This window comes from Corvus hawaiiensis, chromosome 3, assembly GCF_020740725.1.
Source record: "Corvus hawaiiensis isolate bCorHaw1 chromosome 3, bCorHaw1.pri.cur, whole genome shotgun sequence".
In the NCBI taxonomy this organism is placed as follows: domain Eukaryota; kingdom Metazoa; phylum Chordata; class Aves; order Passeriformes; family Corvidae; genus Corvus; species Corvus hawaiiensis.
The window spans coordinates 66,103,093-66,175,008 of record NC_063215.1 but is presented as its reverse complement, the minus strand read 5'-3'; the positions used below and the strand labels follow the sequence as shown (position 1 = coordinate 66,175,008).

At 42.9% G+C, this 71,916-nt stretch overlaps 1 protein-coding gene and 1 long non-coding RNA gene across 3 annotated transcripts; one reads left to right on the top strand and one right to left on the bottom strand.

Moving 5' to 3' along the window:
- Nucleotides 1–13,028: 13,028 nt before the first annotated feature.
- TNFAIP3 (TNF alpha induced protein 3) lies at nucleotides 13,029–29,611 on the top strand. Of its 2 annotated transcripts, none has more exons than XM_048298749.1 (9): nucleotides 13,029–13,348; nucleotides 16,512–16,824; nucleotides 20,967–21,157; nucleotides 21,383–21,530; nucleotides 21,723–21,893; nucleotides 22,637–22,817; nucleotides 24,256–25,166; nucleotides 27,008–27,240; nucleotides 27,900–29,611. In XM_048298749.1, exons 2-9 carry the CDS (start codon nucleotides 16,512–16,514, stop codon nucleotides 28,179–28,181), a joined length of 2,430 nt encoding a protein of 809 aa, XP_048154706.1. In that variant the 5' UTR covers nucleotides 13,029–13,348; the 3' UTR covers nucleotides 28,182–29,611. The 2 variants fall into 2 exon arrangements, with proteins under 2 accessions (XP_048154706.1, XP_048154707.1); XM_048298750.1 differs by lacking the exon at nucleotides 13,029–13,348 and adding an exon at nucleotides 13,610–13,721.
- A 7,835-nt stretch (nucleotides 29,612–37,446) lies between these two features.
- Nucleotides 37,447–46,596, bottom strand: LOC125324191. Its single transcript, XR_007202854.1, has 3 exons — nucleotides 46,464–46,596; nucleotides 45,866–45,946; nucleotides 37,447–43,656 (listed from the first exon to the last, which is right to left on the bottom strand). It is a non-coding gene; the product is annotated as an uncharacterized LOC125324191 (long non-coding RNA).
- Between the last annotated feature and the right edge of the window lie 25,320 nt (nucleotides 46,597–71,916).

The following is a 71,916-nucleotide window of genomic DNA, read 5'->3' as shown; positions in this document are numbered from 1 at the left end:
CTGTAGGTACAGCTGCAGCAGAAGACAAGGTAAGAAACAGCACAATCCCTTCATTTACCTTTTATTCATTACTTCCACAGTGAAATTAAAGAAAGCTGTGGCCTTAGTTTTAAGCCATATTGTTAAACATTACAAAAAGTTTAAAAAAGGGGGGAGAAAAGATATTGCTCCTGCTATGAGTGCAGAGTATGTAACGGAGAAAAGTCTGAGACTAAGAGAAGTCATTAGTGAAGACAAACACCAAGAGAACGGTGTATATTTAGCTTTAAGATGTTACTAAATGTTAATAAATGTTCTACGTGGTGTAAGACTCATTTCTCTGAATCTACAGACTAATGACATTTGGAATAAATTATGGTGACGAAAACAAAGGTGTGGGTTCTTTTTCACTCAGAAATTAAATGTTTCTGTAGCCAAAATAGTGACTTGTGTAAGGACTCATACTTGATTTCGGGCTTTTATTTTTTCTCCGCTGACTTTTTGAGAATTAGTGACCTACATTGTAGAGGGTTTCTTTTTTCTCCCCCTGCTCCCAACTGGCCTCACAGATTCCTGTGACTCACAGAAATTTTTAAAAAACAAACCACCAAATGTGTGACTTTAAAACTATCAGTGACAGTTTCATTATCAGTTATCAGAGGGGATTCCACACACTCGCAGTGCAATCAAAAGGAGTACCCCTTTCCTCCTTAACATACAGGTAAATGTCAATTCTAGGAAACTGCCTTTAGTTCCAAAGCCAGACCTCATCCATGTCCCTGGATTTCAGCTGTTCCATCGAATCAGATCCATCCATCTTTTTGTAAAATCAAGATGCATTTAGATTTTCTTCAATATCAGACCAGGATTTTTCTTCTACCATGCTCAGTGTTCCTAAAGAATTATTTATCCCAGACCTGACCCTAGTTATGCTAAATGGTGAGACAACCGCCGGACTCCAAGGTAGACCTGTTTAATTATGCAGTGTTCCTAACCCAGTCTGACTGGAACAGAAATGCATGCCTGGTTTCATCTTTAGGGAAAAGAGCAAGATCCAGGGATCCAGGGTTTGTTTCCAACTCTCCAAAGCACATTTCAAATATTGATAGAACAGATTTGTAAAATGGTCATGATGCTTGCTTTTCTAAGAACCCACTGCTATGGATGCCAACATGTTAATTAAGATCATCGAATTAGTATCAAAATTATTCACCAACACAGTGTACTACTCTATGACGAGGAAAGCCTCACTTATCACACATTATAGGCAGAGAGAAATGTCTACCTCACCGAACATCTTGCCAACTCATGTCCATACTGCACACAAAAATGTTTATTGGGCATTTACAAACCAAACCCTCAGGGTAGGAAATTGTAAAATTTAAGTTACATTAGGAAATGTAATCTCACTGACTTTTCCCATCCCACAGCCATCTCTTTGCATGCAGGCTGCAAAGCTAGTTATTTGGTGAGCAGCTCTTTGGGCTTTTGTGTCCTGCTCTTTGCTCAGTGCATAGCCTCACACTTTACCTACTCCTCAAACACGGCTCTGAAAATAAAATTACTCAGGGACTCTTGCTCTTACCTCATCACCAAAGCATCTGAGTATCTTTGAATGTGAGCTAATCTTTGTTAGTAAGCCCTGCAGCATGAGGGGGTGGTACAATCCACATTTTACACATAGGGAACTGAAGCACAAAGTGATTAAGGTCAAAAGTTTCCATTACTTTTTTGTACTTCCTAGGACTTGATTTCTCAATTTATTTAATACTCTACTTTCTGTCTCCAAAACCCAGAATGCGCTACCTCAGCTTCTGCTGTGAGAACTCAGCACTCCTTCACGTCAGACATGAAATCTCCACCCACACATGCGTAATACAAGGAGCACCCAGTCAGTCATCACCTCTGACAAGGTAGGTTTCAAAAATTTGCCCAGCACCACACAGAAATTTTGTGGCAAAGAGGAGGATAAGCACAGTTTCCCAGGGCAGCATGTGACTGCCTTCACCACATGCTGTGCTTGCTCTTGGTGCAATCCGTCTTCAGCCTGCAGCTTCAGAACAAGACAGCAAGCAAGGTGGAGGTCCTGGACATATGGGGGATGCCCTTTTCTCTCTGCCTCATATCACTGATTCCCCCAGGACAAATGTATTACGTGAAGGAAACAGGCATTCTTCTGTATCACACTTAGTGACTTTAGTGTTATTTAGTCTCAGGGAGAGCAATAGAAAGTGTGGGACAAAGGTACTGGGCACATTCTATCCCTGGTGTAGAAATGGCAAAACTCAGTGAGCTGGAACACCAAACCATGCTCAAGCACAGACTGCACAGTGGGGCACACAATGTCTTTCCCCACTGCCTCACATTTTCCCCTTTTTATTCGTCACTCCTCCTTGTTCGGGTTGCACTTGCTTCTTCCTATCCCTCTAATTTTTTTGTCTTCAGCTCTCTGTCTCCTTTCCTCAAGCTTTGCCACCAAGCTCTTGTTTCCTTCCTTTACCAAGTTCCAGTCTTCTTCTAGGCCTTTTGACTAAGTCTTCATCATTTCAAAATTCATATCACATTTTGTTAATAGCCTTTCCGCTAGGCTCCTTCTATCCCCGTCCCACTTGGTACTTCCTTTACTTGATCTTTTCTTCTCCAATCATTTCCTTTTCTCACCCCATATTTTAGGTCCTAGGAGGAGCTGATGTTCTCTCCATCACTTATATTCCCAGTCCCAGTTTGTTTCTACTCTAGGAGTGTTGATGAATGAATTGATTAAGTGAATTGCTTCCCTTAGGCAGCTTCTCAGCTCCCAGTTTCTCATCTCCCACAGAATCTTCTCTGCATCCACAGTCTCCCCAGCTTGAAGCTGAGTGTTTTCCAACTTTAGGTGCCAGCAATCATCACCAAGTCTTAACTGCTACTCAAGTAACACCAGGCTCTTCCCATTCCCCTCTTCTACAATGCTTGCCAGCAAGACAAAGGGCACTAAAATTATGAGATAGGGACAAGCTCCATTTTTTCATTTACTAAGTCATTATATAATTATTGCTTCCCACTTGGATTTGGACTGGTGGGGAGCTGGAATTGTAGGATGTCCAGCCTTGCCCTACAGGTCTGGGCTGCAGCAAACCTTCTCTGGATCACCCTGCACAGTTGCACCCTGTGGGCAATACTGGATCTGTAAGGGGATGGAACATACTCCGTCACACTGTGGGGAGCACACAGTTACAGGATGGCAATTTACTCCATCTCTGGATGAAGTTGGTTTGGTTTAGTGTAAGAGCAAAAAAATCAATAAAAGAAGTAGTTTGATCTGTGAGAAAATGCAGATTTTTCTGTTCCTTTTATTAACCTGAAAAAGTATAATCACCTGCACTTTTACTCATTAGAAAACTTTTTATTTCCACATGCAGCATTTGAAATATTAAAAAAAAATAAGGAACAAAGTAAAGAACAGGAGACAGTGCTATAGCCTCCTACCTTTTAACTAAGCCATTGGTTAATATTTTGAGATGTGAGAAGACACAGGCTCTTTTTCTACATCTAATATCACCAGATGGTACAGTCCAGGGTATGGTGCTCCCAGCCTTGCAGGTTGAGTCTTGCCTACCCTATTCAGAAATGTTTAACTCTTAATTGGAATAGCCTCAGTAAGATTTCTCATCGTTAGTCTATGATGAAACCTAATTCCTCGGTGCTTTCCCTCCTACCCAAAGGAGAAAAAATTATTTAAGTGCCACACTTTGAACAAGAGGTTTCTGCATACTCTGTGCTCCAGCATAGCTTGTAGGTTTCCTTACATCACCAAGAAGGGCAAAGGGAAGGTAGGTTCGCCCCTGTCTTCACCTTGCTTTCCATGGCAGAAGCAGGAACGACATTCTATACAAGATCCCCCTGAGCCACTGGGCAACAGGGGGAATTGGTACTTCTGTTTGTCTTCACCCTGAAGACAGGTGCAAGTATTTGATCTGACTCTTGGCAGTTTCAGGTCAACCAGAGCATATTTCTTGGATGTCAGGCAAAAAGTCTCTATCCACAAGTGCAAATAGCAGTAGGTTTGGGCTGACACTTCTTTGAGTGGCAAATGGCACATCCCCTGATGAACAAGTCTTTTTATTGCAAGAAATCAGGTTTCTGCTCCTAAGACTGGGTCATCAGATCAATTTAAATAAAAAGTTAGTGACATTTTTTAAAAAAACAAAATTATGTATTTTTTTTCTTTAGCCTTGTCCCTAGAAAAGAATTACCTATTTTAAGTCAGGCTTTCCCTCTTTCCCACCTGTCACCAAATTCACTGTGGAAAACAACCGCAGATACTTTAATTTAAAAAAAAAAAGGGGGTTGACAAGCATGGAAAAAACCAGGAAACTGGGTTTTAACACCAGCAATGCTGAACACTTTTGCCTGATTGTGGTTATAATTGATACATAAGATGAAAACACATGCTCTAATTTCATTCTTGAGAAACCTATCAACTTTGTCTTACTGATAACAGTGCTGGCTTAACATCAAGCAGATACACTGAGTATTGAAATAAGGCAAGAAGTGGGTAAGCATGCGTAGGTGCCTCTAATGTGCAAAAATGCTCATGCAATGGTGAATGTTCAGCTAGGGGATTTACCTTTGATAAGCAATTCAGATGTTAAATTATCTATGCACTACAACAGCATTGTGGTGGTTTTATGCACAGTTCAGTGGAAGTGGATGAACTACTTCAGAGCTTCATCAGAATCTTCATGCAGGACTTTCTTGGAAGGAGTCACCCTCTCTGCCCAGGATGGCTCTGGTACCAGGATGTTTCTCCAGAGTTTGAAGACTCCCACTTTGAAGTAACAGCAAAGCTCTCCTTTGGCCTTTTGTAAACTACTCCCACCATGGTGCCATCTGCCCCATCTGTAAAGGAACTAATTTCTCTGCAGAACATGAGGTTGGCGATAACCCTGTTTTCATTAATGCCCAGTTATAGTACACATGCCAAGCAGCCAAGGGGGGCAGAACAGATCTTCCTTCTGCAATCTCCACAAGAATCTATCAAAAAGGCAGAGTGTGCAGAGATTACTTCCTCCCTGGACCTCTAGGGATTCAACGTACCATAGAAAGAGAACACAGATCATATAGATACCTGCTCCCACAGCCAATGTAATATACCTGCAGCCAGAAGAGTGAACAGTCATAGAAGCACAGGAATATCGTAGCTGGTCCTCAATGTATACCTAAGTTACTTTATTTAGTCCAGGAAATGACAGGATGCCATAAATCTGCTGAAATTACAGTGAAAACCTATGCAGGCAGATGCAACTGACCTCACTGAAACACCTCAGGCTGGAGCAGGCCTTCACTGTGGTAACAAATCCCATGGAATAGTTACTGACTATGGGATCCTTGTTTTTCTGCCACATGTTCTCATGAAATTTCACGACAAGTTATTTGAGAATTAGCCATAAGGTTAGTGTTTCTCTTTCATCTGTTTTTAAAACGAACTAGTTTGGGCAAAGTGCGTAACTATAAAAGGGAAAAAATGGTAAAACAGCAGAAAGAGCAGGCTGAGGCGATCAGGACGAGATGTGTGCCAGACTTCTTAAATTGTTTGACTCCTGCTCCACAAGCTGGGCATGACTCAGCTAGGATAAAGCAATACATACTGCACTTAAATTTTTAGCAATAAACTTTCAGTCTTTACCTTGTCCACAGTGGCGTATTTCCTTCACTCTATTTTTAGATATCATGCAAAAGCATCTGGGTTTTTTTTCCTTTTCAACATTTATTCTTCTGCATGGAGAGGACTTGAATGGTAAATTATTTTGATGACAATGGTGAGGAGCTGACTAGGACTTTGGCAGCTCTCGCATTAAAAAAAAAAAAAAAAAAGGTTTTGCAATAAACAAAGAAAATTTCTGTAAAACTGGTCTACCAAATAAAGAAATGCCTTCTCTTAAGAGTAAGGCAAATTCATCAGTTCAATTGGAAAGCATGAGAAATGCTTTTGGACAATGAACTATTACAGGAACATACCAAAAAAACTTAAACCTATGGCCTCTCAGAAGTTGCGTGTCCTGTTCAGTCTGGACTCCATCACTGCACCATCAAAAGAAAGTCCCACTCCATTATGAAGATGGTCAACTCAGAGAGATGCATTTACATGGTCCAGGTGATCCACATCAGACAGTTCTTAGTTTTAATGCTCTAGAACCGTATGGATGGAAACAACTACTTGGGGTGCTCCACATACACCAGAGATGCATGTATTTCTATAGCATCTCCTAGACATTATACACTACCTTTTCCTGTATGATTCCCGAATCTGTCTAGGACTACTTTTACTTCTCTCCACCTGAATGAGTAAATTGGAATTTGTAGCAAGCAGCTACAACTTTTGCTTCTGCAGCATCAAAAATTACAAAAGTGGGAGTATATGACATGAAAACACACCCCCTCCCCCATGTATATAGCAGAAATCTTTAAAAATCCTCTCTGTGAAGTTAAGAATCAATGATTATGTTAGTCTTACTGACAAGTGCTGTCATTGCAAAAATGGGGAGTCCCTTCACTCTGAAATCAGAAGAAAACAATGTACTTTTTTGAGCTAAAACACATGATGCAGACTCACCTCGTGGACATTGACTAAACCCATGTTTACAAAGCAAACTCACCATTTCCCTGATGGGAGATGACTGTTAGCTTTTAGGAAAAAAATCTATGGACTCTGTTATTTAGTTCAGCATATGCTGGTAAATCCCCAGGCATAAATAAATATCCTTCTTTGGAGGTATTTTCCTTGGGGAAATTCTGGCACTGCTGATACAGGGCAAATAGATTTTCTCTACATTTGGAAAGCTAGCTTGAATTTCTGGCCACTCATAAAGCCTCTCATGTTATTCCCCATGCACAGAATTTGCTCTACGCAAAAGAAATGCCTTTCCTCTGCTTTTGAAAGTCCAGGAATGAATTCACTTCCTCATTGTCACTGAAAACACTGTGAGCTTTAAACAGACCCACAATGTAGTTAACCTCTTAACATACGAGATACTGAAACCTATTGAATGCTTAGCGCTTTTGAGGTAAAACCTCAGCTGAACAATTTGGTTGAGGGTGTGCCAACTGACATTAATTCTCACACCTAAATTAGTCACTCTAAAACAGGATTTAGAGTAAACACTGTGGGTACCAGACCCCTCATACAATTCTGTTCCCTTTAACAAAATCAAAACAGTCTCTTCCTGAAAAAGATGTTGACCATGTGGCAGCAGTTACAGGGCTGACACAGAAACACCCCAAGAAGCTCAACAGACTGTGTTATTGTCTGTCAGACTAGACAATTGCAAACAAAAAAAGCTGGCCAGAAGCATTCACCAAGTACTGTAGAAACTGATCGTTCTTGGCTATTTCTCCACATTTAGACGATTTGGGGGAAATTACAAAAATTACAGAGGGAAAAGATTGACAAGCTTCATGCTCTATGATTCATGACTAAAGATTACCTTCACATGGTCACTTTTTGTTCACTTAGCACTCCCCACCTAATTCCATCGCTAAGAGCTGCTGAGAGGAACTATTTCCATCTGGAGAGAAAACAGTATCAGCAGTTCTCCCATTTTGGCAAGGAATGATAGAGTCATTCATTCACGTATGCACCAAGTACACGGAAATCAAACACAATTCAAAATCGGTTTACTGATTTTAAAGAGTGTAAGGCTATCTCAATAAATGGAAACATAGGTAACAAAATACATTATTGGACATTTATGAAAGAAACTAGAACAGTTTGCAGTTAATTTTTTTCCATTCAGATTATACAAACTGCTTATATTTTGGGAGAAAGTAAAAACTTCCAGTGAAACTAGAATTCACTGGGAAAGGAATACAGAATGCTAACGACCTGGAAGACTGGCAAGTCTGCTGAACAGCAGGTTGTTCTATCTAAGAAAGTTTTACTGGCTTCCTTACATGTTGAAATTGTTGGAGGAACAGAGGAGAGAGCAGAAAGAGCTTTAATTATGTGAGCAAGTGTTCACTAGCTGCATTCCTTGATGCTTCCCATCCACTCACAGAGCATACAGCTTTGTGCTAAATGCTTACTTCATACCTAAAGTTAGAATAGCTGATCATCTCATCAGATAGGAATATAGAAAGGAAAACAAGAGTAGTCCCTGCTTGATTTCAGATGAGGCATTTTCTTTACCTATTTATTTGTTAACCAGTTGCTGACTCACGGATGCTGAACTGTTGCTTGAAGCAAACAGCTCCAAAACCAGACTCTGCTTTAGAGTCCTCTGCTGTGGTGTGTGCTGGACATGTTGGCAGCACAGCAGTTACGCCAGCCTAAAGATCAAGTTTAAAGTTACAATGATTGGGCTTGCACTACCTAAACCCAGCCACTGCTCTGTACATTAAGGCAGTTTTGCAAAGCAAAGACCGGGCCTGTAGCAGAATCCATCCCTGTGCAGTGTTATCCATGCAGTGCTTTATGCTTACAACCCTCCACCTAAATCAAAGACCATTCCGACAGTAGTAGTTCACAGTTAAGTGAAGTCTGCTACACATGGATGGTAACGCCCTGAAAGCAGGGACCACACTGAATGGTAAATAACCATGTGTCTAGGTGCTAAAGTACAGCAAACACAACACAAGAAAAGATTCTATTCTAAAGAGTCTGCAGTCAAAGTTAAACAAGCATGTACAGAAAAGTGTGAGGAAAGAAACATTCACACTCTTGCCATACAACTGAGAAACTGAGGTACCAGAATGTAAGCCACAGCCCCAAATCCCACAAGAAACTGTGACAAAGTGCAGGATGGAAAAGTATTGGGAACACTCCAGCCGATTTCTATGCTCTTTCCTGGACACCTTCTCAACCTCTGTGAGAAACAGGGCAGTTAGGTCAATGGGCTTTGATTTGGCTTACTACTGCTGTTCTTATTTGCCTCAGCTTAGCTCCAAGTCTAGCCTGAGCCTGCATCAAAATCCACTGAAATCACTTTGCTCTCCTACGCAGAAATAACGTTGGTCTTCCTCTTACTTCTTGCTGGGGCCTGGTTGGAATTCTCTGTACTGTGCATTGAAGAGGGTAAGTCATGCTGGGCTGTGCTGCCATCTCAAATGTAGCTATACCATAGCTATGTGTGCTTAGGGGCCCTGAGGCTTGCTGCAGTATCTACAGATATCAGAGGAATAAAAATCAAGTTACAAAGATTTTATCATCGCCACTTAGACTTTTTCACGCATTTCACAGAAAACAGTGATGAAACTTACCTCTAGACCAGGAGGTCAGTACAGTTAAGGCCAATCTTTTGTGTGGTTAATGCCATACTTAATTCCCTCATAGCTAATAAAACCTGTTTTTAAAAATGTTCAGTGTTTGCCTCCATAGGTCATTTTTCACACTGTTTCACCAGCCTTACTGGCAGAATACCACCCTTACCCTTCCGCTTAACAAAAGGGGCTAAGGCAAGGTTTGAACTTTCAGCCTCTTTGAGCCCACTGCAGTTCCAGCCTTTACTTCTGACACTTCTACCACAGATATTAAAAAGATCAAGAAAATGAGCACACACACACACAAAAAAAAAAGGCAGCAAGCAGAGGAAGCCTTGGCCCAGGGGCATAAATAGGAATCCCTACTTCCAGTACAGTCACTTGCCAGAATACCCTGGTAAAAGTCTTCTTGGGAATCTCTAGTTTCTATTACTGTATTCAGATGAGTACAATGGAAAAAAAAATCACAAAACCAGTTCAGCTCTTGCTATCTAACTGGCAGACATAATTTGGGGTTTTTGTTGGTTTTTTTTACCATCATTACGTGATTCAGTAATAAGCACCATCTTTCTGTCTGATAGATATTTAGGGGGTTTTTCCCCCTCTTTTTCCTTTGCACTGACAAGCTCTTATCACTTCTCCACCGGGAAAAGAAGCAACGGAAGAGCTCCTGGAAGACACAAATGCTGAACTCAAGCATGACCTCAAGCACTGCTGTTGCATTAAAAGGGATTTCCCTTTTATGATCCTTTTCCTCCCTTCTAGATGAATCACACCTCTTACAGAATTATCTGATATTAAAAGACCCAGCAAATGATTGAACTATTAAAAGTCTGAAGGTTACTATCTGTTCATACTATTATAGTCATCATCCTAGCATTGAATAGTATATGAGTACTGTCTTAACAATGAGTCTTTCCTGATGCAACCTCTGAAACATTTGGCAATGGTGTTCTGAACACTCTGAGGTCTTGGTTTAACTTAGTGAGCATGAGCTACTCCTTCCCAAACTCTAAAAAGAAGCAAAGTAATTAAAATAATTTAGAGATACAGAGCTGAATGGGGCCTTGAGAGATTTCTTCTTTTTCCCAAGTACAATAAAGAATTGTTATTGATTGATGTGCACAAAACTGATTACTTAAATTTTCACCCAAAAAATGGATATTCTGCAGTTCCCCTAGACATTTATAGGGGTGGACTGTTTCATCCTTATACTTAACCAGAATGTAGGTAGCTGAAATTTAAAGTATTTCTTATTCTGCCCTTAATGCCAAGAACTTCCCCCTTCCCTCAAGAGATATAGACATGCATATATACCTAAAAATACGAGTGTGTGTGTGTGTATATAGTTATGTGTATGTGTGCATACTTACACACTTCAAAGAAGCAAATTTTCCTTGACTTTATACTTATGTATATATGTTTATATTTTATGAAATATAAGCATTATACCATAAATTATGAGATAAACTATAGGGTATAACTACAAAAAAAACCCCAGGAATCATTCAGAAAAGAGGACTGTACATTCATGCATTCTATAATTATTGATGTTCCTGATGTTTTTAATGCATATCCATATTGCCTAGGAGTTATGGTTGACAAGACAGAACTTCATTTTGTGCTGTGCAAATTCAGATCAAATGAATTCCTGCCATCCTGCTCAGACCTGTTTGATAAACATCAGCTGTAGCAATGTGCAATCAACTTTCAGTTTATCAAGGTGTAAACAGTAATTATTAACATTCAGACGTGCTTACCATTTAGAAAACAAAAAATAAGCTGTTGCCTTTTCAGGTTTTCCTGGGTCTCAGCATCTCCACCATGGCTAGGACCACTTGTGAATCTACTTGCTGCAGTTTCATAAGCAAAGCAGGGTACAAGTCAGCTCTTTTTTCCCTACTTCCTACCTTAGCTCATCATTCCTACTCCACTGTGAAACCCTCCATCACTTCAAATACTCTCTGTAAAACTCTGTGAGGTGCTGGGCTTCATATCACATGAGAGAAATGTTTTGGATAAAAACAAATATATTTTTAAGGTTTTTTTTCCTCTAACCAGATCACTTCAGTAATCTGCTACCTCAGTCCCCATGGGCGAACAGGGGAAAATGTCCAGGAGAAGGGAACTGCAAGATGCTGACAGAAACATACACTGTGTAAATCACAGCACAGATGCTGCCCTAGTTATGCAAGGAATCACTCAGGCCCAGTTCCTTCAGATATCCAGTCCCCTGGATCTTAGACACCCCTCAGGCTATCAATCATTAAATGCAGAGCCTTCCTACCCAACTATACTTTCCAAGGCATCAGAGAGGCTGGGGGGGGGGGGGGGGGGGGGGGAAGGGGGAGAGGGGAGAAGAAAGAAAAACAACACACAAAAATCTTTAAAAGAAAACTCTCCAAGGAGAAGAGAAAAAAAAAATTGGAAGGGATCATTATTTTTCCAGCCATATCCCCGACTTCTTTTTGAACAAAGGCAGAGGAGAAGGATGGCATGTTGTGCAGAGCCAGCACAGGCCTGTAAACCCTGGGAAAGATCATGTTGCCACATAACCCTGTTGTGTGACACAAGTGCATGATCTGAGCCAGCTGCTGCTGCTGCTGGAGGTGAGGTGAAGGAGTTCAAGGCTGAACTCTTCCAAAATCCACCTGTTCTCTGAAGGAGTCAATATTTAAGACCTGATTTCGAGGTGTGCAGCAACCCCGGCTTCTCATCCTGCCCGTGGGAGGGGTGGATACTCAGGAACAGGCAGGAGGAGCTCATCATCTGGGAAGATGAAGTCTTTCAATACTGCAAGAAACTTTGTTGCACTGCTTTTCATCTCTGGGTGCCTTCAGATTGCAAGGATGTTGAGCAAAAAACTGCCCCTTTTCCAGCATAAATCCCATCCATAAATCATATTAGCAGCCCTTACATATTGGGGTTTTATTCAGTGAATTTTTTCACTGCACAGATATTAGGACATTGTTTAAAGGTATGAATGAATTGTTTACAATAATTAAATTTAATGATTCCTACAAGCTGCTAGCTGCAGTCAATAATTTACAAACATATTCAGACACTAAGATCTCCCTGACTTGATAGCTTTAGCCCACTGTTCTGCCCCTTAACTACAACAATCTTACCTCGAGCAGGGCTGGATTAAAGCACATTGACATCTCCTGCCAAAAATGCCAGCATATGGGATTATGGGATTACATATCGGCCTATCCTCTAATTAAAGAAATGAAGTCACTTGTGGTTACTTAAAATACAGAGCCAAAACTGTGGAGCACGTACAAGCTAAACGAAAAAAATAAATACTTGCTTGGGTCTGAAAACCGTCGGGAAGAGCAATACTTTCCATGGGACGGGCTCCCTTCCTGTCCTGCTGGGATGCTGGGGCAGGGGTGTGGGCATCTACACCCGGGCACCTGCAGCCCGAGACCTGTGTGCCAGGGCAGGCGCTTGCCACGCGTGCCCGTGTGACTGAGGACACGGGAAGGGCTCCCGGGGCAGCCGCCTCTCAGTGCCGGCCTTCAGGGGGTGCGGGGCACGGCCGGGGCGCCGCTCTGCGCAGGGACACAGAGCTGTTCCCGACCCGGCCACTCGGCACCGGGCCGGCCCGTGAGCGGAGCGAAGCCTGCGGGACGGGATGGGCAACCTCCTGCCCGGGGGGAAAGGAATAAGGAAGGAAGAAATGCCATCCCGGCTCCCGAAATTCCCGTGGGTGAGTCACGGCGGGCGGGGAGGCCGCGGGGCTGCCCGGCGGCGGCGCCCCCTGGCGGCGGCAGGGCCGCGGCGGTTGTCACAGGCCGGAAAGTCCCTGCGCTCTGCCGGTGGAAATCCCCGCTGGGGTTTTTTGTGTTGTGTTTTCAGTCTCTCGCTCTCTTTTTTTTTTTTTTTTTTTTTTTTCACCCGGGCGCTTAAACAGAAAGGGAAAAAAAACAAGAGGCTGGGCTCAGCCCTTCATTCCGCAGCGGCGGCAGCAGCAGCAGCAGCAGCTCCGGCGGGGAGAGAAGGGAAGGAAGGAGCCCCGGCACGGTGGGGGTTGATGGATCCCGAGCGCGGCTGCGCCCCATCGCCCCAGCCTCGCTGCTGAGCAGGAGTCACGGCAGGATCGGCCGGAGGAGGAGCCCGCCGCGGAGAGGTGAGCGCCGCTCTGGGCAGGGCACGGCGGAGCCCCGGGCGCGTTTGCAGGAGGCCGCCTCGGGGGACCAGGCGGGTCTGGCGGCGGGGCTCGGCCGTGCCCCGTGTGCCGGCTCCGGCTGGCGCTGGCCGCCGCCGGCCGGGCGGTGACGCTGTGCCCGCTGCTGCCGGCCCGGCCCGGCCCCGGGGCTCCACGGGCGCCGCGACGCGGAAGCAGAGGCAGAGCGGGCGCGGTGCGGTGCGGCCGGGCTTGCTCCGAGCGCCGGCGGCCGCGGGGAAGTCCGCCCTGGGGCTTCGGGTCCTTCTCCTGGGAAGCTGGCGGGCCGTATTGTGTCCTTTCCACCTTGCATACCCAGCCTCCAGCAGAGCAGTAGGTCAGGGAACGAAGAACGCGGAACACTTACTGTGGGTAAACCAGTCCTGTGGGATTTAAAAGACCCTCGGTCCTCATCTTCTGATTTGGTGAAGAGTAATACTATGTTTTGGGTTGTACCGAGCAAAGACCCAGGCAGAAAAAAATCTATGGGGGCTTAAAAGGTATTAAGCATATTTATTTTAGGAGTTTTAGCACTTTATGGAGAAGTTTATTAATTGCCGTTTTCTCAAATAGAGGACAGAAAATTAAAATAACTTTATGAAACCATTGGCAGATCTCAGAACATTATTCAGCTTTCCCGAGCCCAGCATCCTCAGTATTACACGTTTGGAAAGGATGCTGTCTCTAATTATTGTTTACAGCTGTTCCTTTCTGGGAATTCCTAGTCATTACTTGTCAGAACGTTAAAGTAGCATAACACACAACAAAGCACAGTAGACTGTAAAATAATAACTGTAGGTCGGTTTTCTACTTTTAAATCTCCAACTTAGATGGCTATTGAGTTCTGTTTGTTTCATCCCATTGATTTTGAAAATAAGGGTTGCTTGGCTTTTGCCTTGATTGACATTTATGACTGTAAATAGCATAGGCAGTAATTTCCACATGTGGAGGGGGAAAAATGTCTGTAGAACATAGTATCGAATGATGTTGTTTCAGTGAGTACTTCTGTAAACTCAGTACTTTTTGTTACTTAAAGCTGGAAATAACCATTTCAAGGGTCCGTGCCGGTAGTGCTTAGTCATGTGATTAGTCTTTATTTGTGTAAAAAATCCCATTGACTCAATGTTTCTACTAACATAAGTAAGGAATTCAGTATTTTGGTCATCTCAGAGCAAAGTAGAGCTGTGGTTATTATATAGATTAGTAAGGGGTTGTTTTTATTTCCTTTTGAGAATCATTCATACATTTAAATACAGGATTACGTAAATAGCATGTGTTAAAACTATACTGGCGAGGAGAGTGGATGAGAAAATGTGTTATTTTCATTTTAAGGCTGTATGCTGGTGGGGGAATGATAAGAACATGCCATCTCTATTACCTAAAGGAAAGCTTTTCCATATGTGCAAGATGTCACAGCCCTGTGCTGTAGGGTGTGTGAATGACATTGCCCTAAAGTAGAACTTTGTAGCATCGCCTGTTTCATCTGCCTCTGTTCAGGGCTTTTCAGGATGTCCACTGTACGTCTCCATCAGCTGGTTCTCAGACAGGTTATAGAGGTCAGCTCTTGGCACCTGGAGTTTGAGGTCCCCTTTCACCCTGAGAGGGTCTTTTCCAAAGCTTTGGCTGGGCATTTGGAGGTGGATGTTGCCAATGGAAGTGTCTGGGTAAAGAGGAGTAAGGAGATGTTTCCCTGTGGGGAAGGAGGTGCTGAAGTCCTTCTGTGCAAGAGGGGTTTTCTGGCTCCATAGACCTGGGAATGCCTTCCCAGTCACTCTGTCAGACTGGAGTTCTTCTTCCTCTCCCTGTGCCTCCTGACTCCTATCTGCATGAGAAAACTTCCTAATAGTTGCATAAACAATTTTTGGTTGTTTCTTGTTTCCCTGTACTTGATGTCCGTAGATTGATATACATGTGTGGCTTGATACTTGTCCCTAGACACATAATCACAATGGTGGGTTCTCCTAATGTGACTAGCTATACTCGAAACATGTTAAGCATGCATACTTTTATTTGTCTTGATACAAACTTTGCTTTGTTTTTAAACAAAGCAGGAATGTTTGTGGACAGTGTGGAGAGCCCTCCACGTAAAAACAGGTTATTGTTGTTTGTACTGTAGCGCACGGGAGTTCTGAGGGATGTTGTGCCTACATTGGCTCTAACTAGCCACAAAGTTAGTGTGCTCTGAATAAGTATTTCATAGAGTGTAGAGGGTTTGAGGTTATGGGTTTCTTTTTATGTTCTTCCTGCTGCACCCCATGAGGCCAGAGTTACTGAAGAAAGGGATGCTGGGCAGTAAACATTACATGTCCTACTGTGGAAAGATATTGGGGGTTTTGAGCCAAGTGGAAATGCTTTTTCAGCTCTGTTGGCTTACCACTGAGTAATAGTGGCACTGGAGTCTGCACCCCCACACATGGCACAAGCGCCTCTGTGCTGTAGCTCTACCACTCACAAAATACAAAGAGCCTCAAGAAAAGTAGCCTAAGTCTGTTCCTTGAGTGGCAAATTCCTCATCTACCGTATCTGGCCACTGTAAGTATGGGACTGATACTAGCACAGCTTGCAATTCTTTGGGCTCTTTCTGTACTCTACTGACCATCACTTCTCAGAATGTCTGGGCTGTGGAAATCTGAATGGTCACTATCTGCTTTCTTTTGGCATGTTATCAAAGCAAGAGCTTGAAATGTGCTGAAATTCAGCAAGTGCATATGGGATTATGCTGTGCAATTATCAATTAGTTACATTTCCAGGATAATTTTCCCTTCCCTTGATCTTGCCTTCTCTTATCTTTATTTTGATTTAAATGCGCTTTTTTTTGAATGATGATGCAGTTTCCTTACTTATGAATAAATCCTCTTTAATATCACAGTCAATTATATCAGCAAATGAGTGGGATAAGATGATCACTGCCTATATCTGAGTAATGCAGAAAAGTTAGTGAATATGAGCTTTAAACAAACATTATTTATGAAAGGCTCAGTTGGACTGCATCCACTCTGTGCTCGTTTTAGGCAAAACCGCATCCAGAATCCAGCCCCTGAAAGTGTCTTCTCAGTCTCTGCAGAAGTGATAGCACTGTGGTAGAGGGACACTAACATGGCAATAAAATGATCCTCTTTCATTTCAGATGTCTTCTAGAAACATGGCTGGCCAACACATCCTTCCTCAAGCTTTGTATCAGAGCAATATGCTGAAGGCTATGAAGATCAGAGAGAGGACACCTGAGGATCTAGTCAAACCTCCCGGTGGAATAATTCATCACTTCAGGACTATGCACAGATATACCATAGAAATGTTCAGAATGTGCCAGTTTTGTCCACAGTTTCGGGAAACGCTTCAGAAGTCCCTGACTGACCAGGCTACCCAGACTTCACTGGAGCGCCAGAGGAAGCTCAACTGGTGCAGGGAAGTTCGGAGACTTGTTCCTTTGAAGACTAATGGTAAGTTATGAGCAGGCCTTTGCACTCGCAGTAAAATGGGTTCTACGAATGTAGGTAACATTATTAATAGCATCTGAGTTCACATTACTGAAACAGAAGCACATGGCTTTAAAAATGTGCTGCCTTTTAATCTTAGTTTTGTAAATTAAAATTCTTTCCACGTGAGGTACTGCCCTGAGGCTGTAGCAGACCCCTGCCCATACCACAGTATGTGAATACCGTAGAAATTTCACAGATATTTTAATAATGTTGGTAAGCTGTGGCACTTCAGAGTCAAGAAGGAGGCAGGGAAACTTGATTTGGAACCCACCGCCTTCCCACGAATCTGACTGCTACATGTCGGCAGCCTCGTCGGAAGCACCAAACATCCTTTAATGCCAGGCAAGAGGAGCCTTCAGATGCTTTGAGTGACAGGGATGCATTCCCATGTATATTTAGCAGAAGCTAATATCCTTCCAGTAAGCCCTGCTGGCAGGCAGGGTTTGCTTGCTGATCCAACTTTAAGAACAGTGACGGCAATAGCACTCAGAACATGGAGCCTCTGGGAACCTGATGCTGCTGTCCCTGGGGTTAGCACCCCACACTGGGGCTGCTCCCTCATCCTCAGCTACCTGCTGGGGTTTGCCAGCTCTCACCTTCTCTCAGGGCCCACCAGTAGCCCCCATGGGTGTGACTGACACCCATCTTTGTGCAACACAAAGTTTGCAGTGCCCTTTTCTTTCAACAGTCAGTGCTGGTTTCAGGACTTGGCTTTTGGGTTACTTTGTGTGTGTATTGCATCAAGTGCTACAAAGGAAAAGGCGCAGAAGTAGCGCCAAGATTTCCTGAACGGGTTGCATTTGTCCACAGTCCTGAGCAGGAAACCTTGGCACATGACTGTAAGAGTCACCAGGCATTTCACATTCAGTGGAGGAAAGATTCGGTAATGGCTATGACTTACAGTCACGCAGCTGCAAACTTGGACCCAGGATTCCTTACAGCACAGGTTGTCCCTAACCAGGAAGAATAGACTGGGACGGTGAGGACTTCAAGAAGATGGAAAGTACATATTCTTTGCTCAAGGAGCAGATCACAGCAGTTACAGAAACACTGAGTGTGGTGGACCTGCAGCCTTGTTGAAGTCCATGTTGTGTTCTATGGTTGCTTCTTTTCATATCTGCTTCTATACTTATCTTCCTAGTCCACATTGTTCCCTTTCCAAGTTCTGCCATATTTCTCAGTCTGATTGTACACAGCTGTGTTATACAGAAGCCTTAAAAATAGGTAGATGTCACTGTGCAACCTAACGCCTGATCCCGATGTGCGTCTGTAACTGTTGTAGAGGCATTGACCTTTTGGTGGGCTTTTTGGGCTGCCTCTGCATTGGTGTAAAATTCTCATGACTGCAGTTGGGGTGTGCACAGACGTTGCGGAATCTTGAGCTTTGGAAGGACTGGAGTTGCAGCTAGGGCAGACAGCGCTTTGCAGATGCTGGGAAGGTAACATCACTCCAAGTGTTGCATCTTAAAAACTTCACTCTAACAGATTTTCTAGAAAAATGGACAATGTGCACAATTTTTGCCTGGGGCAAAGAGTAACAGTTTTAGAATCCCCCCCTCTCTTGTCAATAGAAATCCTGCAGGGATTAAGGCTGCCTGGACAGACCCTTGTGGTGACCACGTTACATTCAGTAACACTGACCTCTTTCTTTGTCTCATGACCATCGGCAAGTGTTACAGGTGGGAGTAGCATGGACTTGGATCCCGCCTGTGAGCAGGCGCACCAGTATACGAGATGCTGAAATATTAGGGCAGATTGAGGGAAAGCAAAGCAAGGACTCGGTTTGTGGTCTCCCCATACACTGTGCCGACGAAGAACTTGGCTTCAGTTCAGTGCTTTGGGGTCATTAAGTGCATGAGTAGGAGTGCCTTTGGAAACCTGTGGGTTATGCAAAGTAGTTGCATTGAAGGACCTTTGCAGGAGAAGGAAGGTAGGTTGGACAGTAGGAGAGGATCTCTGAAAGAAGTGCAGAAGCCTGGAGAAGCCCTGTATTATTCCAGAAAGTAACTTTTTTTTTTCTCCCATGTGACATAAAAAATATTTCTTTAAGCATTTAGCTGTTTAACCTATAGATGTGGGAGGAATATGTTAATTCTTTCAGTCAGCAGTGGGCTTTCTTCAGAAAATTCTGGGGTTTTTCTGATCAAGGTTGTAGTTGTTGAAAACAGAGTAAGTATCTCCTACGGGATCTTTTGATGTACATTTTACTTAATATGTTTGTGAATCTGTGGAGTGGTGGGGCTTTCTTAATTAAAAAAGCTGTTTTGAATCACCACATATTTCTTTGCAGAAATCTGAGAATGGAGGATAGAAGGAAAGCGGTAGGAGGTACAAAAATCGAAACTGTTTGGGTTTTTTTCCTTTTTTTAAATTTAAAAATTCCAGCATCTATTGGCTGTAGAGATTTCACTTGTATAATGAATTGGCAGTCATTCCAGCTCGCCCAGCCACACCCCCTGGGAAAGTCCGAGGGAGGCTATGCTGCACCCTGCAGAACAAAAAGTACAACTGTTGCTCAATTGCTAGTCAAACGGTGTGGGGGAATTCCAAGTGCTGTGTAAGGAATTTTGGGCAGTGCTTCTCAATAAAGAACCGAAAGTGAGCTCTCAGAGAGAGAAAAAATTTAATCTTATCTTTGCTCTAGATTTTGCAAAGGGAAAATTTTAATGGGATTAATATGTCATCTTTCTTGGTCAGAAGGAAACCCAGTCAGTTTTTCTGTCGTCTTTGTTGCTCCCTGATATTTGAGCTCAAGTAAGCAGTCTGCAGAATTGAAGTAAGCTTTGCAAGACAGCATTCAGAAACCAGAAGGCAGTTGCAGGAACCTGATATCCACCAATCCCATAACAATTTATGAAGCATTGAGTAGATTTCAAATTATATCTTACTCAGGAACTGGGGTCTATTGTAGGCTTTTCTCTGCAGTTTCACAGAATAAGTAGCAAAAGTGTTCACAATGGTGTAATTGAACTCATAATGTGTGTGGCAAACTGGGTTTAATTCTTTTGTGGGAGTTCTTTGGGTGGGTTTGTTTGGGTTTTTTTTCACATGAGAAAAAATCTAGTAGCTTTACCAGGGTTGATGTCTTCTATTCCAAAAAAATTGCTGTGGTTTCTTAACATTGGGTGAATCTGTTTACCACTGTAGTAAACATCAGACCTAGTTTTGCATCTGAGGATATGACAATAATGATTCTTTATGTCTCCCTTTCAGGGGAGACATCCCCTTTTGAAGAAGATGGCTAGAGATAGAATTCGAAACCCAGATATAGATATATTTTTTGTCAAATCTTTTAATTAAGTTATCTCCTCTGAGTCTCAGTTTCTCTGAAACTGAAGAATATCACAATCCTTCCTACATGGAAAGAGGAATTTTTCAATGCAAGGAGATTGCGTAAATGAAAATGGAATCACTGTCTTTCATTTACTTAGTTCTAATTTTGGATTCTGAAAAACAGCCCTCTAAGTAATCATGTAAACACCCAACACACTATCATTTCTGAGAGGAAGGCCAGAGGTGTTCCTATGATTGCTTTACATAAATCGCCTGCCACTCCCTTTCTGTCTCCTTTTTTATTACAATTCCTCCATCAAGGACAGCCAAGTGCCAAGCAGTGCTCATCAGGGGATGTGAGGCTTGGTGTTACTGTAATATTTTCTTAATGGCTTTCATTATTTCAACCCCATGCCATTTGGTGTATATTTGTATAAACACCAACGAGGGAGATTTACATCTTCTTTTGTAATTTTATGACTTCGTTGTGTTTAAGAAGCTATTTCAGCTGTGTTTGACATTTGTAGTTGACCCCAAAATTTAGTGTGTGATACCAGTCAAAGTTAAGTAAGATAGGTAAGGGGCATTGCTGAATGACAGCTTAACTTGGACTGGTACAGAGACAAAACCAGTAGGGAGGGGAGTTTTTTCTTTCTGTCTCTGAACAGAGACCATAACTCTGGTCTCCTTCTTTACAACCCTTCTCTCTGAGGCTTAGAGAGAAGTGCACAGGGAATATGCATATGTGCAGTGTAATTCTATGTCCCACAGGTTTGTGGTGTTTTATTTAAGTAGCCATTTGAAAATAATGCACTCTTTCTTTGTTGCAGGTGATGGAAATTGCCTTATGCATGCAGCATCGCAGTACATGTGGGGCATTGAAGATATCGACCTTGTCTTAAGAAAAACATTGTTTAGTGCTCTCAGGGAGATTGACACACGGAACTTCAAGCTCCGCTGGCAGCGGGAGGCTGTTAAATCCCAGGAGTTTGTAGAAACGGGACTCCATTATGACACCCGGGTAAGGCAGCCTGAGGGAATGGTGCTGTTTTCTGAGTGCTCACCAGTGTTGCCTTGCTGATTCTGTTTGCTTTTGGGCTTCACGGATTCCATCATTAATGGAGAGCAGAAATAGTCTTCCTTTGGAGGAAATGGGAAAATGCAGTTATTTGAGCACTGCTGTACTGCAGCTGGTTCCTGACCTCCATGTCTTTGAACCATTGGTGACAACTGTTTCTTTCCTCAGAACTGGGAGGAGGAGTGGGAATACCTCATTGAAATGACCTCCCCAGAAATATCTGGGGCTCGAAACAGGCTTCCTTATAATGCACTGGAAGAAATCCACATCTTCATCCTTGCTAACATCCTCAGAAGGCCCGTCATTGTCCTTGCAGGTGAGTTGCCTGGCTGGTCATCCCACTGCGTTACTCTTGTGCTGTGTTAGTAGTCTTAGTCAACAACTGTTGTTTTCAGGTAGATGCATTTCAGAACACAGTGTTTTCAGCAATTATTCTAAAACCCCCAGCATATGTTTACTCTTGCCTGTAGCACATATTATTTGTGTTTTCTTTTTCTTTTTTATGCAGATAAAGTGGTTAGAAGCTTAGAGTCAGGTTCCAGTTTTGCTCCTTTGAATGTTGGTGGTGTTTACTTGCCTCTCCTGTGGCCAGCTGAAGAATGCTACAGATACCCAATTGTGCTTGGCTATGACAACATGCATTTTACACCACTGGTGACTCTAAAGGACAGCGGGCCAGGTATTTTTCAAGTACCTTGTTTGGTATTTATGTTCCTTCTTCAAAACCATTGTGCTGATAAAGCATTTAAAATATAATCTGGTTTAGATTTCCATTTATAAAGTTAAATAAATGTAAAAGATGAATTTGAAATACATTCTTAAAATGTGAGCAGAAACAGCTTTGTCTGTGGATCTGAATAGAAACTAAATGTTACCTTCAAGGTATTGATGGAAAGTAGAGTGCAACTCACCTGCTTGCAGGCTGGAATTAGTCAAAGGGTAGCCTCTGCTTTATTGTGTTCTGGCCTCCTTTCCAGATCACATCATAAGAGAAGAAGCTTTGAAGGATGCAGTCTCACAGCAGGGTACCACTGCCTGGCAGGAATAACAAAATACATGCTTTACCATTTTTAATGCATCACTTCTGAGTGGCCAGCAGTTCTCTAGTTTCAGGTTACAGCATCATCCCACAGAAAGGCATAACAAACAAAGATCCACAGTGCTGCTCACATGGAGAAGTTGCTATGGGGACATTAAAACTACTGTGGCATGGAGCTAACTTTGTGATGTAGGTGTGTCTGCGACCTCCCCCATGGTACCATATGGAAACTGATTGCCCAGCTGTTCTCCTCTCTCTCAAAAATTTAGTGGTGATATCTCCATGTGTTGCATTTTATGGTTATTCCTGACTAGTTGGTTATGTGTGTGTGTGTATATATATGTGTGCATGTGTATGTGTTAATCCATCTTGTTTCTCCACAGAAATCCGGGCTGTCCCTCTGGTCACCAGTGAACAAGGCAGATTTGAGGATTTGAATGTGCACTTTCTGACAGATGCAGAAGAGAGGGAGAAAGAGCAGCTGCTAAAAGACTACTTGATAGTGATGGAAATTCCAGTGCAAGGCTGGGATCATGGTACAACTCATCTAATTAATGCTGCAAAGTGAGTGTCATTCCTGTTTCCTCAAAGTTATATTTTTTACCAAAGTGGGACAAGCCGGGCAGCCTAGTGTCGTCTTTTGGTCTTTCCTTCCTTCGAGGTGACCCATGTGTTTACTACCTGAAATATGAAACATTGGCATTACCGTTGATATGTTTTGAAATAGTATGAGCTGAGGCCTGTCTCAAATTTAAAGGCAAAAATGTGGTCAGACTTAGCAAACTGAAACTAGCATTTTAAAAGAAAAAATCCATTTGATCAGTTTCACTGACTTTTGGATTACACAGGAGGGTGGTTGAAAAGTAGTTAAATGCAGGAACTAGTTAGCCCAAGCTCTTGTGCTTTGTGTAAGGGCACATTGCATAATGGGCAGTTGGTGTAGTTTTGGCTGCCCTGGGGAAAGTACTTGGCAGTATGGTCTTAGCACAGATGCCTCAACACCCTAGGCTGTTCCGTGTGGCAGTAGGCAGGAAGCTGTGGCCAGTGAAGGAACCGGTGTCTCTGCTCATCCCCCTGATGGTTGAGCATCAGTAACACACAGGGAGCAGCTGGCAAGACACATCAGCTTCTCATATTTAATGGACACTGGCAGCGATGTCCAGCCAGTCCCCTCACAACTGAGGGAGGAAAGTAACTCCCTGTATCCTCAGTCTTTGATTCCACTACCACATGGAAAGGAATCTTTATGCTGTTGACTGGTTCTGGTTTAGGGGCCTTGAAAATTGAAGTCCTCCTACCAAAAGGATACACGCACACATAAAGGGTAGCACTTGAGCTTCCCTAGTCCCACTGCCTGGATGTGTTCCGGAGTATTACCAGAAATGTTAGCTCCTCATCTTTTCCCTGCAGCTGGAGGCAGAGTAAGGATGGTGTGATGGATGGTAGCATTGCACGCGCCACACTGAAACCCCCCACTTTGTTTGAAGAATTCTGCTGGTAGATACAGACACAGCAGGGCAGAAGCAGGAGCAGATTTTGTGATAAACTGTATCATGGAATGCTGAGCCCACTGTAGGAAGGGCTTGTTCTTAGTATGGACTAGTGAAGAAAAGCATCTTCTACTCTAACCTCTCTTCAGTTCAACACTGGTCCTCAGAGAAATTCACCATTTGGGGGACTTTCTGCTTCTGAGAGGTTACCCATATTCTTTGTGCAAACAGCTCTTAGACAGAAAACCCTCACCTAGCAAAGCCTTTTAAGAATACTTCTGTTTAGCATTGTTTCGGGACATTTATTTCAGATGTGAAAGTCTCCATCACTGAACACCTGCTTTTAAAATTATTTCCATTTACAGCAACAGTGTAACATCCCAGATCTTCTGTCTGAGTAATATGGATGTGCACTAAATCTACATTTCCTTCTCACATTGCTTGTATTTGCTTCCACCCCCACCATCTGGTCTTTTCAACCACTGATGCAATCTTCCTTTTTTGGCTGTCAGGTTAGATGAAGGCAACCTACCCAAAGAAATAAACCTCGTGGAAGATTACTTTCAGCTGGTACAGCATGAGTACAAGAAGTGGCAGGAGAATGCTGAACCCGCTAGAAGAGAGATGTGTTCCAGGAATAGACAGGAGCTGTCACTTTCCCAGCTCTCGCTCTTACAGATGAAATGTGAAACGCCGAATTGCCCTTTCTACATGTCTGTGAACACCCAGCCCTACTGCCACGAATGCTTTGAGCAGAGGTCCCAAGCAAACAAAGGAAGAAAGCAGACCTCCAAAGCAGCACCTGAGAAGCTGAAGGCACCTGGGTCAGGCTTGCCCCGTGGGGATATTTGTGAACCTGGGGGATGGACATCTGAAGGACCTGTAACAGAGCCTCGCTCTGCACCTCCAACCGCTCCGAGCCTTTTCCTGTACAGTGAAACCACAGCCATGAAGTGCAGGACCCCAGACTGCCCCTTTACATTGAATGTGCAACACAATGGGCTGTGTGAACGCTGCTACAACTCCAGACAGCTTGGTCCCTGCAACAACTTGGATGACCAGAGACACTTAGACTATGCCACATGCAAAATGTGCTGTCAGAAGGCCAAGAGGACCTTCAATGGTATATGCAGCGCTTGCTTCAAAAGGTCTACAGAGCAGTCCCCAAATGACAGTCCCGCTTTCCTGCCCACCTGCCACCAGAGATCAACATCAGACCCGTCCCAGATCTCACAGATCCTCCACCAGCACTCCTGTTATCAGGCTCCCAACAGCCATGGCAAGGAGCCCCCACAACCAGCACAGCCTCCTGAGGAGAACAGGGGAGGCAACCTCTGTAGGAAACCTGGTTGCAAGTTTTTTGGGACATCACAAAATGAGGGTTTTTGCACGCTGTGTTTCTTTGAGTACCGGGAAAACCATGGTAAGTAGAGATAGAGTGAGCTTTGACAGACTTTGGCTGCAGATCAACCTCCTTGAATTGTGAAATTCTGTGTGCACTGGCTGATACAAAGGCAGGGGGTGATGAAAACAGTGTGAGGAGAAGGTGATTTTCTGTCTGTTGTTATCCTATTATTATGGTTTAACAACAGCCAGCAACCAAACCCCACACACTCACTCTCCCACCAGCAGGCTCAGGTAGAGAATCAGAAGAGTTAAAGCTGGAGAACTCATGGGTTGAGATAAAGAGAGTTTAATAGGAAAAGCAAAAACTGCACATGCAAGCAAAGCCAAACAAAGAATTAATTCACTGCTTGCCATGGGCAGGCAGGTGTTCAGGCTGTGTTTCCTCCCGGCCTCCCATGCACCCCTGCCAGCGGGGCACTATGAAAAGCAGAAAAGGCCTTGGCTCTGTGTAAGCCCTGCTCAGCAATAACAAAAACATCTCGATATTATCAACCCTGTGCTCAGCACAAATCCAAAACAGAGCCCCATACCAGCCACTGTGAAGAAAATTAACTCTACCCCAGCCAAAACCATGAAGGAGCACATGGCAGCAGTGTGAGAAATCTGTGAAATCTCTCGTAAAACTTCCTTTCAGCTTTGATGGAAGCAAAACTAACTCAAAAGGGGGTGGGTTTTGATACCTCCCCAGCATCCACTGCAATTATGGTTTGGTATGAATTTTCTTCACAGCTAGACAAGTTGTAGAGGTCAGTGGAGGAAATGCTGTAAATGTATGGAAGGTACTGAAAACCCATTATGTTAGCAAGGCGCTTAAGAACCTTTGAAGAATTTGAAGATCCGTATCTGTTCTGGATGTAACAGGTATAATGCTCTGGAGTAACCACTGTAGTTGCCTTGATAAGCAGAGCAAGTAGCAGTTGACTGTGGATAATTAGCTGATATTTTGGAGTAATTTAGGCCTGTATTGTTATACTCTGCCTTGAAATCTTCCTTGGTAATACCATGCGTGTGCATGCACATGTGTTTAAAGACTGACCTTCAAAAAGGCAATAATCTGTGAATAAATCACAGCATGAAATCTTCATCTTTCATGCTGCTGCCCTCTTTCACAGGTAAAGAGCCCTTAGGTATAGAGCCTGAAAGGCATAAGTAAGAGAGAATTATTACTTATCTCTTCAGACTGTTTTATTGCTGGTAAATTTGCCGATACAAGTAAAGAAACATGGAATAGGTTGGGTTGGAAGGGACCTTTAAAGATCATCTAATTCAACCCCTCTGCCATTGGCAGGGACATCTTTCACAACAATGAGCTTTCCACATGAATTCAGATTAGGGAACTTCTATGCCAGCTTGCAAGAACTTATTTTCCAGCATTGCTCACAATGAAATTTTTTTTCCTTCTGATTGTGGAATATATAAGATTGCTTCATGAGACTAAAAAGTATAATTCACTTTTTCCTATTAAGCTCTGTACCACTTCAATAATCTGATGTGACTGAAATGGGGGAGGCTGAAACGGGTAGGTCACAGATGACAGTCAAAATGAAGTCAAAGATGAAATTTTTCTCAATTTCAGTGAGATCCAGGTTTCCCACTTAGGGCAAGTTTTTCCCAAATCATCTGTTTCAACAACTTCTTATATGAAAGTCAGGCTGCATTAGCACCCTTATTTACATAACATGAAGAATGATGTACCAAGTGGGGGGTGTCTCAGAGATGTCAAAAACCCACGCTTGAGGCTAGTTGATCTTTTTAATTTATTTTCATTTTTAAGGTGGGGAACTTTTTACAGTTGCTGTGGGCCATCAAATCTCTTGGGCACATTCGAACTCCTCCTGTTCATGCTTTGCATTACAGACAGTGTTCTGCTACGCCAGCAGAGGAGATCTCAGAGGAAGTCTTCGGGAGCAGACGAGACAGGGAGCTCCGCTGCCGGCTTCCGTAACACTGTGTCCTGCCAGCGGCGCGACTGCGGCACCCTGGGCAGCACAATGCTTGAGGGGTACTGCCAGAACTGCTTCATTATAGCCCAGAACCAGCGATTCCAAGAAGCCAGAAGGACAGAACAGCAGCTGGTGAGACAGCCAGAAGTAAGTGTGAACTTCTCAAAATCTTCCTCTTGTTTAGCGCTGCATGTTTTTCTCTTGTGTGAGCAACTTGGGATGCATACTAGAAAATCCTTGACTGCATCCTAGCTATCATGGAAAGACAACCATAGAGCATGATTTTTTCTGCTGCAATTGAGCAGTGCTCCTAAAAAGTCATTCTCACTTTAGGGTTGTCAGTGGCCGTGCTCAGTTTTACCTCAGCTGGGATTTTGCCAGCAATTTTAGTGGAAGCAATTGGACCTACAATTGGGTTGTTTTGTTGATTGGGGAGGATTTTCATTCTTACCCTTAGAGCTGTGCAACTGCATCATGGGGTTCAAGTTGAATTTTTGATTGAGTCCATTACAGACTGTCTTTGTTCCAGATGGAGGTATGAGGTATTTTATGTGGTTTGTTTTGGTCCTTTTAGAATTGAGGGTTGCCAAAGATAAAAAACCCAACATTTTTTCCTAAGAAATGACAGAATTTGTGGTTTTCTTTGGTAAAACTCGACTTGGCTCTTGGCATTGCACTTTGTAGAAGTGCCTGCAAGCAATCCCCAAGTGATTGCCTATACAAACCATGAGTAGAGTAAAAAGGGAATGAAAAGCCATTTGTGCTGCCAGCACAGCGACTGACAATGTGTTTTATTATTTTTCAAGAGAACAGGGCAGCACAGAGATGTGCAGCGAGCAGCACTGAGTACCCAGAAGAGACAGTGTGGTGTGGCTTCGTGTAGAAACAACCTGGCCTGCAGAAGTGATGACCTGTGCCCGGAGTGCCGGCGCCTCAGTCAGCTCCCACCGTCGGGGAGTGCCAGGGAGCCAGCGGCACAGGAGCCTCCCAAGCAGCGCTGCCGAGCCCCTGCCTGTGATCACTATGGCAATGCCAAGTGCAACGGCTACTGCAATGAATGCTACCAGTTCAAACAGATCTATGGCTAGTAGGGAACAAGAAAGCGATGCCAGCTACTTCCTTCACTGAAATGGTGCTATGTCCAAAACACTTAACAGTCCTGGGAGTGGGAGAGCGGGGGGAAACATAAGCTGTCTGCTCAGATCATGTTTATTCCCAAGAATGGGAATAAATTTCTACTTCCTCTAAACACTGCATACAAGGACTGCTGAGAAGGTCACATTGCCTTCTGCACAGAGCTCTCATTCATGACTAAGGTCTTACAATGCCATATTTAATTCTTGGACTTCCCAGGAGGGAAGTATGAAGCATTTGAATCCAAAGAACTTCCCAATTCTGCCTCTTTCTCAATACCTCCCCTCTCCCAGGCAAGGACCCATGCCTACTGTCGGAGGTGCTGGACCTTTTTGTGTCTGCATACATCAGTCAGGGGCAAGTCCTTCCTGAATGGGATTACCCAGGACAGACTGATGCAACTTCCAGCTGACATCCAAAGAAACATGGTTTGGGTTGCCCGTGTCCTTGCTGTTCTTACAGAGCTCGCCAGGGCGGGAGCTCCCGCAGGCATTTAGGGTGATAGCAGCAAGCGGTCTGTGTTTGCAGAGCCCTCAGCAAACCACAGCCAGAAACAAGACCAGCACTGGTCTGCTCCTTTAACAAGCTTAACCTAATCAGCATTTAGAACCTTTCCCAAATCCCGAGACAGCTGGAAAGACAGAAGTTACAGAAGAAATGCATATGATGGCAAAAATGCATCCTGCCATTTCCCACTTCTGTGGAAGGAATTATCTCCAACAGACAAAGAAAAACCCAAAATCCCTTTGTGTTCAGTTCTGAAACAAGAGTGACTCTTCCCTCTCTTGCACTGCAACTGTCAAGAAGAGTATGTGTGTGCTGTTCATACCCTCCCTCCCATTTCTGTCACGCTCTCTGTCATCCTTAATGTGATTCTGTTATCATGCAAACAGCTTGGAGCTCAGTAACATGAGTTCCTCAGGGTTGAGATTTTACTCCTGGAGTTTATGCTTCCACTTCTCAATCTGCAATTTTTCTTTAGGAACCTCAGCTTTACCACTGTGCCTGGTACCTGCTTCTCTCTTCTCCTTTCACACCTTTTAAGTTTTTAGCACCTGTTTTGCTGCTATGATTTTGGATACCTCTTCTAACTTGCTTCTCAAGTTTAGAATCTTTTTCTAGTTACTAAAAAAACCAGTTTCTAAAAAGAAAAAAAATTAAGTAACTCATGACTTATTTCTGTTAAATTTTATATATTTTGTGAACCTTAATGTGAACGTATGTTTTATTAAAATATTTATATTATTTGAAACAATGCAATTTGAAATTTGCACAGCTAGTTTTTTTTTAACATATATTTACCCTAGTGTTGGAAGTTACAAACTTAAATGTATAATTGAAAAACTTTCTGTGGTATAAAGAAATAAATTATTGAAGGACTGAATTTGTTATTTTTATATCGGCGCAAGAGAGCACGGTTGAGGATGGGACACCCCCTGAAGGAAGCCTTCCTGTTCAGCAGTACCATTCAGCATGTTACTGACTGCTCCTTGGTGCAGATGATGTAGCCAAGTGCCTGGAAGAGGTGATAACTTGCTGTGAGTGGGTATTCTCTCAGGAAGAGCTCTTGGCTCTGTTGAAGGACCTGGGTGTGAGGAGCTGGCTCCTGTGGGTGCAGACTATTTTCATCCCCGGAAGAATGAGTGTGGGAGAGTATGCATGGTGCAGGAGCAGACTGCAACGAAACCTAACCTACACTGACTTGATTTAGCTTTCTTTGTTCATCCATCCCTTATTTCAGGAATTCCCAGTGAGTGGTGCTTGAGTGCTACCCTGGGAGGTGGTGATGGCAGCACATGATCCCAACCTCCACCCAGCTGTGTGTGCAGCCCCAAAGGCACAGGCCAGGCCTACAACCTTCCCTCTATCAGGGACAGCAGGGAAGCCTTGGCATCAGAGTTGCTCAGTAGCTCGTGAAGAGCAAGTAGCCAACTGCTGTTCGAAGAACTACATGAAAGCAGTGTTTTCTTCTTATCCCAAGCTCAGCCTAACCAAGCCTCACTGCCAGAGGATTTCTGCACTGTAACTCCTGTACTGGCACTCGGGTGTTTCAGACCTCTGCCTAGACAGGCATACATACAAACACTTGCCATACTGTACGCTGTCATGGCTTTTCGGTGTTGCTCATGACATGAAAGAAAAATATGAATCAAGGCTGCAAACATCCCTGTGCAGTCGAGGACCCTTTCCCAAGAGGCTGTCCTCTCAGCTCAGTTGCTGTCTGTCCTGGTTAACTCTTTAATCCATAGCCCAGCTCCCTTTGCACTCACAGAGCTTCCCTCTCCTTTCAGAGCGTACAACCTAGAAGTCAGCCTACTCCCCCCAGAGCAGAGCCTGCTGGACCTATCAACGCCATCTCTACAGCACATTCCTCTTATACAAAATCTGACTCTGTTGACCAGTACCCACCTTCTCCCTTCTTTACAACTCATGCAACTCACATGCCCCTGCGATTCATTGAACTTTGCACCAGGCAGACACCTCAGTGGTGAAAGAGCAGGGAAAGATAGGGAGGGATGTCTGCAGCCAGGCAGCAGGAAATGGAGGCAGCTCATGGCATCCACTCTCAGCAGCCACCAGTCCCTGCTCACTGAAAAGAACCTCCATCATGACACCCTGAGTGTCAAGAGGCTGATTTACTCCATTTGCTGTTAATTGCAACTTCTGCAGAGAGGAAGGATTTCAGATCGAATGCCCCACATCCCACTGATTTTTCTCTGCTCTCTTCTGGGCCCATTACTCATAACCCTTGTGTCACATGAGGCTGGTCTCATTCTGAAGCTCCGATGTAAATGAGTGCCCAGTCTGTCTCTTGTGAGTTGCTTGTGTGGGAACATTAAAGCTAGTGGGGCCTTTCTTTTTTTTTTTAAATACTCTGGTATTTCCCTTATGTCCTTAGGGGATTTTGACCCTCTTGATGCTTTCTGCTCTTTGCCCAGACAACTCTTCAAGTTCATATATTTTTTCCTTCCTGTTCTGCAAGAGAGAACTTTTATTTGGAGTGTCCCTTTTTGTGACCACTTCACTTAGAAAAGAAGGCTCTTTTCTAAGACACATATCTTCGATAGCCAGAGTTTTTTTTCTTAGCAGAAAGGCAAAACTAGTAGAGAATCATACAATTGTTAAGACTGGAAAAAATCTCCAAGATCACTGACTTCCACTGTTAACCTAACACTTGATGCGCTCACCACTAAACCATATCCCCAGGTGCCACATCCAAACCTTTTCTGAACACTTCCAGGGATGGGGACTCAAACATTTTCCTGGGCAGCCTGTTCCAATGCCTGATAATCATTTCAGTGAGGGAATTTTTCCTATTACCTAATCTAAAACTCGCCTGGTGCAATTTGAGGCCATTTCCTCTTGTCCTGTCACTTTCACCTGGGAGAAGAGACTGATTCTCACCTGGATACAACCTCCTTTCATGTGGTTGTAGAGCGTGATATGGTCTCTCCTGAACCTCCTTTTCTCCAGGCTAAACAATCCCAATATGAAACAAATGGCTTAATGACTACTGGTATTGTACTGGAATTCCTTGTAATATAGTGCAGGAAGGGATTGCTGTGCAGGCTTACACATTCATTTTATTTGGGGAAGGGATACCTTTAGATGAATATAAGGTGATCTGAATATTATCTATGTTTCTGGATTTCTCAGGGATATAACTACTCAATTCATAGATAACATGATACAGAGAAGAAGAAAGCACTTAGTACATTTTCAGTGTAGGGAGTACATAGGTTTATCTTTTGGTATTTCAGTGCTCTGCCTGGCAAGTCTTTGGCATGATCTGAAATACTAGGCCACTTAACAGGTTTGGGATCACAAAACAGCATGTACTGTGTTAGATCAAAACACGTAACACTGAGCTACTGACCTAATTGCGTATCCTGGGAGCTTTAGGCGGGACTCAGTATGGTCAGCAGTTTGCTGGTAAAGCAACAACGGAGGGTCCCTGCTGTTACAGCCTCAGGTGCGGGCTGTGACGTTATTTCTGCATTAACACAGAAGGGAAAGGCAGCATATTGATGGCCTGTGAGCCATTTGCCCATCTTTTCCTCCTGCACTTGTTCAGCCCCATCCCCACCCCTCACAGCACTCGCCCTCACTCAGCGGAGTGGAAGAAAAGAGTTACCTGGAGACAGAGGGAGCCTGCAGCCTGCAGTGCTGCTTCTTCACTGCAGACAAACCCACAGGAGAACTATCCTTCTCCAAGGCAGTAGCTGAAAAATGGTTATTGAAGTAAGGATGTCTGGTTTGATGAGCCTTTTGTGAATTGCTTGCCGTGCAACTTGGTGTACAGATTCCAGCTGACCCACTGATGGCCTGGAGCACGTAGCAATGCAATAAATGGAAATGAAAAACATTGGGCTGAATGATTGTAAATGCAGGAGTGGCTTCATGTCTACTTTTTATGTGCTTGATTGAATCACAAGTGATAGCCGTTTTGCCAGCTTTCATCCTGATGTCCCTGCAGTTGCTACAGACTGTCGTAATCTATACACCCCATTCCTCAAAGGTATCTGAAGTCAGATAAACCATACTTATCTGGCAGCTATGGCCTTTACACTGACAGTGATAGGCATAGGAGAAAGAGCAGTTCAGTGATTAGGATAAACACACAGAAACAGGCCCCCATCATGAGACCAAAGCTTTTGGGATATGCTAAGGTGTCTTTCCCACCTGGGACTGGGATATTGGACTCTAAGCTCCTCTTCTGAACAGGCACGGCAGGGACTTCTGAGCAGCTATGTCAAGAGGGAAATCAACCTAGTGAACAAAAATTATGAACTTACCTGCTCATCTCTAGCTGTGTTTAGGAGACAATGAGTAAGCAGGGATATCTGGTAGAACCAAGACCTGGCAGTTCATATGTCCAGGTTGATGCTTTGTTTGAGAGTCTTGCTGAGACTCTGGCAGCAGTAAGGCCTCTGCAGTGTGGGAACTGGGACACAAACTCACCACAGATACCCTCAGTAACTGGAGATTTTACTGACAGAGGGGATGAAGGACTTCTGGGGCTGAAGGCAGTATTTGAGAAGATTCATGGAGACTTCACTAGTGTTTAGATGTTGAATATGTGGTTTGGGTATAAATCTCAAAAACAATCATTCTGAGCATAATTTTGTGCACATGAGTTCATCATGCACATTTGTTCAGGTGACAGGCACAGGGGAGCACTGGCTGCATAATTTTGTCCTGCATACTTGAATCGGAGACTATAGTGTAATACATATATCACTGAAATAGAAAACCACAACACAGAACAGTTATAATTTCAGATCACATTGAACTGCAAAGGCACCTTAAAATCTGGAGTTAAAAGTACATTGGAGTGCTCCATTTGTCAGGTCCCGCATCTGACATGCAAAAAAGCAAACCTGTCACTGATGGGAGTGGATTCAATGGACTAAACTAAACTTGTTCAGTCATTCCTGTGCTGATCCTTTCTCCCACATCAGTGATAAATACTCATAGTATCAACCCTTGCCTGGTTCAGAATCATTATCCTAGCTGCATAGTAAGAAAGACAAGTGGTTTAATTGAGCTGCTATTTCATTAACTCCCCTTTCCTTGACCATCCATGGTAATTTTGGAGAAGGCTGCCTCCAGCTCTCAGGTGGGTTATTCATCTACATGTTCAATGCAGTAGGACACCCTTATATGTGCCTCACAGCCCAGTCCTGCACCTACACAAATGTTACCACTTCTCAAGCTATGGTCAAGCCAGCTCAACGAGTCTGCCCAGGTTCCAGCAGCTGCCTGCTGCTGATGTCTGGTCAGAGCCATGGCTGTCCACCCACTGCCTCCCAGGCAGCCCAGCACCCTTGCCAAGAGCTCTTGCAGCCCTTTTCCACCAAACAGCTGCTGTAGATAACCTGGTCAGCCCCATGTGATTACACCTCCATTTGTCAAGGTGAACGTCAATTGAAAAAAAGCCTCTGTGTATATATACGTGTATCATACTAAAAAAACCCCAATTGTACCATCCATCAAAGAGAAATCTGTAATAGGAACAGGTAATTTTGCTTGGAAGTTTTATGATGATTTCTTTTTGTACTAGTCTTAATTTTCAAAAAAATTCCCTCTGTCTAATATTGAAAGACAGTCTACGGCATGCTATCCAGACTGCCCCCTCCTGCAGCCTCACTAAAGTGGATGTTACGAACGCAAACTCTCCTCCCTCCCACCACCCCAATCTCTGACAGCAATGATTCTTTTTGTTATTGGTTTGGCTGGTTTTTTTCCCCACAATTTTTTTTTTTCTGGGTTAAGCTGTAGTACACATAAGTGGTGTTGGGCAGGAATTGAGATTTCCCCTGGTGAATTACCGGGCAAGGGGGATCTTAGGTTTTGTTCTCTGTTTGTGGTTCATTGTCAAGGGATTCATATGAGCTCATAGAAATGCATATCATGAGTTAGTCCAGTTCCCAGCCAGTACTGTTTTTTAAAAGAGCCACTACTGGGTGTCATGTCACAAGAAGGAGTCAAAATCCCCTTCTCATTTACAATGTAAAGCAAAGCCAGTGAGCTGGGGATCTGCTAAGAGGAGCACGACCCTGTGTGGTGCTTTGTGCTTTGAAAAGAATGCTTTTCCTACTGACCTCTGTCAGATATGCTGCTGAGCACTGTGGGACAGAATTTGGTTACGGCATGAAGTATGGCATAGCATGAGATTGTCTGGTCAGAAATCCCACATGCTAACATTATTTTTTGAGGGATTCATTTAATTTCCTGTTGCCTGACACTGGTGACAGAAGAGTGTAAACTGCAGTGACACTGGATAAACATCTTGCTGCAAACTCCAGTAACATTTATATTCATGTAAAGCTGTAATAATTCAATTTTCTCCTGCAACTTTACTCCAGATATTCTGTTGGGGATTTGGCCGGCTATCATATAAAAATAGTCTCTTACTTCCTTTTATATGTTCTGGAGTGAAAAGATGCACTCCCACTTACTCACACCTTCACAATGGGGAGGAGAATCAGAAAAAAAAGTAAAACTTATGGGTTGAGATAAGAAGAGTTTAATAACTGAAACAAAGTGAAATATACTACTGTTACTACTACTAACAACAACAACAAAATAATAATAATAATAATAACAATAACAATAATAATAATAGTAGTAGTAATTAAAAGAAAAGAGAGAGGAATAAAACTTAAGAAAAATAAATGATGCACAATAAAATTGCTCACCCCTGACCAATGTTCAGACAGTCCCTGAGCAGTGAGACATTATTTAGTACAAATAGGATGGGAATTTGGTCTGATAACATTTAAAAAATAGTCTCTTACTTCCTTTTATACATCTGGAGGGAAAAGATGCACCTTAAATTTCTGCTGTTGATATCCTCATGCCACAGAGGCATGCCTATCTGAGCAGACCTCATTGTTAAAGTCATTCCATTTAAATAGATGCATGTTTTGGTGGCTTGCTACAGTTTAATGGGAACTAGGTGTTTTAGCCTTTGCTGTGGTCCTTAATGCACAGCAACAGTAGTTGTCAAACTGATATTTCAGCATGATAGATTGTAGCTTATTTATCCTGTAACCTATTATCTGCAATGAGAACAAAGCTCATTTTTACTGGTGGGAAGAAATAATATTATTTTTCATGTATGTATTATTAAGATTCAGCCTAACAGAAAAGGATGATATTGCATGGCTTTTTCACAATCATGTGTATGTCTAGACCAGCCTACATTTGCCTAAAAGAAAAGTCATCATTTCCAGAGACTTTTTTTTTAAAAAAGGGAACTTTGGACAGTTGTGATAGAACAATAAATGATAACCCCTGGCAGAGCTCTTCTCTTTGAAGGCTGGTGCCAGGTCAGGTGCTTGGAGGCAGGAAAGCCTCCGGTGCTTGCTGGCACTCCTGTGCATTTGAGTCATAACAGAAATGTGCACCATTAAAGTTCAAAATGCATTACTCACACTAAACATGTAGCTCAGCCCCATCAGGACTGCCCATACCTAAGTCTATATGAATGTCAAATTTAACATATTCATCACCAGAATTTCTTCCTCTCGCTTTTTCTTTTGTGTACTCAGCAGAAAGGACCTATTAAGGCAGAATTTCTTGTCACTGGGCTTTCATGATTTAATTAACCAACTTTCAGTTCAGACAGTTTGGTGCTGCATCAGACCTTTATCTTTGCTCATCTCCTCTGCACAGGGGCTGCAGCAGCTTTCCACTCTGAGCTCCGTGATACACCGAGTCCTCCTCAGAGTGGTAAGATTTTTTCTGAGGATTTGGTTTGTTCATGTGCCTGCACACTGTAAGTTGATTTCCATCCACAATGTTGAGTTATCTCACTGCCACATGTCTGTCCTCGGACCCACGCTCCCTCTCCCCTCCCAGAAGAGAAACCTGTCATCAGCTGGGATGAGGAACTATATGATCTTTAATGTGCAGAGCTTTGTTGTATTTTCCACATCTGCATGCGCTAAATAGATGACACAGCATTTCCAGCTTTAGCCAACTTCCCAAGGTACTTGTAATTTTATTTCACAGCACGATGACGCTTCTTCTTCACTGTTTTCCCACTGGTCTAGGTACATCTTGGTTTGCTCCCACTGTTGAGCCAGCTCCCAAGATATCACCTTCTTCTACTCCCAAGGCTTTGAAGAAGGTGAGGGTCACAAATGCAGCTTCCTGAAAATTTCTAGCCCCTAAGGCTCCTCTTTGTGCTTGCCTTCTTTGTCTTGCAGATGAATTTGTCTGTAGAAATGCAGAAACCCAGCCATGCTCTGCAAAGGGCTGACCTTCCAAATTTCACAGTATTTATTCTTTTGAGTTAACAGCACTTCCTATTTGTAAATAACTTCAAACTAAGCTCTCGACAAAGTCCAGCAGCAAACACAGCAGTTATGGGTAGGTTGTATCTCTTTTCTTCTTGCTGACAATGAAGCCTCAGTCTGTAATAATAACATCTGTATTATAGCTGGTAGAGCTGTGTTTGTGCTTAATCTTTTATCAATATGCTTTTTCTGTTATAATTCAGGGTGCAACTAAATATTTTCAGTTCCAGAGAAAGTCTAGCTAGATCATTGTTTGTGATTTATTTTTCCCCAGTCAAAAAGCCATAAACTATTGAAAAATACTTGCTAATGCATAAAAGATTGACTAAATCTCTATTTTAATACTGCAACAATGAAAATATCATCAGCAGATAAAGTTAATCCAGAAAAGCTTATAATAAATGGAAAATAATCACAAGACATCAGAGATATCATAAAAATGAGAAAATGCTAAGTTTATAGGCATGTGGAGCCAGTAAATGTTTAAAATCTCTTTGTTTTGAGTTGGTTGAAGCAGAGGCAAGTAGACACAAGAAAAAGTATAAATGAGTGCTTTATTCTGAAACTGAATTAGAACATTAAAGATAACATCAAGGACTGTGTGGAAATCCCCTGGATTTGTTTTGTAACTTTTTCCAGTGAATCTCTGGATATCAAGGGTAAGTGGATGACCACAGCTGGTGTAGGCTGTGTTTTGGTATTCCGCTTTTGCGGTGCAGACACACGGGGTGGGATTCATCTCTGTTGTCTTAGCCTTCCTTGACTACAAGGAATGTCCAGATGATTAGTCCAGATGCAGATGTTTACACTCTAAAGGGGACACATTTGATGAGCTGAATCTCACAACCCATTTCTAAGGAGATGTTTCCTCTTGGAGAAAGTTAGGAAATCAGGGCAATACACAGGTTGCCTGTTTCTGCATAGCTTCCTGACTAATCAGTTTGATGCTGGGCAAACGACAGAGTCACTCAAAATTTATGGCAACGAGTGCTTCCTGAAATCAATGGGTGTTAGGCATTTAAATGCCTTGCATTTCTGGGAAATGAACCTCTCACTTCTTCCATTTATTTATTTGTTCTGAATAAAATTGGGGATGTAGCACTCACTTAGCTCTCCTCAGTAGTTCTGAGATTAAATTAATTGATGATTACAACATGCATTGACATTCTGAGGTGAAAGATCTGATATGTAAATAACAATAATTATTTCTATGTGTGTTGAGAACGTACTCACTGCACACTAACAATCCCATAGTTTTGGGATCAACTGAGTCTCACTTTTGGAGACATTTCCATTTTTCTGAAGTCACTTTGTCATGTTTTCTTTCAGGTACTCCATGGGATATAGAGGAATCAAAATTAAACTTGCCCAAAGGGAGCATGTGAAACCACATGCAAGTCTCTGCATTGAACAACATCTAAATACTAATGAATTACCATTCATTACCGTTGCTTCCTTACCATTTCCTTGGTTATTTTAACAGTGTTCTAGAAATGTATTTGAATTCTTAAAAAAATTCCAGGTTCAGGGCCAACATGTTCTCAGTGTAGCAAATCAGACCAAAAGGAGATGGATGTATCAGGACAGGGCTGTTTGGAACAAGCGTTAATGGCAAGGCAATTGCCAAAACCAATATATCCTTTACAGGCATTAATAATGCATTCAAGAAAATAGGGTTTCCTTTGTAGCCAATGAAATTGCATCGAAGGTCTACCTGGCTCCATTATCAGTTTCTTTTCTGACAAAACAAAAATCTGAAATTTTTTCAAACAACAAGGAAAAGTACTGAGTTTCAGTTTTCTGTACACCACTTGCAGCTGGTTGCAGATAAGTGTTTAGCTTCTTTGAATCATAATGCAGTTGAGATGTACCAGGGAATTTGTGTACCAAGGCTTGCACAGTGATTAATGTTACAAACTGGGGCAAATAGATGACCCACTTGTTTACTCTGAGGTTATCAAGGGAGATGAGAACAAACCACTGTGGCATGAACAAGGAAGTGAAGTGAGAAGTTCATCTAGCTAGCTTTTATCTATTTCTGTATTGACTTACTGACATAATCAAGGGATAAACACCCTCTTCGTAGTGGAAAAATATTCATAATAAAGATAAAATTGTGATTTCAGTGAGATCTGAGAAGAACAAATGAAAAGTTTTAGAATTACTAAATTCTAAGCATGGAAAGAAACAAAACCTCAGCAATGAGAAATACAAGGGCAAGAGAAACCTTTTCTGTTAGCTTGCCAAGACATCCGTAAACAGTTTTACCCCTGTAAAACTGTGAGCTCATATTGTGCTATTTGCTCACTGTGCCCCCTATTCTCTTTGTTGCTCTCAGGATGTAATACCCCACTTTGTAGTTTCCTGTATCAAAGTGCATTTGTTTCAGCTGACTAGTTGCTAATTATCTATTTTACGCTGTCTGACTCCTCTTCCTCCTCCATATTTAGTTTTCCCATTTTCTTGGCATCTTTGGTTTGTACAAAAAAATATTAAGTTATGACTTAGTATTTTCTTCCTGGACAGAGACAAAAAAGTAGAATGAGATCAAATCTGGCACTGATCTCTGCAGAAAATAACTAGAGAAGTCATGTGGTAAAGATTTCTTATTGCCAACATATTAGTAATTACACCAGGGCATCAGTTATCAGTTTAATGGGCATGGGGTTTTTTGCCCGCAAGAGTTGCTAGATTTTCCTGTCCAAATATTCTACAATACCAAAACAAATACCTCACAAAATTCTATGTATTTGCTTTCATCAACCAGGCTAGAAATTGACATCAGCAAAGCACTGGATCAGATTTATTAAAGAAGATTTATTTTTCTAATAATTAACATAGAATGACAGTGGCTGTTTTCCTTCTTCTTAAGCAACTCTTGTAGGACTCGTGGATGTAAGCTGCATTCAAGAAGAAGTGATCCTATTTACTTGTACCACATATTAACAATAATTTCCATTACATTATTATTTAAGGTAAATGTTAGATACAGAACCAAGATGTTTGCTGACTATTTTCTCCCTCTATGCTTAGAATTTTATTATCTCCAAAGGATAATGACTGAGATTAATTGGATTCTAAAAAATCCCTTATTGGTTTTAGATTTTCTTCAATGTGGGTGCAATTCAGACTTGGGAAGATACACAAAATGTTCCTAAAGTCATCCTTGTACTAATGTTCATGTTCTGATAAAGCAGAATTCCTAAGAAAATCTAATCATTTTACTCAGTCCATTGACCTTCAGTTCCAAGCTGCAAGAAATTTTGACTTCAGACAAAAATTGACCTAGGGAGATGTCCTACAGTATAAAGGCTCTCCAGTGTCATTAACCTTTAGTAGCCCCTAGTGTACCTATCTAATCCACAAGAAAAATAAGCAAAGTCAAACCCTTGAAGAACTTTTATACTAGGTAAAATTTTTTACCTACCTCTGTGGAAAAGGTGTAAACTACCCTATCTCCTGGCATCTGAAGTTAGACTTCAGGGAGTTTCAATCCCTGTATGTGGGAGAGACGTGTTCATGCTGTAAACAAGTCAGATGTCAAAAGAACAAGTGGATGACACACAGGGTGCTGGGTTAGGGTTCAACCACCAAGTTTTGGCATTATGTGGCAATGCAAAAAGTTCCCTACTCCTACATGTCTGCACCTTCCACGCAACTCCACTGCTGTGCTCTGGCTAATGAGCTGCTCCAGCACAGCTGACAGAAGGACCTTTTGGTCCCTCAGTCTGGAAAATGTGATGCTCTTTATTTTTAATTCTATACAGTTGCTGTGTTGTACAAGGGCTAAACAAACTGCAAACACAGTAAATATGAGAAAATGGTGTGATGTTTGATTCCTCCACCAGGTCACTGATAATTTTCAAAAAGACAGCATTAATTTAGAAAAGAAAAAGTAATTAATATATTTGTACTAATATTTAATAGGAACACAAGTAAAAGAACTTAAAGTATATTTGCTATCAGAAGAAAAACTGCCATGTAAGTGAGAATTAAATAGCTCTTGGATTAGCTTATATGCAGGAGGAAAAAAAGCTCATGAAGAAATGAGGTATTTTTATTTTTCTAACTAAAAGAAATGAAAAATGACAAATTTACAGTAGACCAACTAACATTAGCTTCTATGCTGTCGGGTGCTCCATGGTGACTAGAAGTCAGCATGACCACACTGACACTTGTCTACGCTTGCTGAACCCTGAGGCAGGTTGCTAGGTTCCCCTTGTCCACCACCAAGCCTCTTGCAAGCCAGCTCTGCCCAGATTTGGGCTGTGTTCAAATGTCATTAGTTCCATCAGCAGTCCTTCCTGGTGGGATCCCAGGCGTGGTGCTGCCACAGAGCAGGTGAGATCTCTGGCAGCTCCCCTAGACAGAGCATAGCATAGCCCGTCCCCAGAGGAGAAATGAAAAATCCTTCTTCTACAGGGGTTATTTCTTTCTCTGGGAAAGAAACACACCCTGGCCCCCTCATTGGTGGGCTGGTGCTGGAGCTGGCTTTGGACATAATCCAAGGGAAGTCTGTTAAGACTTTAACTCAGGAGAAACATCCTTTTGGATTTCCCTGTCATTCTCAGCTCCAAGGACTTTAGGTTGCAGCTTGAAGGACTGAGGACACGTCAGGAACATTTTTCTTCAGCAGATACATGCCTGACAGGTCTGAAGAGGAATTTTTCCCTTTGAAGGCTCTGTCTGGGGAGAGTCTGAGTGGTGCTTTTACAAGGTGGTGTGCAAAGAGGGGGTTTCCCACTTGTGACCACAGGAGATTACCATACTGCCTGCATAAAAAGAGTTAGTTACCAAGAAGAACAGCACCTGCTGACTCTCAGGGCAGACTGCTGGGCAGAATCTGGGTGAACCAGCCAGGGGTTCACACCAGTGTCCAGGTGCTTGGGCAGTGTGGTGGTGCTGAGACAGCGCAGCACACCTCTGTGCAGCTGGCACCTGGCCATCTCACCTTCGGCAGGATTTCCATTTCTTTCCTCATTTCCATGCATTTTGTATGCCAGCAAACACCAGCACTGACACTTTACCCTGAAGTCCCCATGTTTGTAAGCTGAGGCATTTCCTGGCAGGGTTCTCAGGCAGGTCAGGGCATCCATCCTTGTCCAGCAATATCCTGGGTAATCCCTGAGTGCAAGAGCCAGTGCACTCCCCTTGGGCTCAGAGCAGTATGGAAAACTAGGAAAGTCAGCTCATTGAATCCTATTTTCACCCCAAGCTCAACGCAGCCTCCATCAGATCCCTCCATACCACACAAAATGCAGCCCAGAGTCTTTAGGGTATATGGCAAAACCTCTTGAAATCTCTTTGTCTGCTGCTTCTATAAACACAGTCTTGGCTGAATCTGCTGGGGTTTTTTTTCAGGTTTTGTCATATTTTCTGTGAATTTTGAAAGCATAGGTCTCAGAAATCCCCCAAACAAGTGTGTTTCCAGAATGGGAGGAAGGAACACCTCAGCAGTGTTCAGCCATTCACCCCAATCCAAAATGTGCAGTGAAGCGTGAGCTAGATCTGAGTTTCTAACCACTGACATCACCCCAGTCACCCACAAGGATACAACCTTTTTTGCCATTAAATTCTGGTTCATCCATTCATCTCTTTTCAGAAAGATTCTCTAGAGATCTGGAGGCATGAGTGTGGATGGACACATTTACACTGCAACTGTCACTTGGAGCAGACCAATGCGCAGAGCTGTTCTTAGCCTTGCTCACAGCGAATGAACCAGGGTATCTGTGCCCTAAATAATTCCAGGCTTTGAAATTTCAAGGGAACTATAATTACAAATTTAAGAGGCAACATTTTGCAGAAGTAATTTTTCCTGAAAAAATCTGTTCAGGATGAAGAAAGAGAAAGCATACAGTTTTGTTGTTTTGTTGTTTTGGGCTTTTTTAAGACTGCAGCTAGCATTGTAAAGTTATCTCTGTCAAAACAGCGTAAGTTTTTTGCAGTATCATTGTACATAATGTCAAAACCTTAAGTCCTTACGTGGACTTACTTACCTTACAATATTACTGAAAGGCTGAATAAGAGGACAAGGTATATTTCCATTGTACCTTGCTTTCCTCCATAACTAACGTAAGTTATTTAACCAAAGAAACTAGTAACAGGAAAATGAGGTCTTGCTTTCCTCGATAACTAGCATAAGTTACTTAACCAAAGAAACTAGTAACAGGAAAATGAGGTCTTGCTTACAACATTATTTATCTTGTCACCAGAACTAAGTTTATCACCTAAAGATAATAACTGCAATTACAAAACCATCTTCTCACTGAATAACAGTGAGAAACAGGAAAAGATAAGTCACATCACACCCAGAAACTTTTCTTGCAGGTGATTTTTTTCCAGCCTTCAAATATTCACTTTAGTCCTCCTACTTCTAGCTTAATCAAAGACCATGTGACGAACTTAATCAAAAAAATTGCCCTTAAATACTCACCCAGACTCTATGAGTCTGCCTTCATGCCCATCAGCATTGCAGTGCATGGGCCCATCTCAGCAGAAGATCTCCCCCTGTCCTACCTCCTCTGTGCCTCCAGGCGTGAAGCGGTGGGCGGGATGCTGTTCCACCAGGCCACATCACAGCTCCCCTGCTGCTTCTGTTTGGACCCTCTCCAGGGGAATATTGCTACAAAAGCATATTTTATTTAATTTGATCAATACCCACTTGAATGTAATGAAGGATTACTTCACCAGATGTTCCCTACTTTTCCCCTGGGTATTAATTACGCATATTCTTCCCCCCCTCTTCTCAGTAAGACACAGGGGAAACTAGCCACTGGTGATGGCTTATCTGTACAGATTTCATGTGGTTTCTCATCACAAGACAGGGTTTAGTAGATCATGCAGCTAGACTAAGTGGTTTATTCTGATTTCTGTCACTTTGCTTTTTTTTGTCCAAAGTCCACAGGTGGATGCTCTAAAAACAAATTCTGCAAAATTTAGATGGTATCTCTCCTCCTTAAAACCTCTTTACTGAAAATTTAAGTTGGAAGTATATAATGGTTCATGCAACCTCTTCCTTTCCCATGTCAAAGTAGTTCTAGTTCCTTAGACACTTTATCTAGGTACTTTTCAAACTTCTATGTACCTTAGGTGGAAACACTCAGAAGTCTCAGTTATTCTTTATTTCAGTTCATGATGAGTTGTTTTAGACATACTCTTATCTCCAGCTACATCTCTCCAAGCAACATGAAAATATTGTCATATTTTTTCAAAATGTCACAGGGACTTTCGTACATTTCAAACATGATTGTGGCCAGAAGATGTCAGACGGGAAGCAGGCCTTTGACTGCAGCGGCACATCCTGCACACTCATCTGATGTCCTCAAACAATGCCTTCAGTTCCCACTGCTGCACTGCCTTCCAGGGGCTGGTGGACCTCCAGAGCTTTCCTGTGTGCATGGTCTCCCGTCTGCTCTGGCATGTCTCCGTGTTGGTGCTTCCAATGGCAGAGGCTGGGTGTGTTCAGAACGCTGAGCCAGCCCAGGCGTCAGGGCAGTGCCAGTGGTCGGCACAGCTGTTGTCGTGCAGTGAGAGTTGTCACACTGGCAGCTAAAGTAAGTTTCCTAGTGGGCAGATTCTCCTTCCCAGTTCCTCTTTTAGCCTTTTTTTTTTGCCTCCCCTTTTCTTGCCACAGCCTCTTCCTGCCTGCTCGCTGCATTTCATCTTCCCGTCTGCAAACAAGCACTTTGCTCCGTGACCAGCCACCAGCCAGCTCTGTTCCAAACACACGGCTTTCCAGCATACAATCCTTGCTGGCCCACCCCGTGCTCCACAGCCGCCCTGGGAAGCCCTCAGCACTTCACAGTGGCTGCCTCTCTCTGCTTCGTCTCAGTACTTCTCTCCCTCCTTAAGAAGGTGTGGCATCAAAAGAGAAGTGTTTGCTTTTGTTCTAGGAGGTTATTTAAGGCTGCCTGTTGCATAATTAGGAAATGTTTCCACCAAGTGATTAGCAGCCTACCCAGGACTATCTTTTTTTCACCATGCACTTGGGAGTACACCCAATCTTTTGCTTTGTGCTGAGCCATTTGCATTTTCCCCCGCAGTTCTTTTCAGTGGAAAGGGCCAAAGGCATGCTCATCTTCTGGGAAGAGCCTAGGAAGGCCCCAGGAACGGCTGGCGCCAGATGAGCTGCATCCATTCCCTCATCCCACATGGGACAGACAGGAGGGGCTCCATCTCAGCTGGGTAAGGCAGGGCTGGTTCTCACACTGTCCCACTGCACTGTCTGTGTTTCAGAGAACGTGATGTGAGTGTACAACTTCACCTTGCCCCTTGCTAGCCAGAGCAACAAGCACTGCAGCAGATGAGGTTTTATTTCTAATCATAACAAAAGCAGGGACAATGCTACCTAACGGGCAATGAAAGAACTAATTCTCTAGACTTCCAATAAAACAATCTAGTCGTCTGTAATCCTCTGGAGACGTTTTCTATACCTACCTTTTCTGAGGCATCCCCTCCCCAGAGGCATGCAGGTGCCCTCTCTCCCTCTTCACTCAGACTGTGCAGTGTGCTTGCACATGCCCCGTGGAGCCAGCAGCCCACACGTGTCCTTCGAGAGCTGCTGTGCTCTGCTTACATGGTCAAGGCTAAAAATGGCACAAGACCTTGGGAGAACTATTCCCTTAAGAACCACTTCCTGACATTTAACTATGTTTTTTCCTTTTTTTTTTTTTAATTTGGCTTGAGAAGTAACATTGCTACTATTTGTAAATGTTTCCTCCCTCTTCAATAATGTTCTCCATGTCTTTCCAGTGTCTGTTGAAAGCAGAGGAAAATACCACAGGCTTCAGTAGCCATCATGCATTATAGAGTTCAATAAAATATTCACATACCACAGCAATGAGCAAGATACAGCGATGCAGGCTACAGCTTGGCCTTCAGAGCTTCATGAGAAGTTTTACCCATGTTTCTTTCTAAAAGAAAAAAAAGAGTGACGATGCACTTTATATGAATCAGGAAAACAACCCATACTTTCCTTAGCACTTAATTTGTGGACTGCACTGTGGTCGACTTGAAGGAGGCAGACAGTCAGTGACATCTTTCCCAGTGAGCAGTCACTTGGAAGTCCTCAGGTTCAAACCCATCACTCTGAGGTCTGGGTTACCAGCACAGCAGAGGAAGGCACATTTACCTAAGAATCCTCATTCATTGATTAAAACAGTGAAAGGAGAAGACCAGAGAGGAGTCTCTTCTTAAATTTCATGCAAATTTCAGTATTGAGACTGGAAGTGACCCAAAGAGCCACTAATACTGTTACCGTCCCAAGGGGCACCACAAGCCAGGCAAGATGTTGCTTGTCAACACACTTCAGTTCTTCCACAAAGAAGGCCCTAGAAAACCCCACAGCTACACTCTGCCTCTCTACCTGCAGTTTTACAACTTGACATCCTTTTCCTGAGGAAGGTGTCACCTTCACCATACAGAACTGACCTGTTTTTACTTGCAGCTTGAAGTCTTCCACTGCCATCCTTAAATTCTGGTTGCAAGAAGTAAGCCAGGGCCTGGGTTAACACCACAAGCTTTCCAACAAAGCTTCCTCTTCACTTCAAACCTTGATTGTTGGTGGAACAATCTGATACCAAAGATAGCAAATGCTTAAAACTACAATTACAGAGCAGCCAGGGGTATTGTGTGTGGTTGAATAAGGGGAAGTACTTGACCTCATAGCACCCTTAGTTCCAGATGAGCAGTCCTGAGCCTTTTGAATACGTATCTGACAGCTTGCTTTTTTGTCAGTGTTCGTCCTTGAAGTTATGTATCATATTTTTAACGAAATAATAATAACTTCATATAAACATTTGCTGGTGGGTATTGATGACAGCTGCTAGAGGAATGCAGAACAAGCAGTATGTACCCACAAGAAGCACGGTACAGCTGCTGCAGCACATTTAACATGTAGTACTTTCAGCCATAGAGAGAAAGAAGGAAAAGGTGAACAAAGTATTCATTTTATGGAGAGAGGAATTAAGCACTGGAGTTCAGTTTCCAACAAACATAGCATTTAGATGAATCCTTTTAGAGGCCTGTCTGTGAATAAGATGATTTTGTGGGTTTGGGAGAATGTGTGGCAGTTCTTAAGTCTCCCACAATTTTCCTTTATAACCTAGACAAGTCATTTAACCTGTCAATGCTTCAGGTGTTGGTGTTTTTTAAATAGCATGCCTAGTAACACTGCTCTGCATAACATTTTCATACACTAGATCAGGTGTTTGAGACACTCTATATAAATGCATATTATATATGCACACCCCAGCCTATCTTCTAGTGCTGGTGCAGCAAACAGACATCACCCTCATCTCTTGAATGATGTGACTATGTTTCTGTAAGAGAAGGAGATGGCCAGAACCAGGCTCACAGCTGACAAGCTCTACAAGGAGGCTCATAATCACAACTCACTTTCTATTTGGCGTCACAATGGGCAGTTTCATCAAGGACTGACTAAACAGAGGTGCAAGATTAGCTTGACAGTCTGTTAAGAAATCCATCATTTCCCCATTTTAGAAGGCTGCAACTATATGTTTTCTCCAAATTTGCATGAGTCTTGCTCCTGTTATTAGAAACAACAGACAGAACTTGGGACACTTACCGGCAATTGACAGAAATGGACAAAAAGTTAATAAATAAATCACCACTTAGCATAAGAAAAGTCTCTAGAGTATGCTTGTGTTACATTTTATTTGCATACTTTGAAATTTATACTAATTTAAATTGGCACGACATTATTAAAAAATGTTTGAAAGGGTTTTGCACAATTTTAATTAAGTTTTGTAAATAAATTTGTAGTTGCCAGTTTACATGATATACCCTGGAGAAAGAGCCTTCCTTTCACCGAAAGACTAAGATGAAGGTAAAACTTTGATTAAACTACTTCAGCCTCAGATAAATCTCATTGTTGACACTTTCAGCTGACCTCAGTAGTTTTATTTTTAATATTGTAGGTAGTAATGTAAATTCCAATCTCACTGCTGGAGCAGAGAAAAGGTGTAGAAAAAACACTATTGTCTTCATCTGGGAATTTGTGACAAGATTTTGAAGACAATTGTCATGGTTGACAAGATACACCAGTCCCTCTCTGTGGGTCAGTTATTTCGGTAGCTATTGCCTGGCCTGCCTGCCATTCTCCACCACTGTTTCTTCTTAACCCTGGCAGTGCACATCAGAGTTCCCACCCAGGAACTCAGCCTTGCTGGGCAGAGAAGGTTTGTGGTGCCACAGTATCCTTACAGAAAACCCCAGTGATTAAGCCAGTGCTGTACTGACTGCTTACATTTCACTGTTTTATATGAAGAAATAAGGATCTATTTAAAATATTTTATCAGACACAGATACAGAAGCAAAAATTTCCTATCACTGGGCACTCATCGTAGTGCTTGGGAAACTGGGATGCAGCATTGCTTTGGCTCAGACAGAACTGGTTTGAACTTTGGCTCCTTTCTTAAGATGAATCCACAGTTTTCACATTTTAAATGTACAAGAAACTGTTAAAGACTTCCTATTAAAAAAAAATTACTCTTCTTTCTCTAATCTATGTAGAAATAAAACAGGTGTTTTACAAGGAAGAAAAAAAACTTAAATAATTTAGTTGCCTGACCAAGAATGAGATAGGTCAAGGAATCATAGATGGAAAAAACTTGCCATACTGAAGTCAGTGACGGATTTTCCTCTTGTCTTTCTGTGAGGCCAGGTTTCCACATTCTGCTTGTGAAATCAGCCTGAGTATCATAACAGTTCTAAAAACCAGGTAGTCAGGAAGAAAATGCATGAGAAAAGTTAACCACATCCAAAGTGGTTGAAAAAAACCTCACACAACACTTCATAATTAAAAAGAAGCAATGCTATCAAAGCAATATTCATAGTATCATGTCAGTTCTGCCAAAATACTATTTCACAAGAAATGAGAAACTCATGACATAATCAGACGGTCTGCTTAAAATTCTCATTAAAAACAAGTAACACTGAAACTCCAGATTTTTGTTAAAGTGAAATTTCTGTGTGAATCCGAGCTAGAGTAATTGCAGGCGTATATTTCTTCTGCCGAATTTTTATCACTTAACTAGAATTCTTTGGTGACAAGTTCAGTATTAGGGTTTCAAAAATTTCAAAATCTTTTGTGAAAGAAATTCTTCAGTCCCTCTTAGTGATTTTTAATTTGCTTTCTTAAAGATTTTTAACCTAAGAATTTGATTTCTAAATCGTAATAGAAACAAGCCAATGTTTAATATGCAATGTTTCTTACTCTGAGTGTTATATTTCCCTTATGGAATGGATCAACATTTTCAAATAGGGCAGAGTACCATTTCTGCACGCCCTCTCAGAGACACTGAAGAAAGTCCAGATGTGCCCAGGCTGCTCCCATGGCAGTAGGAATGCCATGAGCCCTTTCGAGTGCACCCAAGGGCAGGTCCTTCACAGCTGATCATTGACGGAAGGTTCAAGACCAAGTAGACACACTAGGTATTTCTTTTCCATGATTTCTAGAGGAGGAGGCAAAAATAAGGGAGAAGCAGCAGAGGGAAGATGAGGGTCAGAAAAAGGGGGAAGAGGTGCTCCATATGGGAGCCCATGCAGCTGGACAGCAGCCCATGAAGGATGCACATGAATATTCCCGAAGGACTGCAGCTTGTAGAGAGCCCACATCAGAGGAGATTTTTCCTGACAGCAGCTGCAGTTCATGGGCAAATCAGTGGAACAGAGGAAGTGTGAGGAGGAAGGATTAGCAGAGAGAAACCACTCTGTACTGATCATATCCACCCCTGCCAGTCTGCACCAATTGGAGTGGGTAGAAGAGTCTGGATTGAGGGAGTTAAATTGAGCCTGGAGAAGGGGAGAGGAAGTGTGTTGTTTTAATGTTCTTTTTGTTTTCACCATTTTAGTTGGCAGTTAATTACACTGATTTTCCCTTAAGTAGTCTGTTTTGCCCATAACAGCAATTGGCAAGCACTGTCCCTGTCTTTATCCTGGCCCATGATCTTTCCCACCTTTTTTCTCCCTATGTCCTACAGGAGAAGGAGGGGAGGGAGGAGGGAGTGAGCAGCTGGGTGGGTATTTGGCTATTAGCCAAGATTAACCCACCACAGCCTTCTTTTGGCGTCCAAGGACTTCTTTGTGGGAAGGGGCAGAGATGTCCTACTTTTGCCTTACCCTGCCTCTGCCACCCAGAAGTATGGCTGGCACAGCCACTGACTGACCAGTGCTCCATATCTGGGATTTCTAGCAGCATCTCAAACTGAGTCAGGGGTGTCTCCCCATAGTCCTGGCAGGAAATGTCATCCTTGGCCTCCTCTAGAATTAGGCTGGGTCTAGCACTAGGGGACAGCTCAGGACCTCCATGCTCAAGCCCCATGCTGTCCAAGCTGTCCTGCTCCAGCTGGTTTTCTGAAGAACTTTTCAGGGTGGTTTGTCCTGCCTCTTTGGCCTGTCCACCTTAATTTTGCTATGAAAAGATTAATTGATTTTATAAAAATGATACTGCATCTTTTATACGGGTTATAGCAGAAGAAGGCGGCATGTGTGGCCTTTTGTTACTAAATACAGCCATCTAGTGGCTACTTCTGGTTTAGTTTTCAAAAGAGAACAGTGCTAACAGAAGACCAAGAGAATGACGGGGCACAAGTCAGAAAATTTCCTTCCTCCTCGTACCTCACACAGAGTTACCCCGAAAGTCTTGGCCCTCTTGGCCACTTGGCCATCTCAAATTGTGGCTATTGGCAGACTTTCTAAAAAAAAAAAAGCCATGGTAAGGTCAGGGTACAGAATGCCCACCAATACCAAATGGGTAATGCCTGACTGAAATGGCAAGAGTTCTATTGCTCCTTGCATTAATTCAGTATTTGTGTGAATATATATCTATAAAAACCATTTACACAAACACTTAGCATCCTGGTGTACTTTTGATCCTTTTCTTTTACAAAAACAGGTCCATTTCCTAAATAAAATACTTTGTTACTTATTTTCTAAAAAAATCTTAGGCTATTTTAGCATTTCCACTTTGGTTCAGAGAAACGTTGACTCAAGAGTCTTAACGAAATGTATGAAAACTGAAATAAAAAAGAACACAAGTATTTAACAGCTTTATTTCATATAAATTGCTTCACACATCCTAAACAGGCCATGCGGGAACACTTACTATTTAGCTAATAGTCAAATCATGAAATGATAAAAAGGAGCTGCAGAAGAAACTGCAGAAATGTCTGACAGTAATCAAATCATGCCCACGCACCGTGCAGAGAATGGCAGCAGGAGGAATGGGTGTATTTTAGCCAGACAAAAGGAAAAGCAGTTGTGGTCACTTATGCCCAGCCATGGGTCGTCCCCCCCCCCCCCCCCAGTGCTCCACTGCCTAAGTGCTGGATGAGCTGTTTAGGGGCCCCACAAAGCTGTAGCACCTCAGAGCAATGCGTGAAAGGAGGCAGGACTCTCCACCTCATCTCTTAGTGCTGTTTGCTTTAACCAGGGACATGCACTGCAGTCTACATCTTAAAGCATCAAAAATAAAATTAAGCAGAATAACCTTTAGCAGCTATGTTTGTATTCTCATGCCAGTGCAGTTTGCCTTGTGTGGCATTCTGTCTACAGAAATAAATCAGCATTTTAATATGAAATGCATACTAATGAGACAAATCCTTTTTTAGCAGATTATAGACACATCATGAAGACAAGCCCTTTCACGCACATGTAATTAACATAGAAGAACATATGGATTTATGCATATGGATTTTTATATATGGATTATAAGGTCTGCGAGAAGAATGTAGAAATCTAGGGTCAGAGGAAGCATTCCAGTTCCCTGGTTTAACCTCCTGTATCACATCAGCCATTTGTTTCACTGTTAGCCTTTTCTTTGATTGCAAGTGAGTGTGAATATTATTCCTGCAATGGGCTGGTCCTCCTGAGCTCCCCTTTCAAGCTCACACACTCACAGGTCAGGCATGTTTCTGCCACCCACAACCTCACAGCCCAGGGATTTGGGTGCCTGCCAGCCATGGCCTAGGTTTGCAAGGCAAGGTTGCATGGCTTTGGTGTGGCTTTATTGAGGACACTGTGAGGAACTGTGGGGGATACCTAAGCTAAAGCTGTACCACATGAGAGAAGTAAAAGCAAAGGCAGGACTAAAGACGTTCAGACAAGATTAACTTCTAACAAGAGGATTCAGGTGACAAGTGGCAATGTGAAGCAGTATAAATCCCTAAGAAATAAAGCAGAGAGTCAAAATGGCTCAACAAGATCAAGAATCAGCCTGTTTCAAGGTCTGATGGAGGCTGCTATGTCCCCTGGTCACTGAGGGCTGCCAGACTAGTAGTGACACAACACACGTCTGCATGCCAAGATACAGTCCAGTAGCACATTAGCCCCAGAAATCTTCTATGCACTATGCAAATCTTCTGGTCACTAGATTATCACTATGTAGTCATAAAGTTGTGCATAACCTGCTTATGCAACCTTTAGGCACAATGGATGCCCGAGAAAAAACAAACCAGTGAATAAACAGTTACAAATCATACTGAGCTGAGAACATCCTACAATCCAACTAAGGACATAATACTCATACAGCATGATCTTCACATCAAGATTTCCAGTGAGTAGGGTTCAGGGCCTTCCTGTTGAAAGTTCTTTTATTTTTGTGCTATTTAGTGTCACTGAGCTTTTGAGTATTTTAGGGCTGGCTGGGCACTGACCCCACAGGTCTCTCTGTGCGCTCAGCACCTGAAAAAGCTACACCCCAAAGCAGCGAGAGGGGTCATAGCCCACAGCTCCTCTGAGGACAAGGTTCAGCTGCAGTGGGCTTTTCACATGCAGCCAGACTATGGCATCTTCCTCATCCTGGAGAGAGGTTACCAATACACGTGTCTGTTCCCATCTGGGGAAGGCCTAGCTTTAAGTCCAAGGTACTTCTGGGAGCCTGTCCCAGGTTTCATATGAGTAGTAGGGGGCAATCAACCGGACAAGGCAGTTTCCAAGCTGTTGCCTGGCTGCTGCTAATCGCTCCTTTTAGGCAGACGCGGGCGGTGCGGCCGGGATTGCCGCCGGCCGCTGGGGAGCCCAGTGGATACCACGAAGGAGCGCGGCTCCACCCACGCGCACCGTCCCGCGGCCGTGGGAGCTGCTCCCGCCCCAGCCACGGGAGCCTCCCGGCCCGGCCCCTCGTGCCGCGGAACACAGGCAAGCGAAAAGCTCTGCCCGTCCCCCTACGGCGGGGGGAAAGGCCCAGCCTGGGACCAGTTCTTCAGGAGCCGATTGCCCCAAGCGGAAGGGCATCTGCCAGCCTCTGTTCCGCCTTTGCCTTGGCGCCGACACCGGCCCAGCTGGCGAAGCCCGGCCCGGCCCGGCCCTGCCCCTCCCCGCCCGGCCGTGCCTTGCCCCTCCCCGCCCGGCCCGGCCCTGCCCCTCCCCGCCCGGCCGTGCCCCTCCCCGCCCGGCCGTGCCGTGCCCCTCCCCGCCCGGCCCAGCCCTGCCCCTCCCCGCCCGGCCCTGCCGTGCCGTGCCCCTCCCTGCCGGTGCCCGTGCCGGTTCCCCCCCGGCTGCTGCGCCGCCGGGCAGCGGCAGGGAGCGGGCGCGGGCAGCGGCGCCGCGGCGGGGGCGCGGGCGGGGGGCAGGCCCCGTGGGAAGAGGCGCAGGAAGCGCGGCGGGCCGGCAGCAGCAGCCCGGGAAGCCGCTTCACTCAGCGCTGAGTGCCTGCCGGAAAACGCTGCGCCGTCCCCTGGCAGAGATAGGCAGGCGCTCTCCTCTCCCTTTCTCCCCTCCCCTCCTCTCTCTCTCTCCTCCGTCCTCCTCTCCTCCTCTGCTCCTTCCCCATGGCCACTGAAGCATTTTCTCACAGGCCCTTCCCAGCCCAGCCCTCCTTTCTGCATGGCAGCTTTCTTGTGTCTGGCAGTAAAGGTTTGCTGACTCTCGTGGCACTTGCCGAAGGAACCATGCCTTTGTCACCTAAGAAGAAGCAGGCATGAAACAACAGTAATTCCAGAGGGACCTTATGGGATTGACATGGGAACCTCATGACATTCAACAAGGCCAAAGGCAAGGTCCTGCATGTGGCTCAGTTAGGGCAATCCTAAGTGCAAGTACAGGCTGGGTGAAAAATGGATTGAGGGCAGCCCCGAGGAGGACTTGGGGGTGTTGGTGGGTGAAAAGCTAGATAAGACCTGGCAATGTGCATTTGCAGCCCAGAAAGCCAAACATGTCCTGGATTGTGTCAAAAGCAGCATGGCCAGCAGGGCAAGGGAGAGGATTCTGGCCCTCTACTCTGCTCCCCACCTGGAGTACTGCATCCAGCTCTGGGGCCCCCAACATAAGAAAGCCATGGGCCTGTTGGAGTGAGTTCAGAGAATGGCCACAAAGATCAGAGGGATGGAGCCTCTCTTCTGTGAAGACAGGATAAGAGACCTGGGGTTGTTCAGCCAAGAGAAGAAAGAGAAGGCTCTGGGGAGACCTTACAGCATCTTTCCAGTACCTAAAGGGGACCTACAAAAGAGCTGGAGAGGGACTGTTTACAAAGGCATGTAGTGACAGGACAAAGGGGAACGGCTTCAAACTGAAAGTAGGTTTAGGTTAGATATAAGGAAGAAATTTTTTACTTTAAGGGTGGTGAGGCACTGGCACAGGTTGCCCAGAGAAGCTGTGGATGCCCCATCCCTAGAAGAGTTCAAGGCCAGGTTGGATGGGGCTTTGAGCAGTCTGGTCTATTGGAAAGTGTCCCTGCCCATGGTGGGGTGATTGGAACTGGGTGATCCTTAAAGTCCCTTCCAACCCAAATCATTCTATGATCTCACATCAAAAAAAAAAGCATAGCATTTTGCATGACAAGATCTCCCCATGGTATCACTCAGAATTCAGTAACTATTTCCACAAAAGCTGAAAGTCACACTTGCTGCAGTCAGTGACACCTTCAAAGAGCAGCTCACCATTTAAGTGCCTCACTGTGATGGCTTGGAGTCACTGTGGGCTTGAGAGTATCACATAAGTTCACAGCCCTTCAGTATATTTATGCCTGCAATCTGCTCATAAATATTCTCTGCACTTTTGTATGAGAACTAACGTCAAGGACTCTGAGCTGGGAGCCTGAAGTAATTATTTCTCTAACAAACATAATAATCAGAATTAAATCTGTCAGGACACTGTCCTAAAGCAGACAAGGCCTTGCATGGAAAAAGGATTCAAATTAATTTGGTGAATGACTTATTTAACCATATTAGGAAGATCATGGCTTTTCATGCAGTGAAATGACCTTAGGGTCACCATCATGTATTTCTTCAGGCAAAGGAAATAATCCAGGTTTTTTGTCAAATTCCAATCTGGGTTACTTCATCCGCTGTACTGAGAGTTCCCCTGCAGGTTCAACCACTGTTGTTGCTTCTAATGCAACATATAGGTACTTTCTCACTTCTCCCACTGCTGTGGTATGCTGAAAATCAGCTCCTTTATTATAACCTGAGCAGTGTGGAGAGATGAGAAACAAATTCCTGTACAAATTGGTGATACTGGATTCTCTTTGAAGAGAGCTGCTACAGTGGACACACTTCTGCAGATCCTTTTCCAGAGAGATGTGGTGGTACAAAATTAATCCCCAGTGCCAAATCCAGGCCACCTTGTTCCTTTCCCAAATCTGGCCTTACTCCAGAGTTAGGGCAGTGGAGTGTGACTGGCAAAAAAGTGAGATGAGGAAACAGTATTTCCGTGTGGAATTGCAAGTCTGTGTATGAATCCCTTTGATCTTGTTCTCTCTCCTGCACAGGGGTGAGGCAGTGTGCTGTGAATATGGCTCCAACAAAGGGAGGCAGAAACTAATCTCAAATCACTGAGCCACTTCATCTTTTCTTCAACCTCTGAGCATGCCTGACCAATTTCAGGAGACATCAGCTTCCATCAAGCATATAATCATGGGTAATTGCCTCAGTGCAGAGGAGCTTAGGAGATGGAGAGCTGTACATGATTTCTTCTTTCTGTGCATGCAGCAAGGCAGGATGGGCAGATTGACAGGTGCTTTCTGTCTGAAACCACCCCAGCTTGGGTGGAGCAGGCTTCACATGGCTCCAGTTGGCAGAGTCACTCTGTCACTAAACCAGTGGAAGCAAACTGCCTGGAGTTGCTACAATTAGATATTAATCTCTGCCTCATTATGATTAACTCCTTAATGCCATGCTGCCTTACCACACAATTTGTTAATCAGCCGTAAACATGGGTCTCTAACAGCTCACTGCCTCTCCTGCAAGCACACAAGCAGTGACTCTTCTTCCCAAGTCAATGGCTTTTGTTTGTGGACTTGGCAGAAATGGTACCATCGCCTTGCCTGAGGGCTAGCACAGAGCTCCAGGGCAGAGGCAGTAGCTGAAGAAGACACCTGCTCCAGGAGAAAGGATGTATCCAACAGAGATGGAGATCTCCATCATGGTTCTTAAAGTGCTTTTAGAATAAAGATAGTGCCTGACAGTGTTTCCTCATGCTTCTTTTGTGCCTCTGGGGGACCTGAAGCTGATTTCCCCAAGCAACAGATAATCAGAATGGAGTTATGACATGGTTAAGATTTTCAGTAACTGGACAGGAGCCAACCTGAAATTGTATAGTTAGACATGATTAATGTTGTTCTTGCATTGGTTGGAATGGAATTACTTAGGTAACTATCCCTAACTCAGGGAGCGTGACATGTTAAGTAATTTTATTCTGATGTCTGTGCTTTTGCAGCCTTTCAGTGTGCTTATGCCTGCAGTTTACTCATAAATATTCTCCTCACTCTCTTCAATATTGGGTAGAAAGATGGAGATACTGAAAAGACATAGGTAATAAATGGTGCATTATCAGAATGAAGCACACATGTTCAGATAAGCAAACTCCTGTTCAGCTGCTCTCTATTCCTGAAGGTTTCTAAATACCATAAGTGCCTTGTTTTTTGACAGGTTCCAGCAGGCAGAGTTGTCACAAGGCCCAGGGAGCCAGAGGTTCAGCTGTCACCCACAAAATACATGGCCATAGCACTTTTTCTCACACTGAGTCTCATGACTTCATATCCCACTGGTCTACAGAGGTAGCACAATTCTGCGGCACAGTGATGAAGATGCTCATGTGGCAGAGAAGGGGGAAAACCAGGAAACTGGATTATTGCCACCACTGTCCATGAACACAAACATATCCACATAATCATGTCTATGTACCAATTCTTAAATGTATAAGCAGCATTTAGAGAAAAGATAGAATTTAGGTCTTCCCTAAGACATGCAAGGCATGCTAATCTCTGAGACAAGGGCACATCCCTTCCATCTCTTTCTTTGCTGTTTTATTTACCTTTATTCTTCCTCAGTGTCCCCACCTCAGGAGGGAGCATAAGTGCCATCTGGCAGAGAGATGCAGTGTTTAAAACCACCCCACACCTTGTCCTAGCACTACATGCCCATGTAAAAAGTTGCTCTGCCTCTTTTTTACAAGCTTCCTTTAACTGCTGGAAAGCCCCAGTGAGGTGTCCCTGGAGCCTTCTCCAGGCTGAACAACCCCAGCTCTCTCAGCCTTTCCTCCAAGGAGAGGTGCTCCAGCCTTTTGATCACCTTCATGTCCCTCCTCTGGACCTGCTCCAACAGATCTATGTCGAACCCACTCTATGATTCTATGATTTTTACTTGTGTTATTTCACCTCAGTGACACTGAACTACATAAACCACATTTCTTCCTCTGAAAAAATAGTGCAGACAGCTCTCCCAATAGCTCTAAATGTGCAAACAGTGTTATTTTAATGTGACATGAAGGAGGGAAACAATGCTCTCACCTGTTGCAAATGTGTGAATCTTTTAAACATGTGGACACGTGCCCACCAAGTGGCACATGATGACAGGACTTGGTCAGTCCATTAAATGATTCACTGTCAACAACTTGAGAATTGACAATTGAGCCTTGGTTTCAATCTGAGTGTCTAGCACTTTTGAGCAGAATCCTACACTGGGAAATGTGTCAGAGAATATATGGATATGGCGATTTCTGTACATTTCTCTGTCTAAACAGTTGATTGATCATATCACAGCTCTCTGTGTAGGGTGTGCTTCTGGCTCAAATCAGCTGAGGTTTTGCTGTGTGCTTGAGTGTGGACAATATGAGACCAAATTTAGACATTTTACTCACAACAGCTCTGTTTGCAGATTTTAGGCCTCTGGGAAATTTCGACTTTCTTGATCACCATGTTCATGTTCAAAAAGCCCTCAGGTCATGGGACCGGCAACCTGGGCACAGAACAAAAATCATCTGCTGCCACAGGAAGCAGAGAAGCCAATGCTGTCACTACAACATTTTCTTCATCCCTTCCTATATGGGGGAAGAAGTGATTTTGTTTACAGACAAGGAATTAATTCCATCTTATAGAACAATGAAATCTGAACTGTTTACCAAATTTACTACTAAACTTCAAACTCATCATACCATTGAGTCTTCTACGTTTCTTATTAAAAACTCAGTGTAAGCCCTTTCAGGAATATGTCCATGGAATAAGGTTAAAACTTTCTGTTAGAGCAGGTGAATGGAATATTTAGAACTTAGAAGACAGTTAAAATTCAGATAGCCCAAATTTTATATAGGAATGTTCTAAAATTGTAGCAATGGAGGCAGGTTTCTCAAAGGATCTGAAGGGAACTGGGAGCCCAATTGTCTTAAAAAAGAATGGGAAACATTTACAAATCTCTGTTTAAAAATCCACCTTTTCTCTCTTATTTTCAAAGAAATCTTTTCTTCTCTTATGTCAACTCATACACTATGATCAGCTCCAAAATAAACAAATGAACAAGAGACATACAAATGTCTTAGACTGAATTTCAGCCTTATCCATGTGAAATGCTTATTTCAATGCGCTTATTTCAAATTCTTGATCCAACATTGCTTCAGTTTAATGCCAAAAGGGATATAAGACAGTTCAGTAATGAATGGCTACTGGAACCTTCTAGGAATTTTTCCAGATTTCCAACTAAATTTTTAAATGCTGGCGCTGAGGGTCTTAAAAGGCTCTCTAAGACCATCAGACCATCTGCACTAATGGTTACAGCCCTTCTTTCCAAAAACCAGCACACCTTTATAGCCACAAGGTCTAACTGGCCCTGTCCATTGAGGAAACGAGCTGAGAGCAGATGCTTATAGTTTGCCAGATAATCCCTGGCAGGGATTACAGCCTCCTTACTACAAAAACTAAGTCTCCAGAAATGAAATAAAAACAGGTCAATGTAGCCACTAATAATAGAGAAAGCTAAGGTTGCTTTCCAAGTCAAAAAACTGAGAAACATATAAATTCAGAAATCAACCAGCCACCTCATCAAAAACTAAGTTGTGATCCTTGAGTTTCACATGGGATGACTCACCAATCAATTTTAAAGTTGTTACAGGTTTACAGAACAAATTATTATTTTTCCTACACAATAACTAACTTCTTACTTGCAAAATGCTGTTACAAGGGCAAAGTCCTCCCTGCTTGCCACAGATCTGGAAAGGCTCAAGCTACTCTCATGGTTTGAACAAGCAAATCAAAACGTAAAAAAATAGCAAAACAAAACTGAGCAAAATTCCCAAAGCAGATCATTGACACCTCAAAGTTAACTTTAGAAGCTACTATTCTGGCTGTTGCACTCAATCTACAAAGCAGACTGCCTCTTCCTGAGCAGTTTCAAAAGGGTAAGATCCTTGAGAGTCTTGTGAGATATTTTTAGGAGAGCCTTTAAAAATCCTGAAACTTTTCTACCAGGAAGATAAACCTGCCTGGTACAAGAGGATTAATAAATATGAATCCTTTGTGCCTTCTGATTAAGACCCACACCCATGCACAGCTAATTATTGTTTACTTGGATTTGTTTAGGATAAACTTCAAAGAACTCCAGAGCATGGTAAGCTGGAGCTGAACTTGTGATGGTCTTCCTAGTGAAAAGTGCTTCTAAACCCTGGTTTTTGGCTATTTTTGTGCCATAAAATAAAAATCTACACAAAGTGGAATAGGTCTGTTGATAGTCTGTTACAGCAGCGGAAGGTTGGCTTGTAGGCCTGTTTAATAACAAGTTTGTACCTGAAGGTGGCTTGTACCACTGGCAGGTGGTAGCAGTGCCACTAAGTGTTGGTAGCCTTTCTGAATGCTGCAGTGAATTCTTTTTCTTGTGTGCACTGTCCCCTACTAACTGTAATATCCATGGCAGGGGGGACTGAGTGGGTTTGGGGGGATATTTTTTGCAGAATGAATGGGAAATTCTATCCATAAGATTGGTTGAGCTCAATGGGGTGTAAAACAAAGAACCAAAGTAAAGAGCTCCTGTGCCATGACTGTGGCTGCAGGATTAATTTCAGTCACATTATGGAGCTCTGGCTGCAGAAGGCAGGATCACATCATCTCTGGAGAGGGAGATTTTAATGAGCCATTGAGCTGCCATCCATAAAATGTGGTCAGAGGGGATTTTGCAATTCACTTTCACTGGGAAGAGGCCTGCAAGGAGCTGCAGGGGCCACAGATGCAGAGCCATTTACATGCTAACCCCCAGGAGTTAGCACTGCTGTGCTTCCCGGCAGCCTGGTTGAAGTAGGCTTCCTCAGCTGGTGGGGAGCACTGTAGAGATGGCTGTGCTGGAATCCAGCAATGTCGCTGGCTCTCAGGGATACAAGACTAGAGATACAAGCAAGAAGGCTTCAGTTCTTTGCTTTACACCCCATTGAGCTCAGCCTTTTCATCTCTTGGAGAAAAAATTTATTCTAGTCTTATGCCTTATGACTTTAGATAACAAAGAGGACAAGTCTGTGACTTGTTAAAATTTTCCCAGTGAAGGCACTGAAACAAAATCTTTTCAGCTCTTGCTTTGTTTTACAGGCCTTCTGTGCCCAAGGTCTGCTGGAGGCTAACGACTGCCTTCCTTACTGAACAAATGGAGACATCCCTCCTTCCCGGCAGTTCCTGATCCTCAGAGTGTCACCCCCAGCTTGTTCCAGGAGAGGAAATCCTGGGCCTATGCGGGCTTCTCTGGGTCAAGAGGTCTCAGCAAAGCATTTAATTGTAAGGCCCAGACCTCTGTGAGAGCTCAGTCTCAAGCTGATCCCAACTCAGCAGTATGGAAAAAAGCTGTGAAGTTTGAGCTGCATTTTCTTCCCACCTTAAGATGATTCAGGGATTAGAACAAGCAAAGAGGGTTTGCTTCATTTTGTTTTGGTTTATTTTGTTCTATTAATTCTTAAAAAGAGTAAGCATTTAAAAAGTTGAAAAAGTGATCTCATTATAAAGGCTGAGTTTGGCAGTATTGATATTTTGCTCGTTAAAAAATAACATTATTTGTTGTGTCTTGCAAGAGGCAAGACTGTAGTGGTGAGTCCCTTACAGCCTTGAAATCTGAGATCACTAACATTGACACATGAATTAAGAAAAAATGAGACAGACATATAGATTGGTTAACCTCTCTCAGATATTGATGCCAAAGTTGCTCAAGCAGGGCTCACTCCCTCAGGGGAGATGATTTTCCTCACACTCTGATGATTAGAAACTTATTGACTGTCAAAGGAGGCTGCACTGCACCTGTCTAAATTTTTGTCTCAGATCTATGTCAAAGGTCTCTTCCTAACTTTCCTTATTTTCATGTTTCCTCGCATTTATTTCACATGAAATGTGCCCAGCTGACAGTGGTGGTGGAAGACACAATCCTGCCTTTGTTTACCAGCAGGTACAGCATAAGAAGCAATGATGCCATCTTTGCCAACATGGCTTTAGTAGTGTGTTCCAACTCCTGATTTAAGAAAGGAGAAAGGTAGAAAGGTTGCTTCAGCTCAGTCATGTCCTTCCTCCTGATAGTGCCAATCAATTAACTCCATTTGTGGTTTTGGGACTTGTGGAAAACAATTTTGATTTTGGCTCTCTGCATCAAAGGAGATTTTTTCCTAGAATGATAGAGTCCCAAAACAAAATACAGATTTGTTGTACTCAACATAGAACTTAGAATATTAATATAGACAAAAGGCCTTGGCTTTGCTTTGTTAGTTTGGGTTATCTGTTATGAATACTGACAAAGCCAGAAGACCCTGAGCTCCTGTAGATAACTTGCGTGCCCAGTTGGAAATATCTTGACCATTTAAATGTTCTTGTATCTTTATTTTTCCCCAGGGTGCAATGGATTTGTCCTTTGAAACCAGAGAAAGCATTAATGGAGAATGAGCTGCATGTGTGGGCTACAGAGAATTGATTTATATTGTCACTTTATAGAAGTGTTTCTAAAGGAGGTCTGCGGGATTTTGAAGGAATCAGATAAAGAATTAAGTGTAGTTTGAAAAATATAATCACATTCACATACTTCTGAAGAAGGGCTTGCCAAAGACCTTGATGAAAACATGATAGGGCCCAGCTAGAGAAGCTTTCAGAGATGCATTTCATAGTGCAATGACAGGGGTTCTCTTCTGTGTCCAGTGACAGCAGAAAAAGTGATTCTCAGCTACTTTTTTCTTTCACAGCTGTTCTGTTAACATCACAATTGCAAAAGCATTTTCTAATTCACGTAACTGTTAATCAACAAAGCTAATTCATGCAAATCAGAGGAAATTAAAGACTTGGTGGAAAAAAGTTTGAAATATTTCAACTGATTGTGTTTGAAACAAGGTAAGGAGCACTAAGACAAGTCACTCTGCTGGCAGATTGGTGAGGTATAACCTATGGCAGGAGGAAATGACAACAAGAGAAGGGAGTAAGAAGAAATTTAATTGGAAGGAGATCCATCTCTGCAGGTTTGAAAGACTGTCCCAGCCACTACCAGGTTCTGGGAAAGCAAGAACTCTACTCTCATCTCATTTTTATGATGCAAAGTATTTTTCTAATACTAACAAATGAGAACACTTGCGAATCAGACAGTTTCCGATGTGAACAGAAATCCTTATGGTTCAAGCAAGCTCAATTTAGAACAGGAATTTCTAAATGTCTGGGCTCAAACTCAGCCAAGGTTGATTTATGTTTAAAAAGGAACAATAAAATTAGTGTTTTGAGATATAGCCCCTGATATCTGCTATAAAGGACAAGTTTTCAGTCAGCTACTTTTACTTTCTCACCTGGAGGCTCCATGTTGAAGAGGTTTGCCACAGCTCACATATAACCCGAACCAAATGTATTGCTATTTGCACAGCTTTCTATTATTGAAATTATAGATTTATATAATCACGCAAAAATTGCATTTCATGGGTTGGTTTGCTTGTTTATGTGCCAGACTTACCACGCTGTGTAACTGAGACAGCCCCACCATTCATTATTTCCTGTTTTATTAGCAGGGAATAGGAATATTTGCATAATGCTTACTATGGAATATTAAACTCTCATAAATCTGTTTAAAGTTAAAAGAAAAAATGATTAAAATAATCCATTCTTTAAATCTGCATATGTTTCTCAATTTAGTACTAAATTCAAAGCTTCTAATTCTTGCAGAAGCCCTAAAACCCACTAAAGACACTGTTCTGCCAAAAGCTGTTGGCTGGAGCCTGTTAGTCTCTCTATGTTCATCCCCCCACACACACAATATAATTTGTTTTCTGGTCACTACCTGGCTACCTGGCACCTCTGGCTGCGAAGCCAGGGGATTTTTCCTGTGAATAGACTGAAATTTGTTGCACAGGCTGGTCCCTGACCTGGACCATGACAACACTAGTGTTTTCTTGGATTTGTACAAGATCTGTTAGGCTTCCTTTTTTAGTGCTTTCCCCAAGCCAAACCGTGCTACGCCTGAACAACACCCTCATGATTCATCATCCCCCCATGCAGCAGCAACATGTTGCTCAGTTACCAGAACAAACCAACATCTGCCACACCACAGCTTCCAAGACAGCCGGGATAATCACTGCTGTGCCATAAACTGGGAGGGGATTGACAACACTAGCAGTGCTAATGCCATTAAGATTGTTATTTTGGTGTGCTTGGGGCACTGTACCACTGCTGCTGATCACAGAGGGGTAGAACCTCTCTAGTAAAAAGAGCTTGAACTTTTAACCAGGTCTGCAAACAAAAGTGATGCTGGTTTCTGCTAGAACATATACAACTCCCAAACAGCTTGCACACAGCTCAGAATCAGCCAGAAAAGTTGAAATATTTAAAATATTCTTGCTATTTTGAATATGCTTTTAATGAAGTTATTTTGAGCTGTCACAATTGCTCTCTCTAAAGCATGGGAAAGGACATGAAAGGCAGTATTGTTTCATCTGCTTCTATTGGTGCCTGACAAGCAAATTGGGATGTGAGGACAGAGAGGACTGAGAGGACTAAGAGGAAGGAAAGCAGCTTCTTCCTTTCTTTTCCGATCAGGTTGTTGGTTTTGTTGCCTTGGGTGTTGCATTTGAGGAGTGGCTGCATTGGCATCCTGAGGAACAACAGGCTCAAATTGTTTGCCAGCTTTAGAACTCAGTTAAATTCAAAAACATCCACAGTTTCAGTGTACCTTTCACGTATGCATCCTCTGCAAAAGGTGGTTATCCCTATTTTACATAGAAACACATATTTGGAGGAGGTAAGTGGCAGTGGAGGATTCCAGCACTCTGTTCGTGCAGTCACTGGGTTATTAGACATGCTTTTCTGTTCATCCCTCATATCCATGTGTAGGTAAAATTGAGGTTCCCACTCAATAAAATGACAGCTAAGGTCAACCCCCTGTAGGTTCTCTTTCCTCCTAAACCCTCACCACAACAAACTGCTGAAAGATGATGACTTTCCTGAAGAAAACTATTACACTGAAAGCCCAGTTTGCACATGCAGCTCACTAAAATCTTTCCCCACAGTGCACCCACATAAATCACTAGCTACAGCAGTAATAAGATGTAATTGAAAAAAACATTAAGAGCAAACCCTTGCGGTACTTGGGATTTTGGCATTTCACATCAGGGTTCGCTGCCACTTCGAACTCTTCTTGAGCTGCTCCCTCACTGTCACATTTTTCTTTAAAAAAACTCTCAGTACGGCCTCCTCCTCAGCATCACTTGCTTCTTCTGTAGTTCACTTACTGACCTGACTAGTCACAGTCACTCTGTGTTTTCTGGTGGAGAAAAAAGTAAAAAAAAAAAAAAAAAAAAGAAAAAAGTAACTCTTTATCCTTTTTACCATTTCTATGTGGTTTCAGGGTTTTCTTCACTAGGATACCTAGGAAAAGTAATTTTTTGGAAGGACAAGTTGTACTGAGTTTCTGCTCTCAGAGGACTTCAAGTGTAATCAGACAAGAACAGATAAAAATGTAGGTTAATATTAACTCATTGAACTGGAATGACTCTTGCCTTGAGCATGTGCATTTGTCCTTTGCTCCCACATCTTCCTTGATTGATGGCTGAAAGATTTCCAGTTAGAGCAGCTGATAATTACTCTGTCTGCTTTTTAGTCCAGGGTAGCTTGAAAAAGCTTTAACATTAATAACTCCTGAAGAGCTATGAGCAAAAACTTTGTCTTTTATGTGAGAAATGGCTCCTTGTTTGTGCTGCTATAAAAGCTCTTACTAAATTAGTAACATTTCAACATATATAATTTGCTAATTATACAATTAATAGTCTTCCCTTTGCTTGTAATCCATCTTGTACTACACAAGGAGCAAAGGAGACGTCATGGATGCCACCCTGGACTGAAGAAGAAGCCAGTACTTCACACACAACATGTTATCTTCAGCAACAGCAGCCGCGTCGGTCATGTTGCAACACCTCCTGCTCCGAAGAAAGAGGTGGATCCGGATTCAGCTTTGTCTCTGGATCCAGCTGTGTGTCCCCCACAGCCTTGTCCCAAGGCTTTTCCTCATCTAGACCTAAGGAATCTGATGTGCCAGGTGTAAGCAGTGCAGATGGTGCTGAGCACAGCTTTGCATTAAGGCAGTGTCTGACCTACACAAAGAGGCTGCAGCCCCACTGACAGAGCTCAACTTTTGGTACTCTTCAAATGGACAGGACATTCACAGTCCCTTCAGGATGGACATTTCTTCCACTTCTTCATTTTATAACATCTAACTGCAAAAACATTTATCTTTTCCACATTTACTCACTTATCTTTCTCCCTGTACAGAAGTTCTTTAATGATAACTAAGTCATGGTTATTCACCAGAATCAAAACTTCCATAAAACTGATCCCTAAAAATTACATTTATTGACAGTGGTCAATGAAGAAATTTCTTTTCTACAATTTATGTTTTAATGGCTTTATATTTCCATCTGTTTTGAGCTAAATCTAAAAAATGTCTAGGAAAAGTTATTTAGAATTATAAACTAAGGGTTTACTGAAGTGATTTTCATAAATCCTTTTATTTTGATAAGATCAAAAATGTCATCTCATTAAGCATTGCTTTTGTTGTTCTACAAGAATGAAAGGAATATAATAATTAAGTGCCTAAGTCCGCAAATGAAGCCTTACAGTCTTATTTTGTCCAGATCTGCTTTTTCCAGTGGGAAAGGTTTCTATATGATTTTTTTTTTCATTTTCAGTTTTAGTGGCCACACAGGCTCTTATCAGCTGCAAAAACAAACAAGAAAACTGCAATGTCTAGAAACGGAAGCAGGCTGGTAAAGGGTTCAATATAAGCCCATAAATCTCTAATTATATAAATTATATTTTTGATAATAACATATTCTGCTAGTCACGGATGATGGAACAAGGACTATTAAAGTTAAAAGGAAACTCTTTATTACACAGGGGAAGAGAGAAACATCCTCTTAACATCTTATAGGAGATATTAAATTATTATTATTATTACAATGGGCAAAGTTGTGGCTTTGAATGCCACTCATGAGATTATGGTCTTTCCTTAATTTAAACCCACATGAAAAGAATGGACACTGCAGAGTTGTGGGCAAATGAGGAGGCAAATGAGGAGGAGGAGGAGGAGAGAATGTCAGAGGGAGATCTGTGTGTTGGGTAAGAGATGTTTCCTTCACAGCTGCAACCTACTGACTGAGTAATATAACCCATGACGGGAGGAAGACCTGTTCAGATGTGGTAAAACAGAGGGTTCATAGCATCTGCGTATACCTTTCTTCCTCGTTAAAGCAGGTGCTGCCAGCCTCCATCACAAGTCTAACCACACATTTCCTCTGTGCCATTTGGCATTCAGAGCAGTTTACTGGTCATTTAAAGCCGCCACGAAATTTCTATTGACAAACTTTTGGAGATGGAAATGTAGGTCTTGCACATTCTAAATCTGAATCAGAAGTTGCCAGCACTTGAAAAATATATATAAAAACTTGCAGTGGTTTATAAAAACTAGGAGACTGTCCACAAAACTTAAATGAGAAGTATTTTAAAATGCTATTAGTTGTAGAGTTTCTATGTTCTACCTTTCAAAAGATCAAGATTAATGAACAACATTGGTTTCTAGGTGCCGTATCTGGGTCACCTAGGATGAGGTATGGGTAAACAGAGGAGAAGACACTGTCTAACATCTAGGAAACAAACTAGTTAGGAAAACAAACTAGTAAAAGAATATCTCTTGCTGACACATCTAGCCTAGCACTTCACTCTAGACAGTCACAGTTGGCTGACCATAGGAATAGCATCCAGACTGAAGCATTGCAGTTTTTCCACTGCTTTGCTGCCTTGTCTATTTCCCCTCTCTTTTTGTTCCCACCACATTTCCATTCCACTTGTTGTCCATTTTTCCTTTTGGCTTTTAATACACCATCAGTAAGTCTAGAAGAGAAAATTTATCGGGTGACGAGGCTGAGTAGCTGCTGGTTGTGGCATAATTTCTGCAGGTTGCTACCGATCTACACAGAATGGTCCTTCCTGGCCTCCTCCCCATTTGTAGGATGTTTGCAATCTTTACTGGGAAGGGTACAACTTTAATTGGAAATTAGGGCAAGAGGGCGGAGGCTCCTAAAGCATAATTATAAAGCACCCTGCTATGTCCCAGCACAGCCATGGGAAAGCAGCCTGTAAATTTAATTTCGGTGCTGTGATGGCTTCTCTGCCAACTGTCTCACTGCCCTCAAGCGATTGCAGAGGAGCTGCTCCCCAGAACCAAGTGCTAGATGACTGTGCCTCCTGTCTCCTTGCCAAGAAGGTTCGGAGCAGCCCAGCCCTAGCCCGAGGGGCATTTTCTACCCAAGAACTGATACTGAATGTCTCATCAGCAGCGTCTCAGCCCAGGGTTTTTTGCCGATTCAGCTCCTTAGGACAGCACAGTGTATTTCCTAATCTCTTGTGACAGTAGAAATACACTGGCTGCCCTAAAGCTGGAAGAGAGGCTTTCTGTTGCCCAGACCAGCTGCTCCATGCTGGGATTAATTTCATGTGAGTAGATGTTCTAGGTGCCTACTATTTGCATCTATATAGTATTTTGTCAGTCCCAAAGCCTGATGGGAATTGCCCTCTGAGGGATATTAATTCATATATTTTTTTGCTTGCAAGAGGTGCATAATAGTCCTGCTTACCACAGCCATGGGGGAAGAAGGAAGCATGATGATAAAGTTCTGTGAGACTGGCAACACAAGCACTCCCTTTTTGAACATCCCCTGCATATTAGTTCATTCATTTTTTTTATTGCTCGGCCAGCCTACATTTTCATTATATTAATACACATAAAATGAAGCACCCTTACATTAGAAAACTAAAACACCTGTAGAGCTGTAGCAAGGCACAGGTCACATTTTTAGTGGCAGGAGCATAAGGCAGAGGTACTGTGTTATTTGGCATTTCTCTGCCTTCAAAATGTTTCTCACAGGCTGTCAAAAAGTCTTTATGTTTGTGTTTGACTTGGCAGGGACTCTCAAAACCCGGAGAGTAAGTGCGGAGGAGCCCTCGTACAAGCCCTGTAGCTTGGCTCAGTCCTCTGTGATCTATCTGATAACCTTCAAAGCCAGCCTTTCTGTTTGGATGGTGACTTGAAAGAAAGAATCTCTTTGGATTACATTAGCTTTACATAAGCCGTACTACTGTTTTTAATAGCAAAGCAGCTACTGTATTTACAATAGAACCAGGCCAGTTCAGGGGCAAATAGATTGCTCATTACAAAGCAAATCAGATCTCAGCTTCTCTGATCTCTTTAAACTCTCAAATTTGTCATTTATGAATATTTTCATGCACTGGAAAATAAAAATTAAATACCTAAAATGTCATGCCTACATGCTTTGAAAGAAAATTCAAATTTTTCATTTTGAAAATTTATTATTCTAAAATCTGGAGAAAAATACACCAGGAAAAGGAAGGTGAAATAGGTATTTTGTTTTGGGACGATGTCCATGAAAGTAAGCTAAATAAAAAGAAAACCAAAAATGCCCTAAAGAATCAATCATTTAGGCAAAATTGATATCAGACTTCTGAGGTTTTTTATGCAGTAAGCTACAAACAAACACAGCTCAGGCTGAAACCATTTTGATGACACAAGGTTGATAAATATCAAGCCTAATTTCCAATACTAATCCAAGCTGGTACACCACCTGTAGCAATGTTTACTACGCTAGAACAAACCATCCTTTTCTGAAGCATACACTGTATATGATCTGTGCAATATTCTGTGTAAACTAATATTATATATAGGAGGTGATAGTCCACTACGATGCCTGAAGCCGCCTTTCCTCCTCTGAACTATTTTGGTTTGATTTTTTGTGTTAGTTACATTCCCGTTGGAGGTTCCAGAGCAACCTTTGAGTTGCTTCACTGGGAGGAGGTGGAAGTGTATGAGGAGAAGAATTCTTTCCACTTCCTTTGAACCTTTAAAGTACTCATGGTTCCTAAATGCCCTGAGGAGCTTGGGAGGTGAAGGCAGAACATGTCATTTCAAGTCCACCACTGCAAAAAGAGCTTTAGCAAACAGTTCTTGTGCCCTTACTTGTCTTCACTGCACAGATGGAGATCCAAAGAAGTTTGGTTTAACCTTGTGGTTTTGGTCTTTTTTTTTTTTTTTTTTTTTTGCAATGCTGGCCTAGGTGCTCTTTAAGCATGCGCTGCCACAGAGATGAACAAGGCTCCCCTCCAGTCTGGTCACACCCTGGCCAGAGTGAAGAGTGCTCCCCATCTGGCTGCTGCATGGCCAGCTCGGAATAATTGTGCTCTAGGCTGAGCAAGAGAAAGGAGGAACTTAAATGATGCCCAAGACACTACTGGGGATGACAGTGATTACCCCTTGTGGCAGTCATGGGATATTAGGCAGCAGCTGAGACAGGAGCACAGATTTGGAAAGCAGTGTGCTGCTTGGAGAAAGATGGTTTGAAAGGTATGGAGCAGTCAAAATGCAAGTTTTTGCAGTTGAAACAAGAAGTTGTGCAGGAGGAAAGCTCAGAGGTGACAATGTTGCCCCTGGGTATTGCCAGAGGCAGTGCCAGAAGGAGAGGTGCTCTTGTCTTCTGGCTAGTGATACATGTTGGATGGAAATCAGAGGCCGACCCTCAGATTGTTTTCAAATCAGCCTCCTGTAACAAATGGACAGCAAAGCAGAGTTGGATAAGATAATGAACAAGATAATAAGCAATTTTCTCTAACAGCCAGAGACAGCACTTGATGACTCAGGAGATCATCACCTGTGGCTGTGACTCAGGACAAAGCATAAAGTTTCAGCTCTTTGTATTCATCCTCTTGTTACTAACGCAAAGAATATTTCGTGGTGTCAAAGCATCAGGCCTAACAATTATGAAGACAAATAGGTGTGTCTGTTCCCTCTCTTTTTCTGTGTATTATACATGGGAGTATTTTAAGGAAGCTTGTACATCTTGACACAGTGAATTCTTAATTTACAAAATTCTTGGGCTAAGCACTGTGAGTCTCCAAATCTCTAACCTTCCTCTGCCTGCTCACAAAACCCTCTCAGATGAATAAAATGGCAGCTTCAACTTGCTAGTAACCTGTTTGGAACTGTAGGTTAAAACAGAGGGAAGCTTTCCACTCAGGTGGGCAACCATCCCATCCTGCCATGAGGACACCAGCCATGTCATACAAGGGCCAAATGAGTCCTTTGGGCTTCTGCCGTAAAACTCCCTTCCCTGGGTGCTATAGAAGGCAGAGGCGATGGGCAGCTCCTCTCTCTGCATACTGGTGGATTCAGAAACCAGTGCCCAGAAGATTTGTTGAAGCTAGTGAGAAACTGCACGGCAACGCAGAGTACGCACTCACATGAAGGAGGGAGCCATAAAGGTAGTTTGGCTGCTAATCACCCCAAGCCATTTTACTGTCAAGACTGCAAGTAGATTTTGGGATACTCTTTTTGTACTGGACTGGGTTTTTCTTTTGAACCTCAGTTCTTGTTTCTTTCTTCTTTTGTGGGTTAATTCTAAAACAGCCTGAGAAAATCCCCATTCTTCCAATTTTCCTAACGTCAGCAGGATTTTATTACTTCAAGCCCTTTTATTTAAGAAGAAAAGAAAGAGGGTTAAGGGATAAAAGCCTAGTTGAATTAATATCATCCTTCAGATATGAGCATGGCAAGCACGTGTGTGCTTGTTAAGACCGGGTGTGGTAAAATTGGGACAGATACAAAAAAAGCAGTAAGGCTTGACAGAGGTGAGGTGAGAAGAATTCCATATGGGAAAATAAAAGAATGAAAAACTGGAAATAACAGCAGAGCCCCAACTGTGATTCACACAACTTTGGTCCATCCTCATTCATGTTGAGGTCAGCTATGGACTAAATTGTGACACTATGGATGTGTATATATAAATATTTTATGTAATATTTTTCCTTCATTTTTCTTGTTTGAATTTTACTTGTTTGATGTTCCCCTGAGGGCAAAGTTCTAGGGCACCTGTTAGTTTGTAAGAAATGGGGAGCTGGGCATGTAAGCCAGGTCTACAGTCAATAGTTAATTGAATCTTCTTCTGGGCTTACACTATCTGTGGAAAAATCCTACAGACAACATCTTCCTCTCTGTTTGATCTGCATTTGAACAATCAAGGGCTATTTAAAGTGCTTTATGATGGATTCTCCATGGATACCTAATATAATTTCTTTTCAGTATGATACTAGCGTGAGTTTTCACAAAACAGT

Bases quoted from the DNA above. Each gene is read 5' to 3' on its own strand.
- TNFAIP3 (XM_048298749.1), top strand. From the start codon at position 16,512: ATGTCTTCTAGAAACATGGCTGGCCAACACATCCTTCCTCAAGCTTTG. The intron at 21,894-22,636 runs GTATTTTTCAAG...GTTTCTCCACAG, and splicing joins TCTAAAGGACAGCGGGCCAG to AAATCCGGGCTGTCCCTCTG. The intron at 27,241-27,899 runs GTAAGTGTGAAC...TTATTTTTCAAG, and splicing joins AGCTGGTGAGACAGCCAGAA to AGAACAGGGCAGCACAGAGA.